At 31.7% G+C, this 72,089-nt stretch overlaps 6 protein-coding genes and 1 non-coding gene across 10 annotated transcripts in view; 5 read left to right on the top strand and 2 right to left on the bottom strand.

The window, feature by feature from the left end:
• Positions 1-997, top strand: part of LOC112705355 (serine/threonine-protein phosphatase 7 long form homolog) — a 1,814-nt gene extending 817 nt beyond the window's left edge. Inside the window, exons 2-3 of the mRNA XM_025756189.1 lie at positions 213-805; positions 889-997. Of these exons, the coding sequence (XP_025611974.1) occupies positions 213-805; positions 889-997 (702 nt within the window). The remainder of the gene's footprint in view (positions 1-212; positions 806-888) is intronic.
• Positions 998-18,525: 17,528 nt separating this feature from the next.
• TRNAQ-CUG (transfer RNA glutamine (anticodon CUG)) lies at positions 18,526-18,597 on the top strand. Its single transcript has one exon. It is a non-coding gene; the product is annotated as a tRNA-Gln (tRNA).
• A 383-nt stretch (positions 18,598-18,980) lies between these two features.
• On the bottom strand, positions 18,981-30,687 carry LOC112707365 (trafficking protein particle complex II-specific subunit 130 homolog). Of its 4 annotated transcripts, none has more exons than XM_025759071.3 (21): positions 30,250-30,687; positions 29,524-29,753; positions 27,681-27,862; positions 27,064-27,247; positions 26,852-26,942; positions 26,564-26,724; positions 25,833-25,922; positions 25,548-25,709; positions 25,354-25,415; positions 25,128-25,218; positions 24,289-24,452; positions 23,964-24,177; positions 23,253-23,798; positions 22,933-23,145; positions 22,308-22,698; positions 22,128-22,218; positions 21,911-21,995; positions 21,482-21,671; positions 19,929-20,221; positions 19,566-19,656; positions 18,981-19,418 (listed from the first exon to the last, which is right to left on the bottom strand). In XM_025759071.3, exons 1-21 carry the CDS (start codon positions 30,311-30,313, stop codon positions 19,237-19,239), a joined length of 3,777 nt encoding a protein of 1,258 aa, XP_025614856.1. In that variant the 5' UTR covers positions 30,314-30,687; the 3' UTR covers positions 18,981-19,236. The 4 variants fall into 4 exon arrangements, with proteins under 4 accessions (XP_025614856.1, XP_025614858.1, XP_029144373.1 ...); XM_025759073.3 differs by having other exon boundaries at positions 23,964-24,153; positions 30,250-30,610; XM_029288540.2 differs by having other exon boundaries at positions 27,952-29,753; positions 30,250-30,609.
• A 2,278-nt stretch (positions 30,688-32,965) lies between these two features.
• On the top strand, positions 32,966-34,190 carry LOC112705356 (oxysterol-binding protein-related protein 1C). The gene is given in 5 exon segments (XM_025756191.1): positions 32,966-33,040; positions 33,156-33,203; positions 33,206-33,274; positions 33,687-33,770; positions 33,870-34,190. Coding segments are annotated over 5 exon segments (597 nt in total).
• Positions 34,191-45,720: 11,530 nt separating this feature from the next.
• On the top strand, positions 45,721-49,120 carry LOC112707367 (uncharacterized). The gene is made up of 7 exons (XM_025759074.3): positions 45,721-46,577; positions 46,979-47,119; positions 47,218-47,331; positions 47,440-47,613; positions 47,805-47,920; positions 48,616-48,685; positions 48,831-49,120. Exons 1-7 carry the CDS (start codon positions 46,083-46,085, stop codon positions 48,834-48,836), a joined length of 1,116 nt encoding a protein of 371 aa, XP_025614859.1. The 5' UTR covers positions 45,721-46,082; the 3' UTR covers positions 48,837-49,120.
• A 3,385-nt stretch (positions 49,121-52,505) lies between these two features.
• Positions 52,506-56,322, top strand: LOC112707368 (purple acid phosphatase-like). Its single transcript, XM_025759075.3, has 7 exons — positions 52,506-52,856; positions 52,925-53,473; positions 53,544-53,682; positions 53,759-53,879; positions 55,348-55,447; positions 55,582-55,691; positions 56,009-56,322. The coding sequence occupies exons 1-7, from the start codon at positions 52,629-52,631 to the stop codon at positions 56,208-56,210; spliced, it is 1,449 nt and encodes a 482-aa protein (XP_025614860.1). The 5' UTR covers positions 52,506-52,628; the 3' UTR covers positions 56,211-56,322.
• Positions 56,323-69,997: 13,675 nt separating this feature from the next.
• The window catches only part of LOC112707369 (purple acid phosphatase-like), a 6,081-nt gene continuing 3,989 nt past the window's right edge, over positions 69,998-72,089 (bottom strand). The window contains exons 5-7 of the mRNA XM_025759076.3: positions 70,873-70,972; positions 70,629-70,738; positions 69,998-70,311 (exon numbers count right to left, since the gene is read on the bottom strand). Coding sequence (XP_025614861.1) covers positions 70,110-70,311; positions 70,629-70,738; positions 70,873-70,972 — 412 coding nt within the window. The 3' untranslated portion in view covers positions 69,998-70,109. The remainder of the gene's footprint in view (positions 70,312-70,628; positions 70,739-70,872; positions 70,973-72,089) is intronic.

The following is a 72,089-nucleotide window of genomic DNA, read 5'->3' on the forward strand; positions in this document are numbered from 1 at the left end:
TTGTGGATACGTTTAACTGGTTATTTGATAATGAAACTTTGATTTGATCAATTTAATTTGATAATTAATTAATATTATGTTTGTGTTTAGGGTTCTCGAATGTTGCAATGTGACCACTACATGCCGTCGGATCGGTACAATTCAATAGTGGAGGGGTATTTACAGGACACGACTTTTATCATGTTTCACAGATTGGAGTTGTCCAATGTCAGTCGGCATTGGTCAATGCTCTGGTCGAGAGATGGCGCCCTGAGACGCACACGTTCCACTTTTCGGTTGGTGAGTGTGCCGTGACACTGGAGGATGTGGCGTTAATTCTTGGTCTTCCAACGAATGGTTTGCCAGTTACGGGACCGACACTGAGCAGTTATGAGGCTTTAGAGGCTGAATGCTTGGATCAGTTTGGTGTTGCACCTATGAAGGCAGATTGCAGGAGAAGTTTCATTAAGTTGGTTTGGTTTCGAGCATTGAAAAATCGATTAGTGTTGGTTGATGAGGTCCAGCTTCAGAGGTACGTGAAGTGCCATATAATATTATTGTTTGGGACCGTTATGTTTGGAGATAAGTCTGCAACAGGGGTGCATTGGAAGTTTCTGCCGTTACTCCGTAACTTTGGCGGGATCATACAGTTCAGTTGGGGACCGACCTGCCTGGCACACCTGTATAGATCGTTGTGTAGAGCAACTCGTGTCGACTGTAAGGAGATTGATGGTCCGCTGACACTGTTGCTTGCCTGGGCATGGATCCGTCTACCATTCATTGCGCCGATTCCAAGCAATCTTCAAATCTTTCCGATTGCAAATAGGTAAATTTAATTATTAGACGCTTTGACTTAGTGTATTTAACATTGTATTGATAAATGTAAGTTAACAAATCGCTTGATGTCAGGTGGCATAACTGGGAACGTGAGAATCGGCCTTACAGATATCGTACCCTTGATCACTATAGGAGAGATCTGGATGTTCTGCAAGAAGGACAGGTTTGTTGTAATAAATAAGTAGTTCTTTTCGTTTACTCGTGTTATTATTCTGTGTGTAATCCTCGGTTACTTGTATAATGTGTGTAGTTTGTTTGGGAGCCTTATGAAATTGGAAGGACCGATCCGGACGTGATTCCTCGTGACACCCGTCAGCATTCTGCTATTTGGAGTGCCACGGTTCCACTTATATCTTTTGTATAATCTTTCATCGCCTTAATTACTGCCTCCCTAGAACTGAATTCCATTTCCACAGTAAATTCACCATCCGGCAGAAGGGGAAGCTCTGCTACAATCACATCACAAATTTTACAGTTGTCAGCAATAATAATCTAATAAATTAATGCCCTGTCCGGTCTAGATGTCCGGTTCGTCCGATCCGGTCGATGTAAACGAACCGGCGGGTCCGCACGAACCGGCCGGTCCGGTCTAACAGTCCGGTCTGAACGGACCGGGGCGGTCAGGTCTCACCAGTTGGTCCGGTTGAACCAGTCGGTCCGATTAAACCAACCGATCGGTTGAACCGGTCAATTGGTCGAATGGGTCATTCCGGTTTCTTTTTTCAACACGGACGAAAAACAGTACATTTGTCAGCCTACATGCCCACTTCATAAATCAACGTTAAAGAATTACTAATTACATGCTATATTTTGCTAATTACCATTGTCTTAACTATTTCTCCTAAACTCAAAACCCATTTACAAATCATACTTTCACAAATCTTAATTTAAATTAATGGCGCACCTGCATTTACATATTGAGGAAACTCCGGTGCATGCATGGCCTCCAAATCCAACGACCGCATGAAACTCGACTCCACAAACGGCTGCTGATTTGCTAGTGCTTTTGCCACATTCGCCACATCTGCCACCATAGCCTCGTCAGCTTGATCTTCATCTACACCTGGATCAACGACCTCGTAGTTACTTTCGAACTCTTCTTCACTATCGCTGTTGTAATCCTCCAATTCAATATCTCGGTCCGCTGCAGATTGCTCAAACTCAATATACAGTTCGATAAACGATATTCGCGACCGACTTTCAAGATACACTGAAAATATTTCTCGCATGCTCGCTTCGTCTGTCACGTATTTCGTTTGAAATTGCACGAACCCACCACAAATAGATATAGGATATCTGTACAGAATACACGACACTCTCCTAGTTGTTTGAGAATCTATCTTCTCACAAATGATACCTTTTAATTCTTCAAATGACAGTGTGAATGGAATAATAATATCTAAAGGATTTTCACACACAAATTTCACTCTTTCTGATGTTTGTAATAAAATTTGGCCATGATAATATACTTTTAATCTTACTCTATCATCTATAATAATAGAGAAGAAGAGATCTACAAAGAAAGAAGAAAAAGAGATCGGCAGAGAAAAAATTTTGGAGAGTTGAAGCACGGAAGAAGAAGAATGAAATGGACTGCTCAGCTTGGGTAGGTACATATATATATATATATATATATATATGACACTCAAATCGGACCATCCGACCGCATGCATGATCATTCGATATTTTTAGAACTAAAAAATCGGACGGTTCGATTACTAAACAGCCCGCCAAAAAGTTTTGAAACCAAGAAATCGCTGGGTCCGATTTTGGTTTTTTTTGAATTCAGCCCTGAAATCGATTGGTCCGATTTGCTGGGGCCTAAAACACCAACAAACGCATGCTACAAATCGCATGGTCCGACTACCATGCACGAAGCAACACTTCTCACAAATCGTACGGTCCGATTTGTGTCCCCTCACCCCTGCAAGAAATCGGACCGTCCGATTTTAGTCCGTCAACTAACTGCCGTCACACACTTGTTAAACACCTCTGAACTCCATAAACCTGCGTTACACCAAACTAACCCCAATATGTAAAAAAATTAGCCATTGATTCGAGTATAAGATAGGACATAATAGAATTTTGGTAGACAGAAAATGATTTTTATAAATAATGTAAATAATGGGATTTAGAATTAATCTAATAAAATAAAAAAATATTCTATCTCTAAATTATTTTTTAAACCTTAATATTAGGATAATTATTTACATACATAGTAAATTGAATATTTAGCTATTGTTAACTGTGCATGAGTAAATCCAATCAAAATAAATAATGATCCAATTAAAAATAATGAACATAATTATTTGCATATCTATTGAATTGAACATCCAACATATTCATTATTCATATTGTTTAGTATTCTTATTGTTTACTTGTACTTTTCTGATATAATAATATTACCCCATTTGTGATATTTTCTTATTATATATTTTGCATTAATTTATAAAAATAATTAATATTATTAAAACAAGAGTGACAATATTTATTTTCTATAAGATAAATGTAAAAAATAGTAATTACTAATATTTCTTGATAAAAATTGTGATAAGAATTGTGTAGTCTCTATCTCTTCCACGAATAATAATAATAATAATAATAATAATAATAATAATAATAATAATAATAATAATAATAATAATAAAAGATCATTAATTTGGATCTTGCTATTATATATATGTATTAGAAGTTTTAAGGGTAAGTAGCATGGAAAGTGTGTCACTTTTAGAATTATAAACCAAACTGCAAAACAGCAAAAGTGCTTTTTTTTTATTTATTCAAACAATATTCTCGAATCCGATTAATTCATTGCGAATCTAAATTCTATTTAAGGATCTGTTCGAACTCTCGACACTTATTTAAGCAGATGAGTGAGCTGACCACTCGACCAACTCAAGTTGGTTACAACAAAAGTGCTTTGCCATTAAGATTTTCACAATTGGACCAAAAACTTTGAAAATTCTAATTAGGTTCAGTTACGGTAGAATAGTAAATTAGACATTGAATATATATGTTAGAAAGGGCTAGTTTCTTGCCTTAGGATTCAATTTTCCCCTTGGAACACAGTATACATATTTATAAAATTCATAAAATTGATATAAAATTATAAAATAATATTAGATATAAGATTAAATTGAATTTATACAATCAGATTATTATAGCATACGATACATTAGTTTATCTTGGGGCAACTGTTCTTAATATATAACAATATATCTTTCAAATTGTCCTCAATAAAGCTATTATCATAAATAAAACTACTATCTTTCACACTTGTTATCTAAAGAAAAACATATTGTCTATATGTTATATATATTGATCCTTAATTAGAATGAATCAATCTTCTTTAGCCGTTTATATTTTCACATGTCGTTAAATATGGGTCAGCTAATTTTTTCAAATAAAATTTTAAAAAACTACTAAGACAAACATATAGCAAGAGAATTGATTTGCTCTAATATTCCCCTGAAAATTTCTAATGTTACATATGACTCTGTTAATGTCGAGAAAATTTATTGGGTCCAATAAAGAATGATTAGGTCCAAACAAAAAGGAAAGGCCCACAAAACCCCATCCATAGATGGAAAATGTTAAATTCTGGCATGAGATGAATTATTTATGTTATCCTAGCGTTTAAATTAGTACAAACAGGACGGTCCTATAAAAATGAAAATTTTGATCTGCATCATGTGCAATGCAGGGGAAGAAGAAAATGAAGAAAAAGCCGTACACTATTTGCCAGTTTTGCATCCTGGCCTTCTCCCTGAGCAGCTGCCACTTGTGGCTGACCAATTTGATAAACCATGTCTTGATCATAACATACAACAGTTGCTTATGTTTGCTATGTAACTTGAAAAATAAATAAATGAGTAATATTTTAAATAAGTCCTCGAGGATTTGACGGTCTAACAAATTTGTTCCTTAAAAAAATTAACTAAATTTTTTATTTTTAAAATTGTTAGATATATGTCATATACGTTTCTAGTCCAAGTTTAATTGATTAATCGAACTCTCTCTCTTATGTGAAGGTGATCAGTACGATGTGTCAGGTTTAATGCTATGTGTTACTTCCAGGACACATTGGTCCCTGCACACGTGGCCAAAATGACGTTATTTAAGTGCTTCTCTAAACGATGTCATTTTGAGTAGGACAAAATAGTCCCCAACTTTTCTCATGGAAGTGTTATAAAACGACAATATTTTAAATGAGGACCTACTATAAAAACGCATGTCCTTTTCTTTTCTCTCATTGAAATTATCTAAAACCCTAAACCCTCACCCAAATTTTACAAGGTAATTCTTCATCTTCCTCAACTCTATTAATGTTGATTGAAGTCTGTAACAATGGTTTGACGGCGACTGGTTGGTGACGGTGGTGTGTCGTGCATATTGCCATTGTTGGAGGTAAGTTTACTAATTTTTTTTCTGAATTAAATTGGAGGTGAAGATTGAAGTATGACGAACATGCATGTCTTGTGTAGGGTAGATCAAAGATAGTGTGTTGTTAGTATAAGTTAAGTCAGAGTTGTAAATTGATTTAGGTTGTGCCATTTCATAATAATATTAACAATGTCGATGTTAAAAAATTGGATTCTGTTTTAATATTGTTGTAATGTGTTTGTTACTTGTTTAAGTTATGATAGATTTTTATTTTTTGATATTTAGATGAGTGAAGATGTGGTACCTGGTGAAAGTTTTGTTAGAGACAACAAGCGGGTACTTGTGTACATCAATGGAGAAGTCAAAAAGTTTCTCCCAATGGACATTGACTTGATATGTTTCTTTGACCTAAAGAAACTTTTTTTGGACTTGGGTTACCATGACTACAAGGCAATATATTGGTATGATCCTACTTCTACTAACTTAGAATTCGGTCTTCACCCAATTCACGAAAACAAAGAGATCAAAACTCTGCAAAAGAACAAGATGCTAAATGAGGATACTGACGAATTCTACCACTATTTTGACCATGCAATGATAGAAGATACGGAGTTCATTAATGATGATGGTGGTGTTAGTGTTAAGGAGGTGGATATGCAAGAGGTTAGTGCTAAGGATGATGGTGTTGATAATGATGCAGATATTGAGAGTTCTGATAGTGATGATGGGTATGAATCTACAGAAGATGCACTGTACAAGCCCCCACCTTCCGGATATAGTTTTTCGGATTCAAGTGAAGATGAAAAGTCAATTAGAGGTGGTAAGAAAGGGAAGAATAATGGGAAGAAGAAATCTCCAATAAAGACCTTGCATAAGAAATCAAAAGTTGGTAAGCTTGTTAATGGGCCAGTTGGCAAATGCAATGACAAGTAAAAAAGGACAGGCATTGGAAGAGAAGGGGTAGCTAGACCATCTGTTCAAAAAAAGAGTCATGGTGGGCCTACCAGACCCAATAAGAGTGATTATGGGATTGCTGGAATAGAAAAGGTTGTTAATGGGACTTCTAGTGACAACAAAAATAATGCTACACTTGCTAGTGCCAATGAGACTGCATCAAAGTCCAGAAAATCTGCTACACTTGTTGAAGAACTTGGTGTGGAGTTGTTACCTAAATTGACATTGAGTTTGAGTATGAGTCTAAATAATTGTTGACTCCAGAAGACTCAAGTGATGGTGGAGGAAATGGGTTTGATTGGTTTAATCCAAGTGCAGAATTTGGGGAGGTTCAATTTCAGCTGAACATGGAGTTTGAGTCACTTGAACAGTTTAAGCAGGCTTTGAAGGACTTCACCATAGCAGAGGGTAAGAGGATATTTTACAATAAGAGAAGGGTCAGGGCTGCTTGTATACATGGAGAATTCATGCCTGGAAAGGAAGTGCAAAAAGTCAAGGCAAAGGCAAGAAAAGCAGCTAAAGAAAATGCAAATTTAAAAGCTGCTAAGGAAGCTAGTGGAGATGACAAAGTTGATATAGTGGTGGCAACAAATGAGTCTGAAGCTAAAGGTGAGAAAGACAATGATGGAGTAGTGGATAAAGATTGTGGAGCTAATGCCAATGATAGAGATACTGCCAGTGAGGTAGAAAGACAAGCTAATGCGGCAGATAATGAAAATATTGCAAATCAAGGTGAGAAAAATGGTGAATCGGAGAAGCATTATTGTCTCTGGCGTATATATTGTTCAAAGAACCCACGGTCAGGTGAGTATCAAATAAAGACTTATAACCATACTCACACCTGTGGAAGAGAATTTGGCAGCAATATGTCAGATCAAAATTGGGTAGCAGAAAATCTAGAAAAGAGATTGTTGAGTCAGCCACTTTTGATACATGTAGAGGCATGTGATCACATGAAGGTTGATTACAATGTCATACTGAATGACAAAATGTTGTACAAAGGACTTGGATGGCTAGGGAGAAGTATGTTGGTGACAAGAAGGTGCAATATGAAAAGTTGTGAGACTACCTGAATGAGATACACAGGTATTCTTTGTTATGTTATTTCAAAAAGTAACACTTCCTGATATTTCAATTATTTGAGAACATTAGCGTAAATTACTTTTAACACTGACTTTCTTTGCTAATCAATGTCATGATCACTTCTTATACAACCATCAATATCAGATTTCACTAGAACCATTCTAATAAAAATCTCAATCAAGTGTTTACGTGTTATTGAGAACAAAACAATGAGAATGTTTGAGTAACATAAGTTCAATAATTGTCTGCACGTTTGTCATGTTGAAATTTAATCATTTGATTCTTAAGCAAGAAATAAATTGCATTCTCAAATGTTTAATTTGTATGCATTAGGAATATAATTAAGTGAATTCTTGTCATACTAAGATATATACTTTGTTATATTTTTTCAAAAAGTAACACTTCATAATAAAATTTTTATGTTATATATGTAATAATCATTTTGTTATGTGTTTCCTACAGTTCTTACTTAATAATCCAAATTATATATTTATATAGGAGCAATGCAAGTTCATCTACATTGTTGGCAGTGGAGTCCATACCTCAATCTCCTTTGTTATTTGATAAATTGTACATTTACTTATATGCCTGCTAAAGGGGCTTCAAAACTAGATGTCGCCCTTTGATAGGTTTAGATGGATGCTTTCTTTAGGGTTTTTATGGGGGACATTTATTGTCAGCTGTAAGACAAGATGCAAACAATCATTTTTATGTGATTGCGTATACAGTAGTTGATAGTGAGACAAAGGCTAGTTGAAAATGGTTTATGGGATTGTTACAAGAAGATCTTTGGTAACGCACTGACGATGGTTGGAACTTTATCAGCGATCAACAAAAGGTATCCCCGAATATCACATAAGTTTAATGTTTTAACTTATAATGTTTGTTATGTTTACTATCTTAATGTTTTTTTTCTTGCTATTTTAATCACGGTTATGTATGTTATTATCTGCTGCCGTAGGTTTAGTGTTAGTATGTTTTAGCTGCAGATACTTTTTATATTTAGTATTTTTATACTTGTTATTTTCTGGTCTGTTTGAACTATGATGCAGTGTCTCTTGCCAGCACTAAAGGAGGTTATGCCTAATGCACATCACAGAAAGTATGAGTGGCAAAACGAGTCAAACCGCTAAAACCACCAAAAACTTACTCTTAAGGAGGATGTACTGAAAATTTACTCAAGGAAAAAAGAAAAGCTTAAAAGTACTTTAGTAGCCATTCCTAATAGAGTTTGTTTGACTTATGATTTGTGGACATCCATCACTACAGAGGGTTATTTATGCCTAACTGCTCACTTTGTTGATTTGAATTGGAAATTTCAAAGTAAAATTTTGAGTTTTTGTCATATGCCTCCTCCTCACACGGGATTTGAATTGTCTTCCAAGATTTTTGAGCTTTTAAATGAATGGGGAATTGAAAAGAAGATTATGACTCTTACACTAGATAATGCATCTGCTAATGATACATGTCAAGATCATTTGAAAAGTACATTAAATATGCATGATTGGTTGTTGTGTGATGGGGAGTTCTTTCATATTCATTGTTCTGCTCATATCTTGAATCTTATTGTGGAAGATGGATTAAAAATTGCTCATGATGCATTGGATAAGATTACGAAAAGCGTGAAATATGTAAGGGGATGCGAAAGTAGAATGATAAGGTTTAAAGAATGTGTTTCAGCAATTCAGGGTTTGAATTTTATAAGTGGGTTGCATCTAGATGTTACTATTCGATGGAATTCTACGTACATGATGCTCAAAAGTGCTATCAAGTATCGGAAGGCCTTTGAGTATTTGAAGACAACCGTTCATGCTTATAAGTATTGTCCTTTGGTTGATGAATGAGGAAGAGCTGAAAGGATATGTGAATTTTTATACCCCTTGTATGAAACTACTAATTTGATTTCTTGCACATCTTACCCTACTTCGAATTTGTATTTTCTACAAGTCTATCATATTCAATGTGTTTTGATGAGAAGTTTGAGAAGTGAAGATGAGCTTCTAAGGAGTATGGGAGAAAATATGATGAACAAATTTAAGAAGCATTGAGAAAAGTATAGTGTCATTCTTGCATTTGGTGCTATTCTTGATCCTAGACTTAAGATTTCTACTTTAGAACTTATGTATGAAGAGATTGATGCTGAGACTTCAAAAGGGAAGGTGGAACATATGAAAAAAAATTATACAAACTTTTTGAAAAATATGACAAGAATTCTCTTCCAACTGTTCAAGCAAAAAGGACCAAGTATTCAATCTTCATCCATGGCGCATACCCCTGAAAGTGCATGCAAGAAGCGACTTGCGATTGTTGGGGTAAGTAATGTTTAACATATTTAAATCCTCTTATGAATTATCATTATTCTATCCTAACAAAATGTGATTATTTCTATTTTGATAGAAATTGATGAAACGTAACCATCAAGCTAAGGTCTTTATGGAAAGAATCCACTTGATACATACTTGGAGGAGCCACTTTTGTCAAAGGATTGCTTTGAAGATTTAGATGTTCTGGAATGGTAGAAATTACATGAGAGTCGTTATCCGAAATTATCAATCATGGCACATGGCTTATTAAGTATTCCAATTACTACGGTTGCATCGGAATTTGCCTTTAGTATTGGAGTTTATGTCATTAACAAATATAGAAGTCGAATGTTGCCAGAAAATGTTGAGGCTCTGATTTGTACTTACAATTGGAATAAAGGATTTGTTGATGGTAATTACATTGTTAAATATAACATTTAAGTATTTATATCTTGTTCTAAATTTGGGTATTCTTCTAATTGTCGGTGAAGGTGAAGGTGAAGATGTGAATCCTCAAGGTGCTAGACGAGGTGGTGTTTCAACTTCCGGATCAGATTCAAATTTTATTGATTTAGAATTTGATAATTGATTTATGTGTGTTGATTTAAGGATTTTTTTTGGGTGTCTTGTTGATTAATGAATTATGTTGGGTGTTTTGTTTTAATTATAGTAGGATTTATGTGTGGATTATGTGTTTGTTTTGTTATTATTATGCACTTATGTTTGAGACTTTGAGACTTATTATTTGTTATGTTATTTTTATTATTGTTAATTTCAATAAAAAAAGTTATTATGATTAATTATAATTTTTTATGAATTAATAATTAATTTAAGATATTACTCTATATATTAAAAAACTAATTTGATGAAATAATTTTATTATAAAATAAAATAATCGTTAGTACTTAGAATTTTATCATAAAAGAAAAAATTTGGTTAAAATTAAAAAAAAAAAGAGGCGGGCCGGCCCGTCAACCCGCCAGTTCGCCCTTTGGCGGGGCGGGGTAGCAAGTTGAACCCATATTAGTTATTGAGAGAGCTTATATGAAGATTTGATATCTAATTTTCGAAGACGAAAATTTCTGTTAGGTGAGTAGAATGTAAAATCTGGTCAAATTGTAATTAATTAAATAATAAATTAAATACGAGTGAATATGGTTAGAAAATTTATCCATCGGAATTTGATAATTTAAATTTGATATTTGGACTCAGTGGATTTTTCTGAGTCGGAAAACATAGTTTTCTGCGTAAAAATGCGCACTGAAATTTTGACCGGCAGTACCGACTAAGATCTGTCTAGTACTACAGCTGAAAAAATTGATTATCAGTAAATAAGGTTAAGAAGTTAGGATTTATAATTAGGGAAGGTAGAAATATTTAAAATACGATTTAAAACTCTAAACTTAAAGGTTTTGGCTCAAAGTTGGACCAACGGACTAAAACAAGTGAATCGAGCCTAATAGGGCCCAAGACCCAACATATATAAACATCAGTTATGAGTATTTCAGCTCATTAACCCTAAAGGAAGGGGTGTGGGGCGGATAGAGAGAAGAGAGAAAGAAAACCTAGCTTTCCAAACTTCAAATCACCATAACTTTCTCTCCGAAACTCTGATTGACAAGCCGTTTGCGGCCACGCGTCACTCTTCTCATCCTCTACAATTCTATCTAAGTTTTATGGTGATTATTGTACTATCATCTACCCAGTTTTCATTTTCCCCCTTAAATTCGAGTTTGGTTATGGGTGTTGAGTAATTTTATGATTTTGGTTGTTTAGGAGTGCTCTAGTATGAGCCATTGGTGAGTTCTATCAACCAATTTTATGGGTTAAGGTAAGAAACCCTCTAACCCTTGTGATTTATCAATTTCATGAACCCTAGGTTGATTATAAGTGTGAAAATTGATTATGTTAGAGTATTTGGTGATTTTGATGCACAATTGGAAGATTGATATTGCTTGTGGGGCCTTGGTAAGAGTTGAAACTAAGGGTTGGTGGAGACTTCCAAGAAGAAGCTTAATTATTTTGGCTACAAGAGGTACGGTTTAAGTTTTATTTAAGTACCGTGTGGTGTGAAGAGAATTCCTAGGCTAGATGCCCCTACGATTAAGTTTGGATTGTGTAAATAGTTGGTACTAATATGTATAGTTGATATGTAATGTAAATTAATGATTGGGTTGAAAATTGAGTGAATTTGTAAGTTTGGTATGTTGAGAATTGATGAATTAAAAAATGAATATTGATTTGTAGAATATGCATTTAAATTGTGAATTTGGGTCGGAGGCCGTGACTCTTAGGCCGGAGGCCGGAAAGATATAAGAAAGGTAAGTGATGTGTGTATTGTGTGATGTCAGATGAGATTGAATGGATATTGAATGTTGAGTGTGTGAGTAAACGGGAGGAGTGTGGAATAATAAGAAATTAGGAATTTAGAAGTGTAAGGCGATGAAACTGAATTGAATTGTGTAGATGAAGTAGCTTTGGTTTTGGTTGAGTGTAATTATGTGAATGTAGTTGGGTTGTGGTCATTTGGATGAGTGGAAATGAACTTGGCTTATGAACATTGGAAAAATTGGTAATTTCTGTTTTTGGGTAAAAAACTAATTTTTGACCAACTTCGGTGGTCTGTAAACTCGGTCCTCGGAGTTAGGAATTCTTCAAAATAAAATTTTTTATAAAAGTTTATTCAATAATCTTTCCAACGGTTTAGAAATGGTTAAAAAAGAAATTTTGTAGAAGAAGTTACGTGTGGCAGAAGTTTGAGGTTTAAAAATGAAATTCTGCAGTTTCTTTCCAACCGTACTCCGATGCGCACGCATGGCCGACGCACACGCGTCACTCATAATTTTTACTCTCTCACGTGTGTGCTTGGTCGACGCGTACGCATCACTGTATTGATGCAAGTGCTCAGTTGAAAATTCAGAGAGTTGCGCTGGTACTGTGCTGGTTTTGTGCGAGGAGCACAAAATGCACCCACGCGTACGCGTGACTAACGCGCACGCGTTGCGCAACCTTTCTGCTTCCCATGCGTGCGCATGAACGATGCTCACGCGCCACTTCCTTTTTTCTCTTTCCACGCGTGCGTGTGGGCAACTCCCGCATGTGACCCCGTTTTAAGCAAAAGTTAATTTTTGAGTTTTTAAAGCCGAATTTTAGACTTCTAAGCCTCTATTTTCGTCCTTTAAGTCCTAAATTTTTATAGTATGCCTAGTAATGAAAAGAAGCTAGGACATGTGGTGACTTGAGGATGAAGTAAAGTGAGAATCAATGATGAATGATGAGTAATGATGATTGTATGAGTTGCTGAAGATGATGGTGAAAGTGTTGTGTATAGTACAGGTCGGATGGCTGTGATAAGAACTGAATTATGACTGGGTATGTATATGTATATGATTAATGATTTAATGTTGTATATGATTAATGATTTAATGTTGTAAATGAATAATGATGGAAAATGTTGAATATGAAGTGTGACCCTGGATAGTAGGTAGTGGCGTTGTTCACTTGCTCCAGGTATGAGATGGGAAAGGAGGATTATGATAAATGAGTTTAATTATGGAGTTTTGAATGAATGTATGTTTGAGATGCCTGGGTAGTAGCAAGGGTTGTGGTTCGTCCCACTTGTTCCAGGTAAGAGATTGTGACGCGTGGGTAGTAGCGGCAGTAGTGGTGATTCCACTCGTTCCAGGTTGAGCTTTTAAACATCCGCCTGGGTAGATGCAGTGGCATTGATCCACTTGCTCCGGGATGTGGTGAGATATACCTGCCAGGGTAGATGCAATGGCGTTGATTCCACTTGCTCCAGGTTTGGTTTGTAACTCCTAGGGTAGATGCAGTGGTTAGCCCCCACTTGCTCCCAGTCGAGGTTGATTTGAGACTTGTGAAACTATCTGAGTTTCGGATTTTCTTGGGTAGATGCAGTGGGTCGGATCCACTTGCTCCAGGTTGAGATCTGAGATTCTGTTGACCCTGCATTGTAAGATGTGGTCGGACACTTATACTTTTCTGGATGAGCTCTCGCCCATGGATATTTTATTTTGATTGATTATGATTTTGACCTTAGGAATGCGCGCTCGCAGGGACTGTCCAATGGTTAGCTACCAGGACATGTCGGGTTGGCTTTGTAACCGACAGATGATATCATCAGCCATAGGGCAGACATACATCATTTGCATATGTTTGACTTGTTTGGGTTTGCCTATTTGTTTTGGATTGCTAAATTGTACAAACATGCTATGTTACCTGATTATGTGCTACTTGTTCCATTTGTACCTTATTGTGTATTACTTGTTTGTATTGTTTGTGTTTGTACAACTGAGAGGTCCCTCATGCTGGTGTCGGTTGATGCTGAGGGCTGTTCTTGTTGAGATGGAGTAATGATATGATTAATTTAAAATGATGATTTCTAAATGAGGTAATTTGAGTTCCCTGGGTTGACGTAGTGAAGTGATTTCACTGCTCTAGGTAGAAAATGAGATAATTTGAGCTCCCTGGGTATACGCAGTGAAGTGATTTCACTTGCTCCAGGTGAGGTATGAAGTATTGATATAGAATTGTTGAGACAGAATAACTGGTGATGGTTTTGCTTAGGATTCTGATTATGATTCGTTGGAGAGTTAGAAAGTTAGGAAGCATGAGGAAGATGAATTATATTTAGCATTCTCTTATGACAGTTGCCTATTTATGGATTATCAAGAACATATGATGAATATTTGGTGAAAAGAAGTTTAGGATGCTTAGTGAGTTTTTATTACAATGCATTGTATTTTTTTGACACTTTTACCGTACTGGGAACTCATGGGTCGGGGATTCTTATTCCGTATATATCTCTTGTTTTTTTAGATGCAGGCCCAGGTGCTCAGAAGTGAGATGTGGTTCATCTGATGGATGGCAAAGATCCTTATATTCTCTATTTTATATTTTGCTTAGAATCTCTCCACCTTTATTTTGAAAAGCCTATATTATGTATTGAACTCTTTTGAACTTGCCTATAGAGGTTTTTATGTTTCTTTTGGGAGAGATTAGGAGATACTGTTGTCAACTACTATTATACTATACCCTAGGCCTAAACTTTGTGGGTCGCGACTAGTGGATATTTACTTATGTTATATAACTATATACTGTTCTTCTCTTATTCTCCTTAATGCCTTATCTGTATATTACTTTCGACTTCACACTTTATCTTTTAGTTGTCGATGCGTGAGTGATATGGCTTCGTGATTTTATTTTTACTCTGTTCAGGCTTTTCGATTAATACTCCTTTCAATTATACTTATAATTATGTATTAAAAATCCACCTTGAGAGTCGTACCACCTTATTATCATTGACTTATGACTCGAGTATAAGGATTTGAATATTAAGGTGTTACACCTCAAGTCCATGTGCTAACACACCTCAAGTCTATGTGCCCTTTTCAATGTAAACAACAGATGCCGCGGTTTACTGTCTATAGCTGTTTATGATCAACTCTAATTGTACAGAAACTGCTACTACCTATAGCGGTTTCTATTTGGCACATTGTTTCATGTAAATCACGGCTGCCAGTGACGGTTTACGTTCTTCTCTAATGCGCTACTGGCAGTAGCGGTTTCTATAGATAAATAAAAAGTTGCATATGCGTCTTGATATTTAGAAAGTTGGAATTAAGTAAAATTAATCTCTACTTATTTTATTTAAGTAAATTGTCCGATTTATTAGCTTCTAACAATAATTAATAAAATTTAAATGAATCTAATATTATGATTAGATACATTAAAAATATATTTTTTAATCTTTAATCTTTATATATTTTATAATAATAATTATTATTCATTATTTCTATTTATATAATCAGAATAATTTTAAAAAATATTAAACACCTCTAATATTATTATACATATATATTTTTTATAACACTAAATTTATTAATAATCATAAATAATTTATTAAATTTCTATTTAAAATTTAGTGTTATTAACATAATTCATTACTTAAATTACACTAAATTCAATTATTATTATTATTATTATTATTATTATTATTATTATTATTATTATTATTATTATTATTATTATTATTATTATTTCTTATTCGGTTTCGATTTCATGCAACTATAATAATAATATGCCTTAATTACTACTAATTAAGAATGAAGAATAATTAATTATTATATTCAAACAATTTTAAAACTTTCACTTCCAATACAATATAATAACAAATATATTAATTAAATATCTAACTAATAACACACAACAACAAATTGTTAATCCTCAATTACATATCTAAATAATATATTTATAATAACAATTAATTCAATAATTATTTAAAAATCTTTTAAATTTATTTTATCTAAAATAAAATAATATTATGCATACATACCTACAATCTTAATAATTATTACTACAATATTTTTACTAATTTCTAATATTATTACTATTATTTTTATCAAATCAAAATATTTAATAACAAAAACTTATATAATTTAAATAACCAAAATAATTAACAATGTAAAACTCTAAACGATTAACTTCTTTTATTTTTAATCTCCTAGGCATTGTTGATATTTTAGTGGTGGCACATTTGTTTCTCACTTTATTTTGTCCAACAATGAAAAAAGAGAAGAGAAAAATGGGATTGGGGTGAGTTTTAGAGTGAGTGAGCTAAGAGTTAGAGTGAAAGGAATGAGTGAGAGAAAGTTTAAAGGTTAAGGAGAGGCGTGGGTTCGATTGTTTATTATTGATTTGTATAATCGAATTGTTTGATAACTATCCCTCCACTCGGACCATCCAATTTTTTCAATGCAGTTATTATAGTTCGATAAATCTTTCTACATCTCAATAATATTGCTATACATTATTCCTATCTCATATCAAAATTAAAAAAATGACATGTTATTTGTATAACAAAATTTAGCAATTAATTAATTATTTCTATAAAAAATAGTTATATCCTTATTAAATTGGTCAGTTATAATAATTTTTTAATAATTTTTTGATATTGTTAGTAAAATTTTAACATTTTTTATTTTTGTTAAGAGTGTAAATAGCATATTAAAAATATAATTATTTATATTTTTTATTAATTTAAATTTTTAAAAAAATAATGTAATTTTTTTAAAAAGTAATTTCATAACACGACCTTTCGATCTCGTTTGTACTTTGTACCATTTTAACAATACGAGTCACATTTCAGTAACCACGTTCTTAAAGTTGCCTATAATATTTTCTTAATATTCATATTTAGATAAAGAATTATCAAATTTCATAATTTGAGTACACACGTTCCTATTTCTGATAAAAAAAAATTATATACGAATCATTTTTTAGAATTTTATTGTTCAAAAGTATAAATTTATTAAACGTAAGAAACTAAGGCTCGTTTGGTTAAGTTTACAAGTGACTTTTTTAATTTTTAATTTATAAAAAGGTGTAATATTAACGTGTGATACAATTTTTAAAATAAAATTATAATTTTTTAAAAAATTATTTTAGTGTTTAAGGAAAAATTAAAAAAAATAACTTTTTTTATAATAATTTTTTTTTATTATTTTTCTCCTAAAATAAATACTTTTAGAACTAAAAAATCAAATACAAAATAACTTATTTATAAGTTACTTTAATATAAGTATTTATTATTTAAGCTATTTTTTCAAAAATAACTTAATTAAGTTGTTTATCCAATCTAAGCCTAAATCCCATAACTTTTGCCGGCAAACTGATTCAACAAATCCTATCGAAAAATACTAGTGTACCAATTATTTTAACCGTTGATTTTAATTAATATATATTATATATATTTTTTATAATTTAGATCAACGCACTGAACCGGTATTTCCAATGCACTTGAAATGTTTCCAATCCTATATATGAATTTTGACGAGACTCTGTTTTCGAAGGACATAGTAGCATCATTATTTGTGTCCAAGCCAAGTCTTTTCCGTAGATATATAGTACCTAAAATGTGAAACAAAGTGCATAAATTTAATGTAAATTTTTTTATATTTTTGAAAAAATAATATATGCATTTGGATTTTTAATTAGTAATTGTAGCATAGAGTGAGTGAGTGAGTGAGCACACTTGTCAATTAATCAATGCCAAGGCTGAACCAATAATGTGGTGTCCCATTTTCCCCATGTGGCTGCTCACTCTTACTCAATCTCATGATGCCCCCATTTCTATTCCATTAATGCATCACATGATTTGCACGTGTCTGCTATGTGCCTCTCATGGCATCATGCCATCATAGCAAGAAAAATTAGTTGCCTATGTTAATGTAGGGTTAGTTTCTTGGGTTCAATTTAAGAATGGTGACCCAAACATTCATGAGAGGCTCACACAAATGCCTAACACAGTAACACGTGAACATATTATTCAAAGATGAGAAATGGCGTGCATTACTTTTTTCTATATATTTCTTTGTTTTTTTTCAATAGTATTAAAGACAATTTTTTTTATTTTGTCTTACTTCTTATTAATTACTTTTTATTATTAAAAATAAAAAATATACAAAAGAGATGTATATAAAAACAATACATATAATATTTTTCTGATTCAAAACCTGTATGTTGGGGCAATAGGTGCTAATTGATGATGGTAAGCTGAGATCGAGAGCCAACCCATTAAATCATGGCCCCGCGTGGTTCTTTACTGCTATGAAAAATGTTTTATTTACTTATTCTGTGCATTTTCCATGACCAAAAGAAAATCAGGTTCATAGTAAATTATAAAATTTTGAAACATATAAAATATTCTTACCCTATCTAATTGAGAGTATAATTAAAAAATATATTGTTCTATACTTCTACTAACAAAAAGTAAAATTAACAAAATATCTTCTAATTATTTATTTTCATTCATTCCAACCACCTAATTAATTTTTTTATTGCTTACGTTACAGTTTTTCACACACAGAATTCAATCTCATTTTTTTCAATCCGAAGTTTTGGAAAGCAAGGATCTAAGTATAATATATATCATATTATTTTACAACCTTTTCATCGTAATAATAGTGGTCCCATGGTCTAGTGGTCAGGACATTGGACTCTGAATCCAGTAACCCGAGTTCAAATCTCGGTGGGACCTTTTTCTTTTTAGTTAGATAGACTGTGACATTTATCTACTTTTTTTTATGCTTGCCCTCAACGGTTCAGCAGTTTGACTTCAATTACTCTACTTCAGTATGCAATAATGAAATGAATTCCAATTTCCGAACGCTTAATTACCTATGATATTGATATCCATAGTTCCATACCTGCTGATTACACAGACTATTCAGTGAATGGAAGATTTATGTCATACCTTAATTTATTAACGAAACCTACATGTGAAAAGAGGGAAAGCCACTCATAAAAAGTGCTAAATTCGTCATCACTTAATGGCAAATCTTGCAACACAAAAAAATGTATAAATTTCTAAATGTTGATCATTCCTGGCAATTCGAATCATATTATGAGACAAAAAGAATGTTTTTGATCCAAATATCTATATTATACAAAATTCCACTGTACAAGCGCCGGGATTGTGACTAATAATCTGGAACACCATCAGAAAACACAAATATAACTATGAAGATTTCTCATGCAATGAAACATCATAGGGAAAAAATGTTACACTTTCCTACTTGGCACAAACTAATGAAACTATGTAAAGTTTTCTCAAATTTCACTAAGATAACACGAACTAGATAAAACTTCTGTGGAACAATAGCGCTGACCGGTGAGCTCATGAATTGACTGGAATGCAGAAGGATGAGCTCAGAGCTGGGGGCAAAACGCAAACCAGATGCGGCCCAGCAGGTTTGCAGCTTACATTCGCTTCATCAACGTCTGGTAGCCCAAGGTGAGGCGGGCGAACATAGCCAGCTACCAGTGGCATGCATAATACTGAGATAATTATCCTTGCACCTATCATGATAAGAAAGAAAATCAAATATCAAAAATGGCATACTGGATTGAAAGTAATTCCAACAAGAATATCATGTCTTGATGCAAAATATGTTGCTCTCAGTTTAGAGAAATATTATTTCAATAGAAGTCAATGAATCCAAGTACCTTGTTTTGGGGAGAGCGACACATGCCCTCGTTTCCTCCCAGCTATCATCCAATTTCCAGAATTCGCTTTTACCTCGTATAGAACCTCATCCTGTCACAATTAAAAAGAAAAAAAATATTATTTTAGCATTGAAACAGAATGAGATGTGTTGAAACCAAATATGGTTTGATTTGATGGTTTTTGAATGGATTGAAGGAAGAATACAACAAAGTGAGAGTTCAATTAGCATGTTTGGAAAGTTAAAGAGAAGATTAGGTAAGGAATCAATAAAAGGAGAATGAATTTTATCCTGGATCCTGTCAAACCAATCACACAACTTTGAACACATAGACCAATACTTCTCCCTATTTATTTGGACTTACATTCTGTTCAGGAACTTCTTTCTCATCCAAATCCTTTAACCTTTCCACCCTCCATTGCATCTTAACTAGTTGCCCAACTCTTAGACCATCTGAAGGGAGAGGAAGAAAACCAACAGCTAAGCATGGATCAAGCACAGGCCTTTGCAAAGTAATTGCATTCTTGAAGATCAACTCCTGTCTGGCACCATCAACTTTAGTAGATTCATCCATGACAGGAGGGTGGGCTCCAATTGTTCTATCACCAGAAATTCCATATTTGATATTTAATATGCTTTCTTGCTGCTTTCTGTCTTCTGAAAATAGACGAGTTTTTTTGTGTTTTGAATAGTCACATTAGTTCATAATTGAAGAAATCAGGATACTGTAATTGAAAGGTAAATGCTATTAGGAGAAAATCTGGTAGATGTTAGTCCATAATATTGAAATCCAGGATCATAAAATATAAAAAATCCATAAAAACAGAGTCATATGTTTAACTGATTGTACTATTGAAAAGATTATGAAAATGTATGCTCATAGTGCCACGTTCTCAGGAAATACCCCTCTGTTGTCCATCAGTCCATGTGTAAAATACCTTTAACGAAAAACATAAATAAAATAAAATGTGAATCCTTGCCATACCAATACTGCTCGTCATTGGCAAACTATGAAGCCTGGACATGACACAGGACACATGGACACATTGATTTAAAATTTTGTTAGACACAGGTCAGAACATACAGAATTTTGTAGACAAATTATAGTAATATCTTTATATTTTATTGATTGTACGAACTATTATTAAATATTTTTAATGTCCTTTTTAAGTATACAAAGCAATTTAGATCATTTTTTGTATTAATAATTAATAACACATTATTTCTAAATCATTTCAAAAAATTTAGGCCAAGCATAAGATTCAATGGTGTGTTCAAAGAAATATTTTTTACTGACATAATTGGACATGAAAGATGTGTCGGACAAGTGTCGTGTTCAAAATGTATCCAACACGTAGATATAGCAACTCAACGAAGTGTCCATACTTCAAAGTTTGCAAATATAGGAGGCATTTGAAGTGTCGAACAAGTGTCGTGTTCAAAATGTATCCAACACAGACATAAGAACTCAACGAAGTGTTCATGCTTCAAAGTTTGCAAATAATAGGAGGCATTTAGTTTTGATTATTGATAAAGCCTTTTACAATTTGATTAGTAGAGAAAAAGGATGAAAACTGATTTTAACCATAAGCTATTCTGTTTAGCTTACCCCCCCCCCCCCTTCTTTTTCTCTCTATTGTTTTTTGATTTTCAGAAATGGTGAAAACCGCTTTCTTGAATTTTTTGGTTATTTATAAAATTTATACAAGCTTGTGAAAAACTGATTTTTACAATAGGAAAAGCTGATGTTTGTTAAGAAAAAAAGAGGGAAAAAAGGCTTAACCAAAAGGAACCAAATCTGGAAACTATTTATTGTTGAATATGGATTAAGACATATAAAAGTATTCTTCATGTAATGTCATATCTTTTAGTGTTAATTTAAAATCATTTCACCAGTCTCAGGAAAGATGTGATTACCTTCTCCATTTGTCTTGCCAAGGCAGATACTAAACAAAATTCCTGCTTTGGAAGTAGGAGATATGACTAGTGGGAAGAGGCTTGAACTAGGTCTACCCTCAGTTTGACCATTATGAATAAATCCATGTTGAAGATCAAGCCAAGCATCATATATGGTCAGTGTAGCCTTTACTTCAGAGTGAAGTATAACCTAAACCAGAACCATTTTATGTTTTATCAAAGAAAATAACAAGATGAACTGATAGCAACGTTAATGACAAGTTGTTACATAAACAAAATTTGACATCTTTTTTAAAGATATAAAGATCATATTTTTGCAATATTTGACATATTCTGTCTTCATGTATGTATGTATGTATATAAACTTAAGAGAATGATTGGCTACCTAATCAAGAGGAATCAAATAATCATGAAAAAATGCACTCATACCTGCAAAAGCAATGTACCATCATTGCATTTATCGGTTACACGTGTCGTCACATAGAAAGGATATGTAAAATGAACTGCCAGGGTCCTGAATATCAAGGCAACACACCATCAACAAACAAATGGCATAAAAAGAAGCACTACACATGGTACTTATAGTCAACAGCTGTAAGATCTATTATAATGATTAAACCGAAAGAATGATGGAAAGTAGAAAAACCTTTCGAATATCTGATTGTGGTATACTCCAAATTCAAGGTTCAGAGCAATTGTTCTCATGGCATCTACAATGCTCTCTCTCCTAGTTGTAACTGGAAAAAATAGCCAAAATAAGTACATATGATTAAATACAAACTACACATGGATGGAATCATCAAGATATTTCTATCACCATCTTCACCTGATGATGATCCTCTGCTGAGCATGTCACTCATGGCTCGAACCAGAACCCAGATAATAGAAGGAGTGTCACTTGCCCAATTTGGAAACTCAATTTTTCCATTATGAAGAGTCAAGCGTTCAACCTTCTTCTCATAATTTAAAGAGTCTATCTGAGCACCGTCTTTCTGCACCTTGTTGTCATCATTCTCTGATACACCAGCATAGGTTTCCATCTCAATGACATGCGAGTCATCAATCTCCAACCCTGGGCCAGTATCAATATACAAGACAGCACCTTTGAGGGAATAATTTATCGGTCGAACTAAAATACCAATCCACTGACGTTCATTTGTTAACAAAGGCGAGGAAACAGCAGCATCAAGATCAACCAGAGCTCTAGGCCTTAACACCTAAAAGGGAAAAAAATGGAATTATTAACTGATGCAAACCCATTTTTGTAATTTAAACAAAGCAAAGAGATTATATAACAAAAGCCTGTAGAAAACCAGTCCAGGTTTTGTAGGTGTGGTAAGAGGAAAGCATAAATGCAAGGTATAGGAATATAAAATGGATAAAGACATGCCTATCTGATATTTGACCAGTTACCATTTTTCACCCTGTTTCCTGTTAAAAGGGTAAATTACCTTCAAAATAGGTTTAGCCGGCTTTTCGTAACTCATGAAATCATCAGTATCTGCAGGACCTATTTTTGAAAAACTATGAGATCTAAACCTCAACTGCCCAATCTGCCCAGTAAGAACTCCAAGAACATAAGATCCTGGTTTCTGGGGTGGCAGATCCAAGGTAATAGTATTCCGACCAGGATGTAACACATTAGGTGTAGAACTCTGCAATGCCTATAATAATTAAAATAGTTGAGTTATTTGGTGGAGTTAAGTGGAAAATAGCAGGCTTTCCATACTATTGATAAAATCAGTAAATTAATATGCCCAACAGGAAATACCTTTGCACCTTCATCAACACTAGATGTTGGCACTAACGTAAGATTAATTGAATCAAGAGTTATATCATCTGGAAAACCACTCCAAACAGTAACAGAAAGGGTACCAGGATCCCTATCACATAACTCCAACGGTGGTCCAGGATTTCCAGAAAATGTTATTAATGATGATACATCTAGAGGTACAGGGTCTTTCAATTCACTGTGGGCAAGACGAACAAGTTCTGACTGGAAAGCTTGACGCTCTTCGTTCAAAAACAATCCTTCATCAAGAGAGAGTAACCTCACACAAGATAGTAAGTAACCAGCTTGATCATTGAGTATCTTCTGACACTCGGCTAAATTAGGGAGGACCTCAGCCAACAAGTCCTGCCATCCTTCACCGGAATAAAGTGCACAAACCTTCTCATATGACTTTGCAGCTTGATCAAAATGCCCATGCTTAAAGGAGACAGCTGCTATCTCACCATCAAGGACAACTCCATGTCTTTTCCACAAGGAACGATGATAATTGTCAGCAGCACCTTTAGTTAGCTCCAAATATTTTTGCTGGCAATAACATGAAAGAAAATTAACAAAGAGAATACCCATATGGCACTATAAATTAATGCTAAACAATCAGAGAAATGGATATAAATTATGGGAAACTCTCTTAAGGGATCCTAAAAAGCCATTTCAATGAGCTTACAATTATATGTCAGCCCATAATGGTACCTCAAATTCCTCAGATGATGATAATGATTTCAACAGTTCTTGGCTGGAAATTGTTTTCTTCAAAGCATGCTCAGCAGCAACAAAAATCTCAGCAAGCCTCATAGGCCGGTCAATTGAGCCATCAAAGTTTCCAGGTGAAGAATTAGTGCGCGGTATGGAACTTGGAGGTACTTTCTGTGATGGCGACATCCTTGTGGATGCATCAAAACCTGATCTGTCAGTATATAAATCAGAGTGATAAAACCTAAACTGTTACAGCAACATAGGAATTCTGTACAGATTAATGAAAGTGAGTCCATTCGGAACAAAATACATTATTCATTACCCTTCGGTTATACCCTGGCGACCATCAAATGTTTCAAATGCATTTCCAGCTGAAAGTGAAGCCCTCCGCCTGTTGGCCTCTCGCAGCAGCACAGTAGGTTCAAGAGGCAGGGGCTTCCTCTGGATACCAAAAGGCTTGGTTCTAGACGTAGTTTGAAGAATCACCTGCAAAGACAAAATCATATAATTTAAAGCGAACTTGCATACATAAAAATCTCGGGAAAATAATAATAGCTTCAACAAATAAAATGTGTTTGGAAAACATTTTTTGAGTAAATTTATTCTTTTCTTTTTACTTTTGAGTAAAGTTCTAACTCTATTAAAGGGAATATAAAGCACTTTCTCTGATACTAAGATAATAAGAAATGACAAGAAGCCTCCAAGCAAGTATTAGGAGAAACAGAATTTGTGAAAAATGTGGAATTGAAACTTCCGCATGACAAAAATAGGCATATTTTGTTTTATGGTGTATTATTCCCTTTCGCTTGGGTAAAATGTATGCATTTTTAAAGGAAAATATTTTAAGTCCCAACCTCCAGATCTTAAGCAGAGTAACAGACCCAGTAGTAAAAATTACATTTTTTTTACCGATGAAGATCAGATGAATAAGTTTGCTGAAATTTCATGACTGTGATCTATAAAATTATATCAGCTCTGGATAGGATAATTTCCTCTTTCATGGCTAATAGCGTCAAATTTAACCTTCAATTGAAATACTTAACCTTAGGAAAGATAAATCAGTATAGTGATGCAATAAGCAATTAATAATATTTTCTTGAGTTTATACTCACTGGGTAATACAATCTTCTGTTATGTGATAACAATTTGGTTACAAATTACCTTTTCTTTCTCAAGCACCTCTGCTGAGGCATCTGCAGGAACTGAAGGCCAAACTGCTGGCTTAGGCCAAGATAGCAAGCTGAGAGCAGCACTGTTCACAAGGAAACAAATCATCATCAAACAATGAAAACAAGGAATCTAGCCAAGTGTGGTGTAATAAGCATTAGATTATTAACTAATAGAATCAAAATTGATCACAACAAGATAACATAAGTATGAAATGTACCTGTTGACAGGACTTCTTTCAATTTCAGTTCCATATCCAATTAAATAGGCAAGCCTCATGAACTGCAACATATATAAAATTCAGAAAGCAGGACTAGTGAACAATGGTTCGATGCATAATATCAGTGTAATCAGTAATCAACCGGGACAAAAAAATATTAATATGGGTCAAAAAGGAGAACATGATGCATCTACCTTCACTCTTGCTAGCGAATATAGGTCACCTAGAAGATGAAAGAACCTTTTCTCTATGTCAGGTGCCATAAGTCCATCATTATAATTAGAAAGTATTGCGTCAATTAAAGCCAAGCAAGCAGTTACCACCCAGGTTTCACGCATGCAAAAGGGCAGAATACGCTGAAAAGAAACGTCATACAGAATTCAAAACCAGACAAATAGAACAGAATTGTATGGTTCAACTGAAATAACTTAGTAATAACCGCAACCAGTGAAAAGATTATGAACTAGAGAATCAAATACCTCATGCAGTGCCAAAGATTTTGAGAAGCTTATTATGAACGAATAACCTCTTGATGCAACCTCAAATAGACGATTTAGCTTGAATAAGAGCTGCAAACTTACACTAAAGTTGTGAGCCATGTGATGGTAATCAAATAATTAGTCACTAAATGTAATGGGAATCTGATTAAGCATTGTTGCAGGTTACTATCCAACCCATGCCATTGAGAACTCAAATAAAACTATATCAATAAAACTTTACGGACCAAAGTTGCAATGGAGCGTTAATCACTAATCTTTTTTAACATTAAATGATGAATAACTTCCATGTCATACTTCTCTAAGAAAACCTAAAGGAGATTCACCAAATGCAGAACTCTATATAAGCATAAAATATGGTTCCAGGCTGTCCTATCATCATATTTGTTAAAAGTACTTGTGGGATCAAACCCATATACATAAGGTAACTATGAAAAGCACATCCAATAAGCAGATACACCCAGATCAAAGTTAGAGAAACAGGGAGTGTGATATAAAGTTACAAAAGTTAATGACTTTCTAAAGACATACAATAGACTGCTTTTAGTTTGACTATGAAATGCATTTTAAATTAAATGAATTGCACTACTAAGATACAGCCAAGTGTATAAACGCTAAATACCAAAGACACATCAATCTAAATATGCTTTCCAACTGAGGCACTAAAATATGTACATGGTTCGTGTAATAGAAGTGTTTTAGTTAGCACAAACCTTTGATTGACAGGCAAATAGATACTGTCGAAATTCAAACTCCCTGAATGAGTCATCTTGGACAATCTGCGTCAAAGCTTTGTTTCCTGGATTAAGCAATGCTGCTTGATCGTCACCATGGTCTGCCCCTCCAAAGTCTCTTTGCTTTCCAGTGTTGTTAACTGTATTCAGTCCGTAATTTGGATCAAAACAATCTGTAATGTTCCACAAGGGCTTCTAAAGCACAAAACAGCTAGCTAAACATTATCTTGGTAACAACAGCAACAAAAGAAGCTAAGCAGTATGCACCTGTTTCAATATAGCAGAGTTCAAGTTCATCATACTCCCGTAAGGCATCATCATGGAGGTGTGCCATTTCAAACATAAACGCCAAGCTTTCCTGAAGACAAAACACGGATTTTTTTAGAAGCAGCAGAAACCATAGGCTATGAAATGAATAGCTTGGGCATTAAGAAACATTTATTGCACTGATGTCCATAATTCATAACAAAAGGATCAACCTTCAGAATGAAAAAATTACAGAAGTTCCAGACTGGCATGAGCCGCTGTTCGCTGAGCTTTCTTATCTCTTCCTCATAAAATTGTACACGCTTATCCAGTGTATTTCTGATGCACTCCATTATCTTTGATTCTAGATCTTCCCAAAAATTTGATTCAGGCAAATGTATATCATACTTGCAGCATCTAAATGGGATTCAACCAGTGTTAAAAAGTGTCAAAAGGGAATGAAAATAAATTTTTTAAATAACCAAGCAATCTGTATTTCAGAAACAAATAAGAATACAAGCTTGAATGAACGACTACTGTTTCTAATTTTGGTAAAACTGCTCCTTACAGCTTTCTCTAATTTTACCATCAAATTTACAAAGAAATAAGTAAACAGATACAAATATGGCAGAATGATGCTATAGAAAGCAACTACAGGGTTAACCCTCAAAATTATACTCCAAGCCTATTTTTATACATTGATATGCCATTTTGAAAAAAAAAAAAATCAAGAAAACCTTGAGTAAGAAAAAATCAATTTAGACTGATATAGCTGATAAGCCATTCAATATTTTTGGCAGGAACGAGGAGTGAACAATATAAGATTGCAAATCTAATTTTTGAAGCTTACCTTTCTCTTTTTTTGGTGTTAAACTCAACTTCAAGTTTGGCATATACTTTTTTTGCCATTGCGCTTGCCTTATCATTTGCTGGATGAGCTCTAGATACAAATACAATAAACCATTCTCTCTCATCATTTTGGACAATTAATTTCAGACGTGGTTTGAGGATCGTTTTGAACTCATCAAGATCCTGGCAAGAGAAAGTGAGAGTTAACCTACACAACAGATTCGAAAACTGCAATGAAAAATGATAGGAATAAATGAATAAAAAAATTTTACATTCCAATGATTGATAATTTGGATATGTTCTATTTTTCCCACATGCAGTAATGCTCAGCATTATCATGCGAGAAATACAACAGAATTCTTCATCAACTCCATGAAAGGAAGTTCCTTATAACAAACTTCAGTATCGTTGTACCAATACTTACTCTCCCTGCATTTGCAGAACTTCCAAAAAATACAGGGGAAAATATCATTGTATCTATAAATATATTTCTATTCTGTTTCCAATTATTGCTCTCACAGTCATTTTCAAAACTCCCAGAAAAGTGAAAAAATCATTGTATCACCCAATACTCTCCCAACATTTCCCATAAGCAACAAACTAGCTATAGACATCTGGTTGAACCAACCCAACAGGATTTGAGATATAATCTTTAAGTCGAACAACAATTAAATATGGAAATGAGATCAATTGGGAAGTGATATTAGACATATACCATGAACCAAAATGGATTAACAATAGTGACTACATGGCTGCAACGCCTACAAAAATCTTATATAAAAGATATAAGAGGTTGTTAGGGTACTAGTAATACTAAAGCTGAAATTGTTAGGTTCAACCATTCAAGGATTAAAAAAATGGTTTTACCTTAAGAATGATGGCCCTTCACTAAAAGTATTTGGATTTAAGGGTTGGACAAAGTATACACCCACCACTACCTTGTCGTAAACAATATATATGATGCGATCAGTTAGGATTAAATTCCAACCCACCTAATAAATAAGGCTATGATAAGGGTAAGATGCTAGTCATCCAACAGCTAAAAATAACACCTAGTCAAAGAATATGTGTTCTATAGCAGTGGCGGACTTACACATTGTTATGGTTAACTCCCACCCCAACCAAAAAAAAAAAAAAAAGAAAACGAAAAAGGAAAGGAGTAAGAGTTCAATTTGACGGTATCAAAATAAACTATATACCATAAAAAGAATGTTTCATTCTATGTGATGCTATGAAATGTACAAATACATGGACCCAATAAAATTCCCAATTTGCTATAGGTAACAATTGAACCAGTATGCTTTGCATTTTTTTTCTTTCATATATTCAACAAAAGTATCTTTGCTAGGTTATATACAAAAGCATCCATAACAAGTCAACAAATCCATGACTACAACAACAAAGTTTTTTAATAGCTGAGTTCAGCTACATTAACCAAAAGATGACTTCACATCTTATTGTTAACCATGTGTATAAACAAGCCATTGAAATTCAAGCCATTCCTTTAGTCTCTACCTATTCAGCTACTCTCCATCTGATCTTCTATTTCTAAAGGGGATTATACATGTCTTTTATTCACTTGACCAAACCACCTAAGATAAGAACGCAATTTATCATATTTTCTACAGAAGATCCTATTCGAACTTTCTCTCTCCTTAATAAATGTTCTTACTTATATCCTAGCTAGTGTGTCCACTCATTTACCACAGCACCCTATCTCATCAACAATGAGTACATTCTCATCAATTAGCCATGAAACATGGTAAACTAACCTGAGGCGTTACAATATCACTGAAGCTTTCTGCTAGACCTTAAAACATGCAGTAGACAAGAATACACATTACCTCACAGGTAACAAGTACAATAGTTGCATACGGCTCTCGAAACCAAAATAACAGCTGCTCCTGAGGGAAGCGGCTCCGTAGCCTTGAATCTGTAGTTAATATGAACTCAGCTGGCAACTTCTCGACTAAGACAGGGTTCCGTGTCTTGTTATTCAAAGACCCTTGCTTGAACGGCAACCGTGCTTCAAAAGCAGGCTTGACAGCCGGCCACAAGTCACTCACATCCTCGACTAAAAATGAAAAAAAAAATCATAAGAAAAAATATTTAAGAAAATGATGCAGCAATGAGGAACATAAATCCAGTCACATCCAGACCAATGATAGCCTATTTCTGAGAGCATAATTGTTTCATACATGATAGTTAGCCACACCAATGAGAACAAGTTAAGACAACTTAGCAATTATCATACTAAAGTGCAAAGCCGTTAATCTTTCACACACAAAAAGCTAATGTTGTAAACTTCACTTCTCCAAAGTTCCTTGCACATAGAACAGCCAAATATAGATACATTCCATTTACATGATCATCCAAACAAACAATATAAACTGAACTGTGACTAAGCTTGATTCAATTTATTCCCAACCAAAAAAACTGATCCATCAGTGAAACAAAAATGAACTTTTTTAGGATTGCGCAATTCGAATTTGCTAAGAAGCTATGTAAACGAATAGATCAAATGCTAAGCAAAGAGCGATAACGAGGAGATCCCTATTTTGGAGGAATACCTGAAATGACGAGGCGATCGGAGGTACTCTTGATGGATTGGAACTGAGCGAGGAAGTTTGCCATGGATCTGCGGAAAGGAGGTTCTACAGAATCAGCACTCAGCAGAGATCCATGGAAATTGGAAAACGGAGGAGAGTGTAGTGAAGTGAAGTGAGTGAGAGTATGCTTCTTCGATGGTTATGGAGTTTCGTTCCTCCAGAAGTACGGGGTGTTTGAGAGAGAGAGAGAGAGAATGGTTTTTGCTTTGGGTTCACGGCCACGCCCGAAGATCTAGTGCTTCGCGGTGTACCCCAAATGATTGTTCCGACACCTCATCACAGTATCCCACCGTTACTATAGTTCAGATTTCATTTCATTCCTTTTTATTATTGTTTTCTTCCTTTTCTATTAAAGGGGGGAAAATGAGGAAAACCTAAATTGGATCCAAATTCTTTTTCAATGGAAGTTATTTTAGTTTTTTATTTTTGTTTGTTAATTGGTTAATTTCTAAATTTATAAATTATAAGACCAGTTTTTCTTTTTTGAAAGGATTGTTAGTTTGAAATGAGAATGCATTTTTGTCATAAGTTTAAGAATTAACGGATAAAAAAAATGGATTTGGATTTTCTAAAGTTTGAATTTCACTTTAGAGAGTAAAGTATGATCTTCTATTTTTGAATAGTTTCTCTTTCATATTTATTTTTGGTCCCACCTGTAAAATTAATGGTAAAAGATTACACTTTATTTTCTAAAATAAAATTCAAACTTTAGACGATCTAAATCCAAAAAAAATAAAGTACTTACTCGGAATAATTTAGCCATTTTTGATATTGACTTCACAGTGATATTTTTCAGTTTTATTGGAGTTTGGTGATATATACAAATCTCGGATATATTACCTCAACACAAATTGGATCTTCTTATATCGCTAAAGTTTAAATTTGTCTTCATAAAATCGATCATCAGATTTTTTTACAATTGTTATCACTAAAATCTAAGGATTATATTTGTTAATTAAAATTAAAAAGATAAATATAATATTAGAAAAATATATATAGCAGTAAATATTATCACAGATAACACACAATCTTTTTTTATATTAAAAAATTGGAAAAAAGACAGATAGGTTCTTGACTTTTTAAAATTTTGACAAATACATCCCTCACAAAATTTAAATACAAAAAAGTCTCTGACTTTAACAAATGGAGGACAATTTAGTCATTTCATCTATTTGCCTCTCATACACCAAACGAAACTGGCTGACGTGGCTGAAACGGTGTCCAGATGTCCATTACGGTGCCACGCTAGAAGGGGAATAAAGTTCGAAGGACAAATAAGTCCTTGACATCATTTTGCAAATAAAGTTCGAAGGACAAATAGGTCCTTGAGATTTTTTTTTCATTATGCTTCTATTATGTTTCTATTATGATAACTTGTTGTATTCTGCAATTTAAATTATTTGTATTAAAATTGTAGAAATTGAGCTTGTTCTGTTTCTACTTTTTTTCTTAAATTGCATTAGTTCAGTTTTAGTGTATTTGTGTATTATATTAGAATTTATTAAATTGCATTAGTTCATTTTTCATCATATCAGTGGCATGAGTTAGCATCAGTTCATTTATGCATCAAGTTAGCATTAGTTCATTTGTGCATCATTCATGTATTAAGTTAGCATTAATGCATTTGTGTATTATATTAGAACTAGTATTTTTATCCATAATAACATTACGAGAATAATTTTTTTTAAATTATAGTTCACTTTGTTCTAACAGTATAAATTATGCATGACACAAAAGATTTATAAAATCAAACTACTTTTACAAAAAAGTTGTAAGTTGACAAAAATTTATGACTAAGAAGACCAAGATATCCGCACATAAAAAGTTAAATAATAAGATTTTTAGTTATTATTTTATATGAAAAAGTCTAATTTTTTATTAATAATTAATTTTAACATTCGTTATCTAAAATTTAAAATAATTTAATGTGTATACTTTTACATTTAAAATATTTTAATTGTAAAAAAATATCAAATGACATATTTTGATTTGTCAAATTACTAATATAAAATATAATTATATATAGAGTAAAAATAGTAGAGAGAAATATAAAAATGGAGAGAGATAAATGAGAGAATTTAAGAAAGGAGTTTATTAATTTTGAAAAAAATTCTCAATGACCTATTTGTCCTTGGAACTTTATTTGTAAAATGACGTCAAGAACTTATTTGTCCTTCGAACTTTATTTTCCTTCCAGCGTGGCACCGTAACGGATACCTGGACGCCGTTTCAGCCACGTCAGCCAGTTCCGTTTGGTGTATGAGAGGCAAATAGACGGAAGGACTAAATTATCCTCCGTTTGTTAAAGTCAGGGACTTTTTGTATTTAAATTTTGTCAGGAATGTATTTGTCAAAAATTTAAAAAGTCAGGGACCTATATGTCTTTTTCCCTAAATAATTTTTTGACTTTTTGTCTTTTGAACATTTGAAAATATTTTTAAATTTTTTATTTCTTTAAAAATTGGACATATATCCCCCTTTTTCGTTCTTATGAGTCCGTTAGATCTAACGAAAAAGTATGATGTGACTTTTGTTGTGCTGATTTGACCGTTACATATGCACATGTGGAGGAGTAATTTTTAAAACGGGACAAATTAGTCTCCCTTCTTTAAAATGGTGTCGTTTCCCGTCTTCTCCAGTAAAACCTACACCCGCGTCTCACCTCGCGGACTTCACCATGCCTCTTCTCCTTGCCGCCTCTGTCAAATCCGATTCAGCTACAGTTATGAAAGCAACCACTCTGCCGGTGGTGGCAACAGCAGCAGCAGCAACAAAATAACAACAACAACGGCAACCACGGGCGGGAGAGCCAGCAACAATAGCAGCAGGAGCAACCGCTGCTGCCGGTGGTGGCTGGTGATGTGAAGATCAACGACCTCATTGGAAATGGAATCTCAATAATACTATACAAGTGGGTGTGAATTATGGCGAAGGATGGAGGCCATGGTGGTTTGTGCTCCAAGACGGCATTCTCTCCTACTTCTTCGCATCAACCCCACTCTCCATTTCTTTTTTACGGAAATGGATCCTCTCCATTTTTTGTAACACTTAAGAGAATATAGTGTGATCTCTCACCTTTAATTCTATAAGTAGGACCAAAATTAAATAAGAGAGAGAAAGCAATGAATGGTAAGATCAAACATTGGATATCATCCCCTTTTTTTTCCACTGGAGAGAATTCACTTCCCTTTTTTACAAGCTACAATGTCAATGTTTTGCATAAAAAAAAGCTTGCACAATAATGTATTTGTGAATCCATTCGCCGCTCCACCACCTTCCTCCGCCAATTCCAGGAGACCCGTCTCCATCCTTATCCTACTTTTTCCTTTTCCACAACAACTCTACTTCTCTATTTCTTTTTTACAAGCTATAATGTCAACGTTTCTAAATCAAATAAGCTTGTGCAATATTTTCGCAACGCAATTTCAAATCCCAACACCATCGTCAAAACTCAAAGGCCCTTTGGGGAAATCCACCTCAAGGTTTTTTTTTATTTTTCACTCTAATTTAGGTTTCATACTAAATTTTCAATCTCTTTGTTTTATATTATTATTTCTATATGTGAATTTCTTTGCGTGTAGGTTTCGACGATTCGAGAGAGCAAATCCGATAATAAGATATTTTCAATGTTTACGGTAACGAAGAGGATGCACTTGATAGCAGACATAGAGGATTGGACGGCATGAATGGAGGCATTGTAAGCGGTGAAGGACATGCTTCCAAGGATCTCGAACAGCGAGCTAATGGCGTCACTAGACAATGTGGGCGTCTCGACAGAGAAGCTGAGGCAAAGGCTTCTAGAAGAACGGGTGAGTGAGGCTGCCATTCAGGATAGCGAGCAGATCATGAGGACAGAGTTCAAAACCAGCTTGAAACAGCACCATTTTGATGAAAGGGACTAATTTGTCCCGTTTTAAAAATTTTTCCTCCACGTGTACATTCATAATGGTCAAGTCAACACAATAGAAGTCATATCAGACTTTTTTATTGGATTTGACGGATCCATATGAACGGAGAGATGCATATGTCCAACTTTTAAATGGGTCAGAGACTTTAAAGTATTTTCAAATTGTCAAAGACAAAAATGTCCGTAGAGCAAAAAATCAGAGACTTATTTATCTTTTTTTAATTTAAGAGAATTATATATACACGTAAATTTGGTTTTTAATCTTGTTTTCTAGATATATGCTTTACGATGTTATAAATAGATACTTTTATTTGTTTGTTGACCATACAATTTTACTAAAAAAATACCCTTTCAAAAAATGAAAGATTATGTACAAAAGAAACTCAAATTTTGTAAAATAAGATTGTTGTGTATATCATTATGAAGTTAAATTTTGGCTAACAAGTTTTATCATTCTAGAGCTTAATTTTTTAGTAGTAAATTTGGCGGGACAAATGTCAATTTGTTTGAAGAGTGGGGAGAGAGATAAGAAATACAATATTTTTTAAATTTTGAAGTCTAAATTCTAAAATCTAAATTTTATATTTTGAATCTTAAATTATAAGTTCTAAATTTGAGTTATTAATATAAAATATAATAAATAAAAAATAAAAATAAAAATACAATACTTCTCACTTTGTAATTTGATATTCTTCTATTTTTATTTTTTTTTGTCCGATAAATGAAATATCCCTAATCTTGGATTTTTTTATTTAAATTAAATAAATACATCAATTAAAAATATATAAAATATAAACTAATTACATAAATGCGTAAGGTTACACATCTTGGATACTGAGGGGTGAAGTGAAAAAACAAGCATATCTTGACGACTAAGACCCCGTGCTGTGACGGTACGACACCGTGACATATCCAAGGTGTACCCGATATATGTGTGACGTGGTAGATCGGATATTAAGCATCCAAGATAAGCTTGAATTTGGAATTGGGTTTCAATATCTGAGATACGTGTAGAACTTGTAATTATGGTCTCAACATCTGAGATATGGTCAAACGTGTAATTTGGGTCTCAGCACCCGAGATATGTGTATTATGATTTAGGTGTCTCTACACCTTAGATGTCTTGGAGAATAACTCTATTTATATCTTTCCATCCTCAACCATCTCTTCACAATTCAATCTTTTCTTTCCCTTCTTTCCGTTTTATTCTCATCAGAGCTAAAACGTCCAAAAGAAAACCTAGATACAAACTAAATAGGGTAAGGTAACACCTCTTTCATCATCACTAATAATCCTCCCAAGACCAGTGATGCGTGAGCATCTTATACCCCTTTTTTTACTATTATTTTCATATTATTTTTAGTTAGATTTTATTTATTTTTATTTGATTTTAGTGCAAAAATCACCTTTGAATGCTACTTTGAGTTTTTCTTGTGTTTTTATGATTTTAAGTGAAATTTAGAGTAGTTTGAAGAAGACTGAAGCAAGAAAGGAAAATGCTCGCAGCACCCTCCTGGGCGATGAATGCCCACCTGGCGTTTTGCGCCAGCAAGGGGCACTGGCCAGCAACGTTGCACTCTTCCCCTGGCATTTTACGCCCATTCCTGAAGTTAAACGCCAGCAGCAGCCCGGTTCACACCTCTTTGAGCCTCCAAGTGGATTTAACACTTCTTAGTTTTATTTTATTTTCTTTTTGTAATTTTTATTTACAAACAATATCTTTTAGGTTTAGTATTTAATATTCTTTTATTTTATTTTTATTTCCCATAGAAAATTAGGTTAGTATTTAAAGGAAAAGATTAACCCTAGTAAAGGGTTGGAACATTATCTTCTTCCTTTTGCACCTTTCAGAACCCTATTTTCTCTGTAAGTTATGAGAAACTAAACCTCTTGGTTAAGGTTAGGAGCTCTGTTTATTTCTATGAATTAGAACTATTATTCTTCTATTTTAATTAATGTTTTGATTTAATTTTAAGGATTATTTTCGTTTTTAATCTTATGAATTGGGTGGAACGAGAGTATGACCCTTTTCTACTTGAGTTCTTGTGATTATCGAGAGAGTTATCTCGCTTGAACTACAGCTTGAAAATAAATTCTTCCTAAATTGCTAATTACATGAACTAATTGGGATATGTGACATAAAATCCTGTTAGCTTTGGGTAATTAAGGTTTTTGTGGCGTTAAACTAGCTTTCTGAACTTAATCCTCTAATTAAAATTGAGTGACCACAAGATTGGCGTTTGATGAGAATTAAAGGAGATTAAATCACTAAGAGATTAGGGTTTAATCACTTATGGTTTGTCATAGAATGAATCATTCATTGTTAAAATAGTTAATAAGACGTTTTAATCCGGAAAAAATAAACATCTCTGAAACCTTAATTGATTTCTCATCATTGTTTTACACCAAACCTTTACCTGTTTTCCTTTACTTGCTTGTTTATCATCTTATGCATTTACAACAACACCAACTCTTTTTACTGTTTGCCTAAGTCCAACTGGACAACCATTGCTTGCTCAGTCCGACAATACTCGTGGGATCGACCCTCACTCACCTGAGGTACTACTTAGATGACCTGGTGCACTTACCGGTTAAGTTGTGCGAGTTCTAATGTCGCGCACCAATCAGGGGGAGGTGTATCCCAAAAAATAAAATCAGCTTCGACTATTAAACTCTTTTTTGCCAGGTAATCTGCACACATATTACCTTCTCTATATATTTGAACAAAATGAATATTCCAATTTCTTCTTTTTAATTTGTATATCTCTTTGACCACAGCATTAGGGTGGGAGGCCAAACTTTCTCCCTTGTTGAGAAGCTTTATCACTGCTCCATCATCTATTTCTACCACTATTTTTCGAAAATCCATTGTCCATGCTAACTCCAATCCCTTCTTCACACCACAGAGTTCCGCCATGAAAATTGTTCCAATTCTGATTTTGTGCGAGAAGTCTGCTATCCAGCGCCCCTCTTCATTCTGTAAAATTACTCCACAACTAGTAGTTCTTGGGTTGCCCTGAACTATTCTATCAAAGTTCAATTTGATCCATCCTGTCGGTACGGGAAAAACATAATTCAAAAGTTTCGAAACAAAGAGAAAAACTGGATCAAAGAAGAAGAAGAGCTAAAAGCACATGTCCTCAAACACTTCCAAGACATATACCAAGAACAGGTAAATATTATTCCAATTGACAATTTATCAAGTTCGATGTCTAATTTCAGTACCTCTGATTGTAGGAAACTCATAGCTATGCCTACAAAAATGGAGATAAGAAGAGCTATTTTCAGCATCAAATTGCTCAAGGCACCAGGAAGTGACGGACTTCCGTCTCTCATCTACAAGAACAACTGGGAGATAATGAAAGGGAAGCTCTGTAATTTCATCTACAACTGCTGGATCGAACCAAAACAGATAAAACAAAGCAACACCACCCTCTTGACGCTTGTCCATAAGCTCAACAACCCTGAGTTTATAAGTCAATTTAGATCTATTGCTCTTTACAATGTGTGCTACAAAATTATAACTAAGATTCTGGTTGATAGAATAAAGCCTCACCTTAATGACAAAATTGCGGCGCATCAATCTAGCTTTATCCTGAGAAGGAAAAACCAAGACAACATGGTGATTGCCAAGGAGATGATGCACACCATGAGAAGAATGAAAGAAAAAAAAATAATTTATGGTCATCGAAATTGATTTTGAGAAGGCATATGACAGGGTAAATTGGAACTTTATAATGAGAAGACTTCAAGAATTTAATTTTCCAAGCCACCTAGTCAATTTGATTATGAATTGTGTCCAAACGGTTTCTTACAGCGTGATTTGGAATAATAATAGAACGGAAGAGTTTGTACCTAAAAGAGGCTTGAGACAGAAAGACCCCATCTCTCCCTACCTGTTTGTCATCGGCATGGACAAACTTTCTCACCTCATAGAAGACCGTGTTCATAGAGATTTATGAAAGCCAATTAGAGTGGGAAGGGAAGGACCTGACATATCCCATCTTATGTTTGGGGATGACCTTCTCTTGTTTGCTGAAGCGATAATGGATCAGATTAAGGAAGTGACAAGGGTGATTAAAACCTTTTGCAAAGCATCTGGACTGAAAATCAATGAAGATAAATCTGCCATTGTTTTCTCTAAAAAACTAATATGGACATTTGGAATGAAATCACTAAATATTTGGGTTTTAAAAAATAAAGAGACTAGGCTGTTACCTAGGGGCTATGATCACTAGCAACAGAAAAGGAAAAGAAAACTTCAAAGACATACTAGAGATAGTCCATAACAAATTGAAAGGGTAGAAGAGTAAGTGCTTATCACTTGTGAGAAGACTTACACTAACTCAATCGGTATTAATCCCAGCTCTCAATTTCAGCATGCAACAGAAAAGAGTACCAAGAGAAACTTATTTAGAGGTGAAAAAATTGCAAAGAAGCTTCATATGGGGAGATAAACCAGATAAGAAAAAAATACATTTCATAAGTTGGAAGACCTTTGTCAATCGAAACATTTAGGAGGACTAGAATTCAAAAATCTCAACACTATAAATGATACTTTTCTACTAAAAATCATTTGGCAAGCTACGGAGAATCCGAAAGCACTATGGGTTCAAATACTTTTTAATAAGTATCGCAAGAAAAATAGGTTATGCTAGCAAAATGAGGAGATTCACCATTTTGGAGAAAAGTTATAAAGCTATGGCCTACGTTTTTAAGTTGTTCGATTCACTATATTGAAAATGAATTATCTACACTTTTTTGGAATGAAATTGGATACAGAATAAAAGAATTCTCGTAAATAAAGCGTTAAATTCGAACACTGTGAATGTTGAAAGTCTAGTGTGAAAATGGACCAAGCAAAATGACGAATGGGACATAGACAGATTTAATTCGAACTTGCCTCATGAGATTGTAATGAAAATTATATGCAAACCACCACCTCAGATAAAATTAAAAATTTTATAGAATAAAAAAATTATAAAAAATTTAACCAAAAATAATTTTAAAAATTTTTAGGACGATAGAAGAGAGTGGAGATAGGGACGGAGTCACACTCAATGAAGAGGGGGCATTTGCCTTCACAAAATTTTTAAAAAAAAAACTATTACTATATATACCACTTATTATATTATGTTTGTTTCAAAATAAAATAAAAATAATTCTTTTGTATTTTAAGTTAAAAAAATATTTTGTTAAACTTAACACATAATAATTAGATTGTTAAATTTGATTTACTATAAAAAAATAAAAAATAAATTCAAAAAATAGTAATAATTAACTTCATTATATTATTAGTTAATTAATTGATAATTAAATTGAAACTTAAATTTTTAATTAAATACAACTTAAATTATTAGTGTTTTTTTAAAAATTATTTAAGACAAAAAAATATATTATATATATTAATATACTGTAATTATTTTGGTTAAAAATTTTATTTATACCATAAAGACTATAATAAATAAATTTGACAATTAAATATGAGATAATAAAAAATAAAATAATTATTTAAGAATATATATAAAAAATAATATTTAATCATGTTAAAAATAAAAAAGAAAGTCATTATAAATTATTTTTTGTTATTTTAAATATGATACTATGTGTGTAAAATTATATTTTTATTATTTTAAATACTATAATAAGTGATTATGTGTATATTTCTAGTTTTTATCAATATGTATAAATAGTTCTAATTAAAAATTTTGAATATATCTAAATCAATTTGAATTGGTCAAATGGTCAACTTAACCGTTTGCTTAAGTAACTATTAGAGTTTAAATTTCGTCTCGTATGTGTAACAACTCATTGACTGCCAATTATAAATTCTTAAATGAAACTCAAATTCATGACGAATTAGTCCTTCATTTGTTAAATATCGTAGAAAATAAATAAAAAAATATTTATACTTAAATTTTATTATATTTTTATTCTCATTATTAAATTTTTTTAAATGTCACACGATGAGAATTTTTATATTAACGCAACCTACAAAGAACTTAGAATCCCTATTAATTTTTATTTTGCCTTTTTCTCATGATCAAAACCCGCCTAAAAGACACCAAAATATCTCATTAAGCTAAAGCCTCACCTGTTCCTATTTTCATTTTTGTTGCCAATGATTATTCAGTATTTATTTTACGCAGTTGGCCTGGTCTTAAATTATTATTGGGCTATTTCACAAAATTAAAAACGTAGATCTACTGTTGTTGCAAGCATTAAACACCGAGAAAAATATTAACTTTATTTTTATTTATATATATGTTTAGCCATAACCTTAAAATTTTGAAAGGCTGGCCGGTGTCAAGCTTGGTCAACAGAAAATGATCTTATCATTTGATAGAACTCTGAAGAAAGTTATCATTTTATTTTGTTCTACAATCTTCGAGTTCAAGTGAGTTGTTTCTATTCTAGTGTAGTCTACGCTGACACAGCGACACGTTGGATCAAAGCTTAATGACCTATTTATGATGATTAATTAATGATGTTACATGCACTGTGTCTCCCATTGGTTACTGTATTTTACATGGCGGAATCGTCACTGGACTTATCCAGAGATTCTGACTCTTCCTAGTAGTAACTTTACCGAAAAAAAAAAAAATTATCAAAATTTATTATTATTTTTAAATATTAATTTAATTATTTTAGTTTAATAATTTAATAATATATTTTATTTATATTTTTTAACTTTAATAATTAATTAATAATTAAATAATAAATTTTAATAATTTTTATTATTCTTTTATAATTTATCAAAAAAATTATAATGATATTATTATTAAAAAATATAAAATTATTATTATTATTATTATTATTATTATTATTATTATTATTATTATTATTATATATGCAATAATTTGTTGGTTAATAATAAATTTTAAAATAAAAATTTTTAATTTGTAACGAATTATCTATCAGGTTGAAGGGATAGAGCCTCCTTTCATCTAAAATAAATAACCGTTAATTTAAATAAGAATTGACACTTGTGAAAATTAGTGTATCTAGATATATTTTAAATAATATTAATTGCTATTTTTATTTGTGTAGTTTTATTATGGTTCAATTTGAGTAAATAATTTAATTAAATTTTTTTAAAAAAATAGTTTAAATATATTATATTAAAAGTAATTTATAAAAAAATTATTTTGTATTTAGTTTTTTAGTTCTAAAAGTATTTATTTTAAAAGAAAATGTGATAAAAAAAATTTATTATAAGAGAAATTATTTTTTTAACTTTTCCATAAACACTTAAAATAGCTTCTTAGAAAGTTATAATTTAATTTAAAAATTGTACTAGACATTAATATTACTATTTTTTATATGTCAAACGTTTAAAAAATAATTTTTGAAACTTTCTAAATAGACCTAAAAAATTTAGATCTTCTAAAGTAAAAATTGATAAAATAATAAAATAAAGAGTTAATTATTATTAATTTTATAATTTTTTATGAAATATGTGTCCTATTATTTTAATTTAACAAATTATTAATTTCTTATTTTACTATTTTACCAAATTTTTTACTCTACAAAAATTTTTATTCATATCTAAAAAGCTAAATAAAAAAATTTGTAAAAATAAAAAAAAAATAGTATTAAATTTATATAAAATCTTAAAAATATCTGTCATTTTTTCACCTTCAGATGTGGTTGAAAGACCCAACTAGAATGATTCTTTTTATATGAAAATATTGTTAATGTTTTTGTTGGAAATAAAGGAGTATTTGGTATAATTACAAATAAGTGGACATGTCAAATAGGACAGAGACAACATATGGAGGTATGCCGACTCAGCACATGGAAGGTGTGTTTCTAACACATGGGACATATATGTGTCGTAGAATGATTCATTGGTGTTACAACACGTGATCTATGTATTGGGTGCTCACCCTATATAAGGCGAAGCTTATTACCATTTTGTTGCGAAGAGGAGAATTGTTTGAGTGTGTTTGTAGTGTGATAGAGGACACCTTAAATTTGGTAGTGTATCATAATGGTGAAATTATACGAAATACTTATGAGAGAGTGAGATTTGCGTTTGAAAATCTACTGTAAAGATGCGTAAAACATGCTGCCCCCAACTTTAAGTGTGGAGCCGCTGAAAATCGCGAAGCAGTGATTGATATTATTCGCATGGGCATAGTAAGGAGGATTGTACTCTGATCTTTCCAATTTTCGAGATGTGGTAGAATTCTATTGCTCGTAAATAAAAGTTACCTAAGAATATATTTTTAATCTTTGAAACAAACATAGGAATACGATATATTCCTATCTAAACATTTTTAGAAATACTCTAATATTTTCCCAATTACACACCTCCTAAAGATAAAACACGCCCCCGCGTATTGCTCCGACGATGACACATGCTTTACGCTTTGACGAATCTCTGACGACACTGCAGTAATACATTTTCTAACACCCCGATTATGAATACTGGACAAATATACCACTCTTCTTTTCCTGTGAAAATTAATTTCCCACCCAACCATTGTTATCAAACTCGGCTCGACCTGACCGATTTGACCGAAAAATCGGTCACCTGATCGGGCCGAGCCACTCGTTGAACTGGCCATGCACTAAACCCGGTAGAATTCGATTCGACTGGACGGATTTTAGTTAAAATCGGTGATCCACACGGTTAAAACCCGGTTCGAGTCATGCTAATTTTTTTTTCAAAACCTTTGAAACGGCATCGTTGCTCAGTTTCCCCCTCCCCTTTCGTGAAACTTGAAACCCTAATTGCTAATCCCCCCTCCCTTCAATTGCCCCTGATGGCTTAATGGCCTAATCTGAGACCCCGACCCCGAAACCCCACAGCCAATCTTGTCTCTCTGTCGTTCGAGCTCTGCACTTGGCAGTTCCTGACGGCCTCACCCTCACCTTCACGGCCTCACCTCGTCACTCCGTCGTCTCTCCCCTCACCTCATCAGTTCGTCGTCACTCTCAGTCTCGACCTCACCTCATCAATCCCTGTCCTGCGTTCACTTCGTCGGCGGCAGAAAGCTCACAGAACCAATCAAGCAGCATTTCTGCATCTGCTCCCTCGGGTCAGTCGGGTGGTGGCGGTGGTCGTCAGAATGCTCACAAAACCAAATACAATCAGAAAGTTCTCCTGTGTCGCGGTCTGGGAACCAGTTAACCAGGTGAGCATATTTTAGTTAGTATTGTCATAGAATTTGGTGGTCATTACTATTGTATTTGATTTTTTAGACTAGTTGTTGAATCTGAGCGAATTTTAGTTAGAACTGCTATTGAATTTGGTGGTTGCTGGCTTGCTGCTGTTGTATTTAGCTTTTTAGAGTTGTTTGTTGCTGGTTATTGTGTTCTTATAGAGTTGCTGTGTTTTTAAAGTTGTTGTTTGTTGAATCAGGAAACTTTGGTGGAATGGTGGTTGCTGTTGTTGTATTTAGTTTTTTAGAGTTGTTGTTTGTTGCCGGTTGCTGTGTTGTTATAGAGTTGCTGTGTTCTTATGGAACTGAAGCACTGACTTTGAGCTCATCCCTTAAACTTGATTTACTGATTGTGTTATCTTTCACTTGTTCTTATTGATTTAAATTGAGAATATATTTTGTACTAGAAACTAGTTTATTATTATTTTTAGATTATTAATGTTTGTAAAGACTTGTATGTTAAGTTTTAAGATATTATTTTAATTTTATTTATATAATTTTATATTTTTTAATTATGACCGGATTAATCGAATAAATTAATGACCCATCGATTAAATCAATAACTCGGTGACCCGGACATATAACCGAATTCATTACGGGTACAGTTCTAAAGTTACCCTCGAGTCTCAAAGTAATCCCTGAAATTAAAAATTAGTCGTAATCGTCCCTGAAGTTGATCTCCGGTACTCATAGTCGTCCTTCCGGTGAATTTTGTCCAGCAGGCGCAACCGGAAAGCTGACCTGGCGTCGTTGGTGACACGTTAGCAGCGCAACGGCTAGCTGATGTGGTGCAGTAAACATTTTGGACTCAATTTGGTCCCTAATTTTAGGTTAAAAATCCTAACCCCCAATTGACTCTCTTCTCCTTTCTTCTCCATCGCACACGTTGTTCTCCTCTACTCTCTGTCACACCAGATGTGAGTCTTCAATGTCTTCTTCATCTTCGAAAACCACACGTTATGGCTAGCGCTAGCAACGCAGCTGGGAGCTCCAACAATCCACGGTCATTTAGAAGCATCATGAGGACACAGTTGTAAGATATATCTATGAATGTTACAATTTGAAAGTTTCACCTTTTTCCACAAATTACTTCTCCTCCCATATAACAGTGTAGATAATACCCCAAGGACATCACCAGAATACTCAGACAGTATTGCTCTGAATTAGTAAGAAAGAGAATAACTATGTTAAGTTCATAAATAAAAAATTAAAAATCTGATTTCAAGCATCACTCAATATGCGCAATACTAATATAATGAAGAAACAACTATATAATAATGGCAGCTGACAACAATTGGTCAATGACAAACTGTAAATCAGTTATCAGGGTTCTATGCGAATGAATTTCATTCAAGATGCTGCATGAGTAAAAAGACATAGTTAAAGACTAATAATATGGCACACTAATCTTACAAACTAAAATTTTCTACAAGCATACTAAAACCAACCTAACTGGTCTACATGATCTCAGTCTCTCTCCCCACAAGATAAAATACAGTGCTGTTATAGCACCGTTTATTATGGATGACACAACCTGAAAAACAAAGGGTACTAGTCAAGGACTGTTCATATCACTAAAACCTTTGGATATGAATGTATTGGTTTGTATATAGCACTCTGCTTTAAGATGAAAACAGTTAAATTTACCTGTGTATTAGAAAGTGACCTGCCCTTCCAAGGCTTTTGCAAAATCAAAAAGAGGATTGCTGCAGGAGCTATGCAGATAAACAAGAAAAGAACAACCGAAGCTCCACTTTGGGTTAAGTAGCGATACATGGAGTATATCGACCATATCCTCAGGAAATTTGCAGCAACATGAATAATTTGCAATGGTGTTTGTCTACAAACGAAAGATTATCATCAGCATGCTAAGAACAAACCCAGTCACTAATCAGTATGGTATAATAGAATGTCACGAGAGATGAAGAAGATGAAGAAGATATTGAAGACTCACATCTGGTGTGACGGAGAGTAGAGGAGAACAACGTGTGCGATAGAGAAGAAAGGAGAAGAGAGTCAATTGGGAGTTAGGGTTTTCAACCTAAAATTAGGGACCAAATTGAGTCCAAAATGTTTACTGCGCCACGTCAGCTAGCCGTTGCGCTGCTAACGTGTCACCAATGACGTCAGATCAACTTTTCGGTTGCGCCAGCTAGACAAAATTCACCGGAAATACCACTATGAGTATCGGAGATCAACTTCAGAAACGATCTCGACAAATTTTTAAATTTAGGAATTACTTTGAGCCTCAAGAGTAATTTCAGGGACCATTTTGACTCTTACCTCTCCGATAACTATGCACCCAACTATGCCGATTTTTTTTTTTTTCTTTCTGGCAGGGTATATTAATTAATTATTCTGATATCAAATGGATCCACCTTTTTCATGTGGACGCCATTCACCAATAAGTAATAACAACGTATTCTCCAATCACCAGAACATAAATTCTCATGAATCATACCCCATTGTATAATCCTAAACCCCTTCAATCCCAACCAATCACACACTTCAGCTCAAACCACGAAACATAGTAATAACTAATAACCAATAGTGACACAACACTCTCAAATCCGCACCAAACCTCCTAAACGGGCGACACACAGGATCACCAAAAACACTATTAAACGCACGCGTTTCACAGTGCGACGAACTCGGAGAAGAAAGTTGCCGGCGAAACTTGGAGCTGAGCTCGGTTGACTCGGCCTCCCAACTCAGCCATGGCTTCGGTTCACAGCGCCATCCCAACCCGCAGTTTCCTCTCACCGGTTTCCAAATCGAAATCGAAATCATTGGCCGGCACCAAGCTGCAGAGCTTCCCGGCGTCGAGATTCTCCGGGAATCAAATTTTCTCGGGAAACAAAAGGAGGATTTTGGCGGCGGTGAATTCGTCGGTGGAGGAAGTAGACGTGATATCGGTGCAGAGCGGCGACATTACGGACCAGCAGGAGGGCGGAGCAGCTGCGGCGAGCAGGGCGGAGGTGGAAGGCGGAGGCAGCGACGGCGAGTTGGCGACTCAGGTGAGTGGATTCGGAACGGGCGAGGGTTTGTTATCGTTGGAAGGGTTTTCCTCTGCTTCGACTTCTTCAATTGGGAATGAGACTGAAGAGAGCATGGAGAAGCTTATGGATAGAACCATCAATGCAACTATTGTCCTAGCCGCCGGAACCTTCGCTATCACCAAGCTCCTCACCATTGATCATGATTACTGGCATGTAAGTAAACGCTGAAGCTGAAAGTTCAGTGTTTTTTGTTTGTTAATGCTTAGTATAGTATGTGCGTTTTGTTAAGTTGAAAATTTGGAAGAATAATAGAATTAGATTGTCTTTTTGATTTTATAATGAAAACTTGATGAGAATATAACAAGTGAAGTAGTCCAAGTTCATCAAATGATAGTAGTTAACTAGTTGATTCAAGTTTACTAAGTCCTACAAGTTCAGGTGAAATAACTTGAAGCAGTTGTTCTCCTTCAATTGAGATCGGAAGGTTTTACTTTGAGATGAGTTTGGTTTCTTCTTGTGGAAATTTTGGAATTAAAATGACTTGTTGGATGTGACGAACAACAAAGAAATTATTATTTTTTCTAGCTGGACTCATGGTTTTGGATGCCATTTAGGGATGGACACTTTTTGAGATACTACGGTATGCACCTCAGCATAATTGGTCTGCTTATGAGGAAGTTCTTAAGACGAATCCAGTTTTTGCAAAGATGGTGATCAGTGGTGTTGTTTATTCCATTGGGGACTGGATTGCACAGGTGAGTCTCTGTATAATTCATGTAAACTTGAGCCTTAATTTGGCCAAAGGGGCAACCCTTTTGGTAATGTTGGTTTAATCATTTGGCAATGATTGTAGTGCTTTGAAGGAAAACCTATTTTTGAGTTTGACCGAGCTAGGATGTTCAGATCAGGGCTTGTTGGGTTTACTCTGCATGGCTCTCTTTCTCATTACTATTATCAGTTTTGTGAGGTAAACTATGATGCCGTATCTTGTAATTTGTGACTTGGTGGTTCAATTGCTAACTTTCATGGTAATGATACACTGATAAATGGCTATTCTCATTTTTATCCAAACCAGGAGCTATTTCCTTACAAAGAATGGTGGGTGGTTCCTGCCAAAGTTGCATTTGATCAAACAGCGTGGTCTGCAGTTTGGAACAGCATTTATTATACTGTAGTTGCATTATTGCGTCTTGACTCTCCTATCAGCATTTTTAACGAATTGAAGGCAACCTTTTTCCCCATGCTGACTGTAAGAGAAACTTCTCCTCTTTCCTCTTTCATATGTTGCATTGAAAACATTTCTTATGTTCATTTTGGTGAACTAATTTTTTTATTCTAACTGTTCCTGCTATGATTATTAACTTCAGAATTAGAAATATAAGAAACTTGATTTTTTCAATGTTTGTTCTAATTCATTCTTAAATTTATTTTCTTACAAAGGCTGGGTGGAAGCTGTGGCCATTTGCTCATCTCATCACTTATGGTGTAATTCCAGTTGAGCAAAGACTTCTTTGGGTGGATTGTGTAGAGCTCATTTGGGTGACCATACTTTCAACGTATGTCGACATCTATTTAATTTGAATAGCTGATTATTATTTATTAAAATTTGAACATCAATTTTTACTGCCATGCATTTTTGAATTTTCATTCATGAATGTTGTTAGGACAAAATTTGATGACACTAAGATGGATGATGTCGTTCCTTTTTTGGTTTTGCTAAGTGCTAACTAGTTGAGGGCACTCCTTTAGGATGCAAAAGTGGAAGATTTTTGAAGTGTTTGTAAATTTAATGCCATTGGAAACTTGTTTTTTTTCCATAAAAATCTTCCACTTGTGCATCCTCAAAGAGAGCTTTAGAGTGCTCTTTAAAAAGACTTCTTCTTTCCCATTTTATTTTAGGGGAATATTTTTTATATAGAAGTTTCCATATGCCACAATTGATATAATGAAAAGCATTATGGTGGAAGTGAACTAGTGGTACCTGCCACATCATTTTCCCAAATATTCATACCTCTGGCCTTGTTTTAAAGTTCGCTTCACTGGTCCAACAGTTAGGTCTGAAAGTTTAATCCCAGAAAATTCACCTTTATTCTGTCACTGCTTGTTCATGAGAAACTGTGTTGGTAGTTTATCTGAGGCTGATTAACCATAGCTATCTAAACTAATTGTAAAACATTTTCAGCTTCTCCTGCATTCTTATTCATGTAAAAGTCTTTGCAATTGTTCTAACATTAATGTTTGCGTTCAATAGTTATTCAAATGAAAAATCAGAAGCAAGGAACTCAGAGTCCGAGGTACCTGCAGAAGTGAAATCAATCGAGGTACGTGATACATTGATACTTCTTATGTGCCCATAATTAATTAAATTTGCTAAAATATAAGAGATATGGTTTTATTGGAACATAGTCTACCTTCATCCGATTATCTGGAATTTCTTTTTATTAACCTTTTTCTTATATTTACCAGGACTAATTTAGAATGCATGTGATCTGAAAACATTGGGAGAAAATGACTTTGCTCAATCAGATTTGAGAGTTGAGTAGAGTTCAGGGCCTGGGACCTTGTAATATGGAAATGAATTTAGAACGCAGAATGTGGGAAATGCTCATTATGTATGTATATATATGTTGTATCTCTTGGAAAATTCGTCTTTGTTAGGCAACACAATAATTCTGTAAGCATTATATTTTCAGTGTAACTGACTAACTGTGGATAAAATTTATGAATAGAGAAGTGAACAGTCTTGTATGTGATAAGTTGACTGAGAAGCATCGAGCAGCGGTACATCTAAAACATAGTGTCTGAAAAATAAAATAAAGAGAAAAAGACAAATAGGTCATTGACATTTTTTTTTAGATATTTTTGTTTTTAAAAATTGAAAAACACATTTACGTCCCTAACTCCTCCAAAACTTGGATAAATTTACTCCCTGTTGAAGCGACTCTGTTGGACTTAATAGAAAAGTCGGACATGGCTTCCGTTGTGTTGTGCTGACCTGGTCGTTGGCATGGATTTAATTGTTTGTTTTCTTAGGGTTCCAGTATATCTATGAGCGATATGGGGTTATAGGTATTACATAGAAGCATTAGAGTGTGTATGGAGGGCTCATGGTAAAAAACAGTGTCGTTTTGAAATGAGAGGATGCATATGTCCTATTTTAAAAAGATCCATGCCATGTATGCTTTCATAACGGCTAGATCAAAGCTACATTAGACTTTTTTGTTAGGATCAACGGAAGATTTTGAAAGGCTCAGGGACTAAATGTATTTGCTAATCTTTGGAAAAAAAATATCCGCCAAAAAATGTAATAACTTATTTGTCTTTTTCTTTATCTACGTATACGAACACAAACAGTCCAACAAAAGAGGCTGATAAGGAGGGAGAAGTTGGGCTGAGTAATCCAGGGGAAGAGAGAGAGAAGGAGCATTACAGGGGAATATACCCGCCACCTTATAACTTCCGTCATTTCGTGTACTGTTTCGTTGAATTCTTTGATTATTCATTTATTGCTGCATTTTTATTCTCTTACTTGATTAAATTGTGTTGCCTTGAGCTATTATTATATTAATTTGAATAAACTACCATTTTATCCCACAAAAGATTTAATTTATATAAAAAATGATCCTTGAAAAAAAGAAATAATATTTTGGTTCTTTAAATAATTGCTCTCTTATTCCTCATTTCAAACTTCTAATGAGATGTGTTAACGGTTAACAAAAATAATCTAATTATAAATTTAAAATTAGTGTAAAGGCTAAATTAAAATTTTTTAAAATATAAGAATCTAATTATAAATTAAAAAAAATTTATAAACACTAATAAAATAATTTAACCTTAACAAAAATTTTAATTATGATCTTTTTTCTTTTTTTTTTTTTGGTTTACTTGAGAGGCTCAATAATGAAAAAGACACAAACTCAAAAAAAACTTCGTGTCGAGCTAACCCTTAAAATTATCAATTAAAATAATTTAAAATGAAAAAAGTTAATAGAATGATCAAGTGAGGGATTAATCATTTTTAAATTAAGATAGAAAAACTCATATATGATCAAACTTATAAATTCAATTGTAATTAATCTTTTATTTTATCAATTTTCTCACTTTTAGAATATCTAAATTCTCTCTAATAATCGTACTAAAATTACAATTGATTAATGTAAATATTTCTCTCAACAACAATTCAAATCTTAAACTTTTCGTTTCTCCCAATGAATATATTTAGTAGGATCCGAATCGGTCAATTAAGAACGCATCCTAAATATATCCAACCTACAATGTCAACTAAGTCGCACAATATTAGTAATCATAAAAAGAGTAACACTAATCATTGACATCAAAATGGAAGAAGATTATAGCAAGATACCGCATCTAAGAAACCATGATTGCATTAGTATTATTGTAAAGTCGATAATCTATTGGTTCTCAAATTTTCATGTACACTTTTAATTTGAACGAAGTTGCGGTATTGATGGCGTGTGCATTTGTGATTTGGTGTGCTCTTCTATTAGCCCTTCAAATTGTGTATGTCGGAGGAAATGGGAACCAAGTATTGTATTATCCACTATTCATGGTTTTGGTTCTCAGAAGGTGCATCCAATGAAAAACCACTATAATAATCGAGTGTCTCTAGTCTAATTAGGAATCAATTATTACTACAACTTAAGCCATATAATATACAAGTCAAACCAATTTTATTGCCTATCACAAGCTTTTGCTTTCAGTTGAGAGAATCTACAACTATCTCAAATAAAGACCAAAATAAGCAAGGTTATTTTTTCTTATATCACTATGATTAATTTGATTGCTTTCTAAGAATACAATATAAAGAATTGAATTTATCTATGGAAACTAGTGTTAAATTCGTGCGATGTACAAAATTTGACATGTTAAATTAAAAATAATATTTTATAATTATAAATTTTTTGAATTTAGTATAATACGATTATCGTCATTATTAAATAAACGTACTGAATATGTTGTTTTATAATAAACGTACTGAATATGTTGTTTTATTTTTATTCAAAGTAAAAAGCAAATAAAAGAGTTTAAAGTCTATAATATTCTTAAGGTGGATACTACAATGAAGATGGCATAATTGTCTTCATATGAGTATATTTCTTTTTGACCTTTGGATGATGGATTGTATGGTTAGATTTTGATATTTATAAAAGTGTTGTTTTTGTTTAAAGTGTGGCTAAATAAATAAACCACACTTTTAACCAAAGCATCTTCATGAGAAGATATTTTTGCCATCTTCTAGTCTAATTAGGAATCAATTATTACTACAACTTAAGCCATATAATATACAAGAAAAACCAATTTTATTGCCTATCACAAGCTTTTGCTTTCAGTTGAGAGAATCTGCATCTATCTCAAATAAAGAACAAAATAAGCAAGGTTATTTTTTCTTATATCACTATGATTAATTTGATTGCTTTCTAAGAATAGAATATAAAGAATTGAAATTGTCTATGGAAATGTAAATTAAAAAATACTATGCACAAACTAAAAATCAGCTATCATATATCTGTGTATAAATAAATGAGAAATGTTAAAAGATTATTAAAATTTATTATTTTTTGCTATCATTTAACTATCAACTTAAATCTTTTAGTTTAGTTCTTTTAGTTTAGTAATCTAACAACACAATTTGTTCTTTATTTTTAAACTATAGTTAATTGATGTCTAAAAACAATAAATTTTGATGATCCTCTATGATTTTTATATACATTTTTTTCTGTATATTTTATATTTTAAGATGTATTATATACGGATGATTATTTGATAGTTAATTTTTTATATACACTTAGTATGACTGAATGTAAACAGGGAAAGGTTATGTTAATTTTGAACAATATAGAATTAAAATCAAAACCATTACTGAGTAGGGTGTAAATTTTTTCTAGAGTAGGTTTGTTCCACAAAATAAGTACATTTTCATATTTTACGTACTTGCTTAATAAGTAATAATCACACAAGGTCTGAAAATAAACCTCTCCTAATAATAATAATCAAACTGTCACGAACTTCACTATTTTTTTGAAGTCTTTACATACTCCTTTATATTTGTATGATGTCAATCGAATTTTTACTCTAAACATATTATTAAATTCTTATTTTAATTTTATTTGTTATCTTGTCTTTTTCTTTTAGAAACAAAATTTATTATATTTATCTTTTTGTAACAAATTCTGGTTATTTTAGTTTATTTTAAATTTAAAATTCGAAATGAGATTAGTATAAATAGGTAGCATTGTTGTTTCTATGAGGAACAACACGAGCCTAGCTAGAAAAGAAGAAAGACACATACACATGGGTGGTGCAAACATTACTAGTTCTCTTCTTGTGTTTGTTTTTGTTGTTGTGAATGCAGCAGTGTTTTGCAATGGAGGCAAGACAAGCAGTTTCACGAGAAAGCCAGAGAAAACAGTGGAGATGCCTCTTGATAGTGACGTGTTTGAAGCCCCTGCTGGCTACAATGCTCCTCAGCAGGTACCTTTAAATTTGGCGACGTTCATATAATTGAATATTTATGATAACTTGAAGTGTGTATTTGATAGGTTCATATAACACAAGGTGACGATGAGGGGAAGGCAGTGATAGTGTCATGGGTGACAGTGAATGAACCTGGAAAGAGTGAAGTGCATTATTGGAGGGAGGGATCCCCACGCAGCAAGAAGAAGGTGGCGAAGGGACACCGTGTTACATATAGGTTCTTCAATTACTCTTCTAGCTTCATTCATCACTGCACCCTAAAAGACTTGGAATTTGACTCAAAATACTATTATGAGGTTGGAATTGGACACACAAAGAGGCAGTTTTGGTTCATGACCCCTCCTGAAATTCACCCAGATGTGCCCTACACATTTGGTCTAATAGGGGATTTGGGTCAAACATATGATTCAAACAAGACACTTGCTCACTATGAATCAAACCCGAAGAAAGGGCAAGCTGTTCTGTTTGTTGGAGATTTGTCTTATGCAGATGACCACCCGAATCATGATAACAATAGGTGGGACTCATGGGCCAGGTTTGTAGAAAGAAGTGTTGCTTATCAACCTTGGATTTGGACTGCAGGCAACCATGAAATTGACTTTGTCCCTGAAATTGTAAGCTATTTGCACATTTTTGTTTGGGATTTGTTATGACACTCCAATTGATCATGTTTTCAAATTTCAGGGGGAAAGTGTACCTCACAAGCCTTTCACACGCCGTTACCCTGTCCCTTACAAAGCATCAGGAAGCTCTGCGCCCTTTTGGTATTCTATCAAGAGAGCTTCAGCACACATCATAGTCTTATCTTCATATTCAGCATGTGGTACGTAACATTCATTCATTTTATTTTCCCCATATAATCCATTCAATGTTTAACTTTTTTATATATATCAATATAGGTAAATACACCCCTCAATATATATGGCTTAAGGCAGAGCTAGCAAAAGTTGATAGGACCAAGACTCCATGGTTGATTGTTCTTCTGCACACTCCTTGGTATAACACCTACGACTATCATTATCTGGAAGCAGTGGCGGAACCAGAAATTTCATAAGAGGGGGGCCAATTAAATATAAAATATAACAAAAAATTAACAAAATATGATTTGTAGCATATATATCAAAAAAGTAATTATATTATATTATATAAAAGTCAATGTTCAACTACATACTTTAAGATTTTGATATTTTTAAACTTGCTCGACGATGCTTCATGGAACTAAAATCATCAATTATCATCTCTGAAGTGAATTTTGAAGCAATTTCCTTTTCAATATATACAATCATACAATCTGCTAAAAATTCATCTTCCATCTTGTTTCGAAGCCTTGTTTTAATAATCTTCATAGCTGAAAAGGCCCGTTCAGTTGTTGCTGTTGTCACAGGAAGAGTCAAAACAAGACGAATTAATCTATCAATTAAAGGATATATATTTGATTTTTCTGTCTCTGTCAATTTTTGACACAATTCAGCAAGAGTAGACAAATTCTGAAAATCTGGAGCTTTAACCACATCAAGTTCATAATGTTGTAACTCATAATCCAATTGAATCTTTTCTTGCTCAGAAAAATCTAAAGAATAGAAATTCTTTACAAGATTGCATATGTTGCAAACACTGAATAACTTGAAAACATCTTTAGGATCTAGAGATGTACTCAGTATGAGGAGCTCGGTTGCTTGCTCACTAAATGAGTGAATTGTTTTCATCTTTGACATTTTTAACTTAACTTGAACTATCTAACAAAAAAAACAAAAATAATTGCATATATATTATTTTCTTAAAAAAAAATATTAAACCTATTGAGCAATAACAAATAATTTTAGAAACACAAATATATAATAACCAAAAATAAAGTTATTGATTTACCTGATTATTTTTTGTTCCAAGTCTCACAAAAAAATAATTCTATTGAGTTTTGTCCTCACTTCAATCTTTGAACACTGTCCATTATAAAAAAAATAAATTAATTATTTTAAATAAATAATGTAAATAATACTTGACATTGTCATTAACTTAAAAAAAATTGAAATATACCTCTTTGAATCTTTGTTGTGCATTCAATGGTTAATATTTTGTTGTTCACTTCTCTTCAATGGTTTAAAATTAGAATGAGAAGAGTAGAAGACCAAAAGTTTGGGAATCACTAAAAGAGAGAGAAAAGTGGCGCTATGCCTATGATAGTTTGAAACAAATATTTGAAAAATGTACTAGGGTTACTTTAATTAATAGTATCGGCTTGGGCTAGTATAATAGAACCATTTTTATTAATTATTAGAATGGGCTATTTGTTAACAAGAGCAACAATAATTCAAATATCTAATACATAATGCAGTTTTTAGTTTTTTAATTTATAAAATTTTGTAATTTATATTTTTTTAATATTATATATAAAAAATTTAATATTATTAATTATTACTATTTACTATTTTTTTTAAAAAAATTTGGGGGGGACCATGGCCACCTTAGGTCCCCCGTGGATCCGCCACTGTCTGGAAGGAGAAACCATGAGGGTTGTGTTTGAGCCATGGTTTGTCAAGTACAAGGTTGATGTCGTCTTTGCTGGTCATGTCCATGCCTATGAACGATCTGTAAGTGCTAAAGTATAAATGAGAAAGTTGATGTTAGAGCCTACTTTGTCAATTCTATTTTTAACTTGCATATATACTTTATTATTATTATTATTTAAAATTTGTAAATCACATTTTGTGGAGCACCATATCAGGAACGTATCTCAAATATTGTAAAAGGTCATTGGGGACCTGTGAAGGATCAGTCAGCTCCTGTGTACATAACCATTGGTGATGGGGGCAACATTGAAGGCTTAGCAAACAAGTAAGCAATAGAATAATTTATTATTCTATATCTTAACATTTTTTATTTATTAAGTTATATAATACTCAAGATTCTTATACCTAAATCTTAAATGCTAAAAATTCTAAACCATAAATCTTGAATCTTAAATTCTAAATTTTAAACTTTTCAAAACTTGAGGATTAAAAAAAACTTTACAATAAAAATAGGCTATTTGGTTATTCACTTGCAATATGACATAATTAGGAAAACAAAGTATAATTTGACCTTATTATAAATTTCATAATGTGATGTTTGGTTTGATTACTGAAAATATGTGGATTATTGTTGCACTGAAGGATGATAGAGCCACAGCCAGAGTACTCTGCATTCAGGGAAGCAAGTTTTGGACATGCCATTTTTGATATAAAGAACAGAACGCATGCTCACTATAGTTGGCACAGAAATGAAGATCAATATTCTGTGGAGGCTGATTCAATGTGGTTTTTCAATAGATATTGGCACCCAATTGATGATTCCACAACTAGTCAAAACCACTAGAATAGTTTTGAGCATTTCAATTAATTTATGTTCTAGATTCTCATGCTGATTGATGAAACAATTTTAAGATTTGATAATGGTATGAACACCAAGATCTAAAATTTTAGTTTAAGTTATTGTTTTCAACTACTTTTAAATGATTTAATCCTGATTGACTTCAAACAAATCACACGAACAAAAAATCTTATTCAAATCGAGCTAAGTTAATTAATCTAGTCTAACCCAATTATTTTAGAGAAGGAAAAAAAAAAACGACCATTTCTTAAAAACATTTAGAATCTATTATCTATAGCCTTCTTTTAATTCATTATCATAATTCTCTAATATTTGGTCCAACACATACATAAGCTTTAACTTTGGTTGGTTCCACTATGTACACTTTGTCTCTTTCATCGTCATTGACCTTTTGAATTCGTCTCATCTTTGAAAAACTTATGAATAAACACAAAATTAATTAGTAAGCATGAAAAATATTTGATGGAGTAGTCCATGGATAATTTTTGTTTTTAATAAAAATATTTAGACTAGTTACTCAAATCAGTCCCTAAAAATTTTTAAAATGGATATTTTAGTCCAAAATATATTAATACAAAAAACATCTCTAAAGTTTTACTCTGGAGATTTTAAAAACACATTTTAATCCCAAAAAAATTAATATACAAATTAATCCTAAATTTTTTTTCTGCACACGTAACAGTCTCCCGTCTTCGCCTATTTTCTGACGTAAACAAATATTAATTTTTATATGAATTTTTTTATTTTTAATTTTATACATATTTTCTCAAATTAATAATTTTATTAATTGTACATAATTATTAAAATGAATATTAAATTTTATTGAATAAATATAAATTTAAAAATAAAAAAATATATTTTTTTTAATCCTAATATATTTTTTTGTCCATAATTATATCATATTTATTAATATTTTTTAAATAAATACTTAAAAAATAATATTTATATATATATATATATATATATATAAACTAATTAATTATTGAGTTATTGAAATATAGAATTAATAATAAATTTAATACAAAATAAAAGTTGTCAATTGAGTTGTTTCACAATCATTCATGAAGAATCTTATGTCCTCACTCCTTTTCTCACAACTGAACTTTGTTGAAGCTTTCCAAATCAAACTCTCCTAAAATTCTCAATCACAATTCTATCTCTCCCACATTCCCAATTTCCAATCCTTTAAGACTATTTTCAGAAATTCATTTCGGTCTCTATTTATAATTTACATGTAATTAAATAATTAATAAATAAAAACTCAAAGCATTTTTCTCTTTTTTATTAAAAAGAATTAACTTTAGTTTTTGATATGGTCTCATTTAATTAATTAATTAAAATTAATATAGTTACTAAAAATATGTAAATGGTATATATAAAGTGATAAAATATTAATTTATTAATAATAATGATAATATAGTAACAGCTAGTTTTATAACGGCCAATTTTATAATATGGTTAGCATTTTAAATTTTATAAATAAAAATAAACAATCCAATCAAAAGTTATTTTGTAAGGTGTCAAAATTAAATTTATTTTTTATGTAAATAAATTTAATTAATTATAGTTTAATATAACAATATAAACAATAGTTAATATTAATTTAATATAATTATTTATTTTTTTTCAAAAAATAAGAGTAAGATTCGAACTCGCAACTTCTAGGTGAGTATAAAAAGACTGTTATTTGAGTTATAGTTTGTTGACTAATATAATTATTTATATTAATTATGATTTAAATAATTATTATATTTAATTAAGATAAATCACTTGTTAAATAAAGATAGATATAATTATTCAATATAATTACTTTTTATAATTATTAATAAATTAATTATAATTTAATTATTTAATATAATTATTTAATGAATTATAATTTAATTATTTAATAAATTATCATATGTGAAATTACAAAGTTATTTAATATAAACATACATGTAATGTAATATATATAATATTTTTTATTTTTTAATAATTTGTCACATGTCAAGAAATTATTCACAGTTGAAACTTGAAAGTTTTTTTTAGAAAGACTCAGTTTTGGTCCTTGTGAAGAGACTCTTTTCACTTTTTACTCTATTGACTTTTCTGTCCCCATAATAGAGTCTTTATTTATTATACAAGTGAATTTTCAATTCATTTTTTTAATGAAAGACCTCCAACAATTGAAAAAGAGAGAAGTGTTGTAAAATAAATAAAGTTATATTAAATATAAAATAAAGGTGTATAAATAAAAGACTTTAATATTAATATAATTAGTTCAATAATAATTTATATATGTATTTATTAATATTAAATATTGTAATGTGTATATATATATAAAGATAGAAAGAAGTATAAATTAAAAGTAAAGAGAGAGAGAATTGCTTTTGTTTATTGTTACTATACATGTGCTCAGAGGCTTAAGCCTCTCTCTATTTATACACATATGGAACACCTTTTTTCCACGGCTCATATATTGAAGAACAAAACAATTTTTTCATTGAGAAACTGAGCGGCCTATATATTAATGGGCATCCAACTCAGCTTCTTATCACAATACTTCTCCTTGGATGTCCATTTAGGATTATTGCCTCATTAAAATCTTACTAAAGTAAAACTCCGTGGGAAAAACCTTAGTGATGGAAAAAGAGTATAATATCCTTTGTGATGAGGACTGCCTCATTAAAAACCTTGTCAAGAAAAATCCAATGGGAAAAAAAACCTGACCAAGAAAAAAAGAGTACAGTCTCCCCCTTTTGTCGACATTATTTAATGTCTCGAAATCGGTGCATCCCAATCTCATGTACCAATCTTTCAAAAGAGGATTTTGGGAATGACTTTGTGAATAAATCTGCCAGATTGTCATTTGAGCGGATCTGTTGGAAATTAATTGTCCCTTGATTTTGAAGATCATGAGTGAAGAAGAATTTGGGAGAAATGTGCTTTGTTCTATCGCCTTTGATGTATCCGCCTTTAAGTTGAGCAATACATGCTGTATTATCTTCAAACAGGACAGTTGGAGCTATCTTATGGTCAATCAGTCCACATGATGACATAATATATTGGATCAAACTCTTGAGCCAAAAACACTCGCGACTAGTTTCATGTATCGCGAGTATTTCAGCATGATTAGAGGAGGTTGCTGCTATCGTCTGTTTTGTGGACCTCCATGATATAGCTATACCACCATATGTGAACAGATATCCTGTTTGAGATCCCTCTTTGTGTGGATCAGATAAGTATCTAGCATCTGCATAGTCAACTAGTTGTGACTTGGATCCATAAGGATAAAACAATCACATATCAACCGTTCCATGAAGATATCGAAAAATTTGCTTGATTCCACTCCAATGTCTTTTGGTTGGAGAGGAACTATACCTTGCTAGTAAATTCACCGTGAATGATATGTCAGGTCGCGTATTATTAGCAAGATACATTAGCGCTCCAATAGCACTAAGATGTGGTACTTCAAGACCAAGGATATTTTCATTCTCTTCTTTAGGACGAAATTGATCTTTTTTCACATTCAAAGATCTTACGATCATTGGAGTACTTAATGGATGTGACTTATCCATATAAAATCTCTTCAAGATCTTCTCTGTGTATGTTGTTTGATGAATAAAGATCCCTTTTTTATATGCTTAATCTGCAGGCCGAGACAAAATTTAGTCCTTCCAAAATCTTTCATCTCAAACTCTTCTTTTAGAGTTTTTATAATTGTTGGAATCTCTTCAAGAGTTCCAATGATATTTAAATCATCAACGTACACAGCAATTATAATAAATCCAGATGCAGATTTCTTTATGAAAACACATGGACATATATCATCATTCTTGAATCCATTTTTGGCTAGATACTCAGTAAGACGATTATACCACATTCGTCCAGATTGCTTTAGACCATATAAAGATCTTTGCAATTTGACTGAGTATAACCCTTGCGAATATTCATTGGATGGTTTAGATATCTTTAGTCCTTCAAGGACTTTTATATAGATATCTCGATCTAATGAGCCGTATAAATAGGCTGTTACTACATCCATTAAATGCATATGCAGTTTATGATATGCAGATAAACTGACCAAATAACGCAATGTTATCGCATCTACTACAGGGGAATACGTTTCTTCATAATCTATACCGGGCCTTTGTGAAAAACCTTGTGCCACAAGTCGAGTTTTGTAGCGCACAACTTCATTTTTCTCATTTCTTTTTCTCACAAATACCCATTGGTATCCAACAGGGTTTACATCTTCTGGTGTACGGACTACAGCTCCAAAGACTTCACGTTTTGCAAATGAGTCTAACTCAGCCTTCATGACTTCTTTCCATTTTGGCCAATCATTCCTTTGTCGACATTCCTCAACTGATCTTGGCTCAAGATCCTTACTTTCATGCATGATATTTAATGCCACGTTATATGCAAATATTTCATTGACAATTGTCTTATTTTAGTCTCATTTCTCTCCTGTAAAGACATAATTTATCGAGATCTCGTCATTTTCACAATTTTTAGGTACCTGAATGTCTTCTGGCATTATATCAGAATTTTGGACAACTTCAGGTATCTTTACTATGTCTTTTTCAACAGAAATTGTATTTACCTCTTTTTTTTTCGAGAATTTTTGTCTTTGGAACTGACAGGCCTGCCACGCTTCTGGCGTGTATTTGCTTCGGTGGAAATTTGTCCAACTAGGACATCAATTCGAATTGGGGCATTTTCCGCTGGTATATAAGATTTGGTTATCCTCTTTGTATCGAAAAATGCATCAGGCAATTTATTTGCTATTCTTTGCAAATGTATAATCTTTTGAACTTCTAGTTCATATTGTCCTGATCGAGGATCTAAAGGCATCAAGCATGTTGCATTCCAATTAAGTTCCTTTTCAGGAAACTTATTCTCTCCCCCTAATATTGGAAATTTTTATTCATCAAAATGACAATCCGCAAATCGGACTTTAAATACATCCCCAGTTTGTATCTTAAGATACCTTACTATAGAGAGAGAATCATATCCAATATATATCCCCAATTTTCTTTGGGATCCCATTTTAGTGCGATTAGGTGGTGCAATGGGAACATATATCGCACACCCAAATATTCTTAAATGGGAAACATTTGGCTACTAGCCGAATGCTAATTACATAGGGGAGAACTGATGGTAACTCGTTGGCCTCAAACGAATAAGTGCTGCAGCATGTAAAATAGCATGCCCCCAAACTGAGGTTGGGAGATTTGTTCTTATAAATAAGGGTCTAGCAATTAATTGGAGACGTTTAATAAGTGATTCTGCTAACCCATTTTGTGTGTGAACATAAGCTACTGGATGTTCAACACTTATTCCATTAGCCATACAATAAGCATCAAAAGCTTAGGAAGTAAATTCACCAGCATTATCAAGACAAATTACTTTGATCAAATTTTCTAGAAATTGTGATTTTAATCAAATAATTTGAGCCAGTAATCTCGCAAACGCCAGGTTGCAGAAGACAATAAGCACACATGTGACCATCTCGAAGATGCGTCTATCAGGACTGTAAAATATCTAAAAGATCCATATGGTGGATGAATAGGTCCACATATATCACCTTGAATCCTTTCTAGGAATTCAGGAGACTCAAATCCAATCTTTACTGGTAATGGCCTTAAAATTAACTTCCCTTGAGATCATGCAGCACAACAAAATTCACTAGATTTAAGAATCTTCTGGTTCGTTAGTGAATGTCCATGGGAGTTTTCAATAATTATCCTCATCATGGTTGTTCTCGGATGACCCAATCTATCATGCCAAGTTATGAATTCATTTGGGCTAGTAAACTTCTGGTTTACAGTAGCATGTGATTCAATTGCACTAATCTTGGTATAATACAACCCAGATGAAAGTGAGAGTAATTTTTCTAATATAACTTTCTTATTTGAATCATGAGTTGTGATACATAAATACTCATGATTCTCCTCATTCATAGTCTCAATATGATATCAATTTTGGCGAATATCTTTAAAGCTCAACAAGTTTCTTCGAGACTTAGTAGATAACAGTGCATTATTTATTATAAATTTTGTTCCTCCAGAAAACAAAATTATAGCTCTTCCGGAGCCTTCGATCACATTGCCTGAGCCAATAATAGTATTAACACATTCTTCTTTTGGCATAAGATGGGTAAAATATATATCACTTTTGAGAATAGTGTGCGAACTTGCACTATCCGCAAGGCATACATCTTCATTACATATCCTTGCCATTCTCTTCAAAGACAAATAATAATAAAATGAGTAGTATGCACAGTTAAACTGAATACTTGATCGAAATTATTTTTCTAAGAAATACTGCACATAAAATAATGTCATATACTAAAATTTTGTTTTAAAACATGACATATTTAATGATTTCAAAATTCATAAACATTTATATATCATATTTGAAACTTAAATACATAGAAAATAAAACTTAACAATAAGTTCTTTACATTATTTATTTACATGAATAATTAACAATCTCACACATGACCAATGGCCCTTTCCACCACAACGAAAACACTTATCCTCTGTTGATTTATTCTGCCCGATATTTCTTTCTTTATCCTACTTCTGGTGAGATCCTCTCATTTGAATATAATTTCTTTTCTTTCCATAATTTTTTTGTTATTAAAACCTTGCCATTTACTTTTTCTGGGGTAATTTGCCGCATTTACTTCAGAAAATGGGACGACGCTAATTGGGCGCGCTTCATGATTTTTCAAGAGCAACTCATTGTTGCGTTCAGTAACAAAAAGGCAAGAAATTAACTCAGAATATTTTTTTAAACCATTTTTCTCGATACTGCTGCTGCAGGAGCACGTTCGAGGCATGGAAGGTTGAGAAAGTTTTCTCCAACATATCATAATCAGTTATCTTTTTCCCACATAATTTCATTCGTGAGGTGATTCGAAATATTGCAGAATTATATTCATTTATAGATTTAAAATCTTGTAGACGCAAGTGCGTCCATTCATATCGAACTTGAGGAAGTATCACCGTTTTTTTATGATTGTACCTTTCTTCAAGGCTTTTCCAAAGATCTGCAGGATTTTTTAATGTGAAATATTCATTTTTTAATCCTTCGTCAAGATGACGACGAAGAAAAATCATGACTTTGGCTTTATCCTTCTAGGATGCATTATTTTCAGCCTTAATAGTATCTCCAATATCCATTGAATCAAGATGAATTTCAGCATCTAGTATCCATGATAAATAATTGTTTCTAGATATATCAAGAGTATTGAATTCAAGATGAGAGAGATTCGACATAATAAAAATTTATTACCTGAGTCTTCCTAAAAATTTGATCAGAGTCTCGTGATGATAACGTGTTGTAAAATAAATAAATTTATACTAAATATAAAATAAAGATGTATAAATAGAAGACTTTAATATTAATATAATTAGTTCAATAATAATTCATAAATGTATTTACTAATATTAAATATTGTAATGTGTATATATATATAAAGATAGAAAGAAGTATAAATTAAAAGTAAAGAGAAATAATTGCTTTTGTTTATTGTTACTGATGGATGTATTCAGAGGCTTAAGCCTCTCTCTATTTATACACATATGGAACACCTTTTTTCCACAGCTCATTTATTGAAGAACAAAATAATTTTTTCATTGAAAAACTGAGCCACCCATATATTAATGGACATCCAACTCAGCTTCTTATCACAATAAGAAGTTGAATTCCTCCAGGTAGTTCGAAGAGAGTGAGTTTCTCCTCAGAGAAACTTGTAATGTCTAATGATAACTTGTCATGTGATAAGTTATCTTCAAAATAAATAATTATATTAAATTATAATTATATTAAATATTATAATTATTCATTACTAATTAAATAATGATATTAAATAATTAAATCATAATTAATTAGTTAATAATTATAATATTTAATAGAATTATTAATTAATTATGATTTAATAATTTAATAAATTATTTATTTATAATTATATTAAATTATAATTAATATTATTTAAAAAATTATATTAAATTATTATCGAATATTATATATATTGTTATATTAAATTATAATTAATTCAATTTGTTTACATAAAAAAATAAATTTAATTTTTACACATTACAAAATAAATTTTGGTCGGTTTGTTTATTTTTATTTATAAATTTAAAAATGCTAATCAAATTACAAAACTAGTCATTGTAAAATTAGCCGTTGTAAAATGAGTGAAAAATGACAAACTCTTCGTGTGATAGCATGTGAGAAAAGAATTAATAAGTGGCTTACTTAATGGTTCCTTGTATTCGTAGAGTTAATTAGTATGTTTTATTTTTATCGTGTATTACCATATGTGATGTAGTATATTCATTTGTGATGTAACTTTTCAGATTAGTCAATATTATTGTGCCGTTATTGTTTATGAAAGTGACCCTTGCAAAACTAGCCATTTTAAACTTAGACAAGAAAAAACTAGCCGTTAAGTAGCCGTTGCAAAACTAGTCGTTGAGAAGTAACTACTTGTTGCGGATACACTTATAAATATCAACTATCAATGATTCAACAACTCTATTTCAAATCTAGTTTCTCACCTTAAAAAAATACTAAAAAATACGTTTTAGGATATGGCTAGAAATTTTGATGATATGTTTAATGAGGCTTTGTGTGGTAAAAGAAGACGCCGAGATAACACACTTATGGATAATTGGATTGATGAGTGTTTATTCGATAATTCAGAAGAAGAAGATATCAATAGAAGCTCTATCTCAACTCTTCGTTGATAGATCAACAGAAATCGAAAAGCAGGACATGATCGCCTTTTTCAGGATTACTTTACAGATGAGCCGGTGTATAATCCTGATATTTTTGACGGAGATTTTGAATGAGAAGACATGTTTTCTTTTGGATAGTAGACGCTCTCTCAAATGTTTATCCATATTTTCAACAGAGGATCGATGCAGCTGGGAGAAGAGGCTTGTCACCACTCCAAAAATGCACTGCTATACTACGGATGTTAGCATATGGCATAGCAGCTGATGCTGTTGATGATTATATGCGCATAGGCGAGAGCACTACAATTGAATGCTTGAAAAAATTTGTTGAAGGTGTTATTTCGGTGTTCGATGATGAATACTTGCGAAAACCAAATTCAAATGATGTATGATGCCTACTACAAATGGCGGAGGGTCGTGACTTTCTTGGCATGTTAGGTAGCATTGACTGCATGCATTGGCAATGAAAAAATTGTCCAAAGGCGTAGAAAAGTATGTACATGAGTGATTATGGTGGAGTTGCAATCATAGTACTTGAGGTTGTAACATCTTCAGTTGTAGCATCTTTAAACCTCTGGATATGACATGCATTCTTTGGAGTTTCTAGTTCAAATAACGATATTACATGTTAGATCATTTACCAGTATTCGATGATATTCTAAATGAACATGCTCAGGAGGTAAATTATATTATTAATGGTAATAATTATACCATGCGATACTATTTAGCAGATGGTATTTATCTTGAATTGGCCACATTTGTCAAATCAATCTCAAAACCACAAGGAAAAAAACACAAGTTATTTGCACAATACCATAAAGGACAAAGAAAAGATGTGAAGTGAGTATTCTGAGTGTTGCAAGCACATTTTGCAATTATAAGTGATCTAGCGCGCTTTTAGAAAAAAAAAAAGAAGTTTGCAAACATAATAAGAGCTTGTATTATATTGCATAATATGATTGTTGAGGATGAAAGAGATACTTATGCAGAAAAATTTGCTCAAAGTTTAGAGTATGCCGATGTCGAAAATGACTTATCACAACCTCAGTTGGGAGAGAAAGATTTTGTACCATACCATCAATTTCTCCAAAGAAATGCCTAACTTCGAAATAGGTAGCAGCATAGACAGTTGAAAGAGGATTTGATTAAACACATATGACAATTTCACAATAATTGTCGTTAACTATAGAGTTTAACTATATTTTCCTTTATATTAAGTAATTTTACAAATTAGTGTAATCTTAAATTATATATTGTATATTATTGTTATATATGAATTTTTTTAATATTAATATTTTTTAATTGTGAATTTTTTTTGAATTTATAAATTTAAATAATATTATTATAAAAAAATAAATCATAATTAATTAGTAATTCTATTAAATTTTATAATTATTAACTAATTAATTATAATTTAATTATTTAATATTATTATTTAATTAGTAATGAGTAATTATAATATTAAATATAATTATAATTTAATATAATTATTTATTTTAAAAATAACTTATCACAGTTATCATTAGACATTACAAGTTTCTTTGCGGAGGAATTCGCTCTCTTCGAACTACGTAAAAAAATTCAACTTCTCTCTTTTTCAATTATTGGAGGTCTTTCATTTAAAAAAATGAGTTGAAAATTCACTTGTATAATAAATAAAAACTCTATTATGGGTACAAAAAAGTCAATAGAGTAAAGAGTGAAAAGAGTCTCTTCACAAGGACCAAAACTAAGAGTCTTTCTAAAAAAAACTTTCAGCTGTCAATAATTTTTTGACATGTGATAAATTATTAAAAAAATAAAAAATATTATATATATTACATTATATGTATGTTTATATTAAATTAGTGAAGTGTCCCGTACGATGCACAGATATGATAAGTATAAGAAAAAAAATTAATATTAAAATACAGTTAAATTAATTACTTAATATAAATTTTTAATATAAATTTTTTATATTAAATTATATCATAAAAATAAAGATGTATATTTTATTTTTTTAAAAATGCAAGAATTTATAAAAAAATAAAAAATACCGTTTAATTATAATAAATGCATTATAATATAATTGTATAATAAAGTTGTGAATAAAACAATTTAATATTAAAGTCTTGTAAACAATTTAATAATAAAATTAAAATTTTAATAAACAAATTATTACCTTAATATAACAAAAAAATATTTGTTATGTCATTTACTAACAAATTTATAAAAAACGAAGAAATTTTATTAATAAAAAACTATAATACAGTGCAATATAATTATCACCATATTTAGACAACAAACTTTCAAAAGTTATATTATTTGAAGATAAATGATATTATTAATGAAATTAAAAAAGTAACATTCAAATAATCAACAAGATTCTCTACTAAACAAAAAAGTCACACACTGAAAAAATAGTAAAATAAATATTGTTTGGATTACATTATTCAAAAATTACTTTTAGATAAAAAATTATTAAAATAGACATCAAATTAAATAATTTTTTATATTATCCTATCATTTTAATTTAGATATTTAAATAATCTTATTAATTAATTTTACAAGAAAATTTATATTTATTTATTAAAATAAAAATAACACATAAAAAATTAGCAAAATATATTTTATATTAAAAATAAGAAATATAAATTATATATAAGAGTATCTAAGTTACATTTTTTCTTAAATTTTAAATATTAACACAAAAATGTTAATTTAGTATTTTTTTGTTCTAATACTCTCAATAATCTTATTCTTAATATTATTTTAGAATCCAATGTTTATAATTTTATTAATATTTATAATTAATTTTTTATTTAATTTGTCTTTTTTTAATGGGATCATAATCTATATTATAAAAAAAATACAATAAAAAATTATATATACCAGGATTATAATTATAAAAAATACTAAAAATAATAAAATTAAATATTTACCTTAGTAGTGATGAAACAAATCTAAAAATTCTTGATGATGTGTTTTATATAATATATTTTTAGTTCTCTTAGTACTCTTTTTTAATATCCTATAGTTTTTACTATTATGATTATTTATGGTTAATTTTTTGTTTAATTTACTTTATCTAATGGGATTAATAAATCATATTATAAAAAGATAATAATAAATATAATATACAAAAATTACAATTATAAGAGTATATAATGTCAAATAAAAATAATAAATAATAAAAAAAAGAACTCATATAAATAGAAATAATAAGAATTTTATAAATAATACAATAACATGTGATAATTTATTAAATAATTAAATTATAATTAATTAAATAATTATATTAAATAATTAAATTATAATTAATTTATTAATAATTATAAAAAGTAATTATATTGAATAATTATATCTATCTTTATTTAACAAGTGATTTATCTTAATTAAATATAATAATTATTTAAATCATAATTAATATAAATAATTATATTAGTCAACAAACTATAACTCAAATAACAGTCTTTTTATACTCACCTAGAAGTTGCGAGTTCGAATCTTACTCTTATTTTTTGAAAAAAAATAAATAATTATATTAAATTAATATTAACTATTGTTTATATTGTTATATTAAACTATAATTAATTAAATTTATTTACATAAAAAATAAATTTAATTTTGACACCTTACAAAATAACTTTTGATTGGATTGTTTATTTTTATTTATAAAATTTAAAATGCTAACCATATTATAAGATTGGCCGTTATAAAACTAGCTGTTACTATATTATCATTATTATTAATAAATTAATATTTTATCACTTTATATATACCATTTACATATTTTTAGTAACTATATTAATTTTAATTAATTAATTAAATGAGACCATATCAAAAACTAAAGTTAATTCTTTTTAATAAAAAAGAGAAAAATGCTTTGAGTTTTTATTTATTAATTATTTAATTACATGTAAATTATAAATAGAGATCGAAATGAATTTCTGAAAATAGTCTTAAAGGATTGGAAATTGGGAATGTGGGAGAGATAGAATTGTGATTGAGAATTTTAGGAGAGTTTGATTTGGAAAGCTTCAACAAAGTTCAGTTGTGAGAAAAGGAGTGAGGACATAAGATTCTTCATGAATGATTGTGAAACAACTCAATTGACAACTTTTATTTTGTATTAAATTTATTATTAATTCTATATTTCAATAACTCAATAATTAATTAGTTTATATATATATATATATATATATATATATAAATATTATTTTTTAAGTATTTATTTAAAAAATATTAATAAATATGATATAATTATGGACAAAAAAATATATTAGGATTAAAAAAAATATATTTTTTTATTTTTAAATTTATATTTATTCAATAAAATTTAATATTCATTTTAATAATTATGTACAATTAATAAAATTATTAATTTGAGAAAATATGTATAAAATTAAAAATAAAAAAATTCATATAAAAATTAATATTTGTTTACGTCAGAAAATAGGCGAAGACGGGAGACTGTTACGTGTGCAGAAAAAAAATTTAGGATTAATTTGTATATTAATTTTTTTGGGATTAAAATGTGTTTTTAAAATCTCCAGAGTAAAACTTTAGAGATGTTTTTTGTATTAATATATTTTGGACTAAAATATCCATTTTAAAAATTTTTAGGGACTGATTTGAGTAACTAGTCTAAATATTTTTATTAAAAACAAAAATTATCCATGGACTACTCCATCAAATATTTTTCATGCTTACTAATTAATTTTGTGTTTATTCATAAGTTTTTCAAAGATGAGACGAATTCAAAAGGTCAATGACGATGAAAGAGACAAAGTGTACATAGTGGAACCAACCAAAGTTAAAGCTTATGTATGTGTTGGACCAAATATTAGAGAATTATGATAATGAATTAAAAGAAGGCTATAGATAATAGATTCTAAATGTTTTTAAGAAATGGTCGTTTTTTTTTTTCCTTCTCTAAAATAATTGGGTTAGACTAGATTAATTAACTTAGCTCGATTTGAATAAGATTTTTTGTTCGTGTGATTTGTTTGAAGTCAATCAGGATTAAATCATTTAAAAGTAGTTGAAAACAATAACTTAAACTAAAATTTTAGATCTTGGTGTTCATACCATTATCAAATCTTAAAATTGTTTCATCAATCAGCATGAGAATCTAGAACATAAATTAATTGAAATGCTCAAAACTATTCTAGTGGTTTTGACTAGTTGTGGAATCATCAATTGGGTGCCAATATCTATTGAAAAACCACATTGAATCAGCCTCCACAGAATATTGATCTTCATTTCTGTGCCAACTATAGTGAGCATGCGTTCTGTTCTTTATATCAAAAATGGCATGTCCAAAACTTGCTTCCCTGAATGCAGAGTACTCTGGCTGTGGCTCTATCATCCTTCAGTGCAACAATAATCCACATATTTTCAGTAATCAAACCAAACATCACATTATGAAATTTATAATAAGGTCAAATTATACTTTGTTTTCCTAATTATGTCATATTGCAAGTGAATAACCAAATAGCCTATTTTTATTGTAAAGTTTTTTTTAATCCTCAAGTTTTGAAAAGTTTAAAATTTAGAATTTAAGATTCAAGATTTATGGTTTAGAATTTTTAGCATTTAAGATTTAGGTATAAGAATCTTGAGTATTATATAACTTAATAAATAAAAAATGTTAAGATATAGAATAATAAATTATTCTATTGCTTACTTGTTTGCTAAGCCTTCAATGTTGCCCCCATCACCAATGGTTATGTACACAGGAGCTGACTGATCCTTCACAGGTCCCCAATGACCTTTTACAATATTTGAGATACGTTCCTGATATGGTGCTCCACAAAATGTGATTTACAAATTTTAAATAATAATAATAATAAAGTATATATGCAAGTTAAAAATAGAATTGACAAAGTAGGCTCTAACATCAACTTTCTCATTTATACTTTAGCACTTACAGATCGTTCATAGGCATGGACATGACCAGCAAAGACGACATCAACCTTGTACTTGACAAACCATGGCTCAAACACAACCCTCATGGTTTCTCCTTCCAGACAGTGGCGGATCCACGGGGGGACCTAAGGTGGCCATGGTCCCCCCAAATTTTTTTAAAAAAAATAGTAAATAGTAATAATTAATAATATTAAATTTTTTTATATATAATATTAAAAAAATATAAATTACAAAATTTTATAAATTAAAAAACTAAAAACTGCATTATGTATTAGATATTTGAATTATTGTTGCTCTTGTTAACAAATAGCCCATTCTAATAATTAATAAAAATGGTTCTATTATACTAGCCCAAGCCGATACTATTAATTAAAGTAACCCTAGTACATTTTTCAAATATTTGTTTCAAACTATCATAGGCATAGCGCCACTTTTCTCTCTCTTTTAGTGATTCCCAAACTTTTGGTCTTCTACTCTTCTCATTCTAATTTTAAACCATTGAAGAGAAGTGAACAACAAAATATTAACCATTGAATGCACAACAAAGATTCAAAGAGGTATATTTCAATTTTTTTTAAGTTAATGACAATGTCAAGTATTATTTACATTATTTATTTAAAATAATTAATTTATTTTTTTTATAATGGACAGTGTTCAAAGATTGAAGTGAGGACAAAACTCAATAGAATTATTTTTTTGTGAGACTTGGAACAAAAAATAATCAGGTAAATCAATAACTTTATTTTTGGTTATTATATATTTGTGTTTCTAAAATTATTTGTTATTGCTCAATAGGTTTAATATTTTTTTTTAAGAAAATAATATATATGCAATTATTTTTGTTTTTTTTGTTAGATAGTTCAAGTTAAGTTAAAAATGTCAAAGATGAAAACAATTCACTCATTTAGTGAGCAAGCAACCGAGCTCCTCATACTGAGTACATCTCTAGATCCTAAAGATGTTTTCAAGTTATTCAGTGTTTGCAACATATGCAATCTTGTAAAGAATTTCTATTCTTTAGATTTTTCTGAGCAAGAAAAGATTCAATTGGATTATGAGTTACAACATTATGAACTTGATGTGGTTAAAGCTCCAGATTTTCAGAATTTGTCTACTCTTGCTGAATTGTGTCAAAAATTGACAGAGACAGAAAAATCAAATATATATCCTTTAATTGATAGATTAATTCGTCTTGTTTTGACTCTTCCTGTGACAACAG

Source organism: Arachis hypogaea, chromosome 8 (assembly GCF_003086295.3).
Source record: "Arachis hypogaea cultivar Tifrunner chromosome 8, arahy.Tifrunner.gnm2.J5K5, whole genome shotgun sequence".
NCBI lineage: Eukaryota > Viridiplantae > Streptophyta > Magnoliopsida > Fabales > Fabaceae > Arachis > Arachis hypogaea.

Bases quoted from the DNA above. Each gene is read 5' to 3' on its own strand.
- LOC112707367 (XM_025759074.3), top strand. From the start codon at position 46,083: ATGGCTTCGGTTCACAGCGCCATCCCAACCCGCAGTTTCCTCTCACCG. The intron at 46,578-46,978 runs GTAAGTAAACGC...GATGCCATTTAG, and splicing joins TTGATCATGATTACTGGCAT to GGATGGACACTTTTTGAGAT. The intron at 47,614-47,804 runs GTAAGAGAAACT...TTTCTTACAAAG, and splicing joins CCTTTTTCCCCATGCTGACT to GCTGGGTGGAAGCTGTGGCC.
- LOC112707365 (XM_025759071.3), bottom strand. From the start codon at position 30,313: ATGGCAAACTTCCTCGCTCAGTTCCAATCCATCAAGAGTACCTCCGAT. The intron at 25,219-25,353 runs GTACATTTCATA...CCTTGTGAACAG, and splicing joins GAAAGAAGTCCTGTCAACAG to TGCTGCTCTCAGCTTGCTAT. The intron at 24,453-25,127 runs GTAATTTGTAAC...TTGTCTTTGCAG, and splicing joins AGGTGCTTGAGAAAGAAAAG to GTGATTCTTCAAACTACGTC.
- LOC112707368 (XM_025759075.3), top strand. From the start codon at position 52,629: ATGAGGAACAACACGAGCCTAGCTAGAAAAGAAGAAAGACACATACAC. The intron at 53,683-53,758 runs GTACGTAACATT...ATATCAATATAG, and splicing joins ATCTTCATATTCAGCATGTG to GTAAATACACCCCTCAATAT. The intron at 53,880-55,347 runs TCTGGAAGCAGT...GATCCGCCACTG, and splicing joins AACACCTACGACTATCATTA to TCTGGAAGGAGAAACCATGA.